Genomic DNA, 72,089 nt, shown 5'->3' with positions numbered 1-72,089 from the left:
GCTGACCAAGCCGGATTCGAAGCAAAGGCTCATCCGTTGGATCCTCTTGTTACAAGAATTCGATGTCGAAATTAAAGACAAGAAGGGGTCGGAAAACTTGGTAGCGGATCATTTATCCCGCTTGGTGAATGTCGAGGTTACCGCATCTGAAAAGGAAATCCGGGAAGAATTTCCTGATGAAAAATTGTTTAAGGTTCAAGTTAGGCCGTGGTTTGCAGACTTTGCAAACCACAAGGCTAGTGGTTGTGTGCCGGCCGACCTAACTTCGAACCAAAAGAGGAAGTTCCTTTCGGATGCGAAGTATTATGTTTGGGATGACCCATACTTGTTTAAGTTGGGTAGCGATAACCTGTTAAGGAGATGCGTAACTGGTGATGAAGCCCAAAGCATCCTTTGGCATTGTCACAACTCGCCTTATGGCGGACATTATAATGGGGTTAGAACGGCCACAAAAATTCTTCAATCGGGATTTTATTGGCCAACTATTTTCAAAGACGCACATACCCATGCGCAAAGTTGTGACAGTTGCCAAAGAAGTGGTGGGATAGGTAAGAGAGATGAGATGCCTCTCCAAAATATCCAAGAAGTGGAAGTGTTCGATTGTTGGGGCATAGATTTTGTTGGACCTTTCCCACCATCTTACGGGAATGAGTACATGCTTGTAGCTGTTGATTATGTCTCTAAGTGGGTTGAGGCGATTGCCTCACCTCGGGCGGATGCCAAAACGGTGATAAAATTTTTAAAGAAAAACATCTTTTCCCGTTTTGGAACCCCCCGAGTGTTGATAAGTGACGGAGGGTCACACTTTTGCAATGCACCTTTGGAAACAATTCTAAAACATTATGGTGTGTCGCATAGGGTGACAACTCCGTACCACCCTCAGGCTAACGGGCAAGCGGAGGTCTCTAATCGAGAGATTAAGAGAATCCTAGAAAAAACCGTGTCTAATTCTAAAAAAGAGTGGTCCCAAAAATTGGACGAAGCATTATGGGCCTACCGTACGGCCTTTAAAGCTCCAATTGGCCTAACTCCGTTTCAATTGGTATTTGGTAAAACTTGCCATTTGCCGGTTGAATTGGAGCACAAGGCCTTGTGGGCCCTAAAATTTCTAAATTTTGAACATGAGTTGGCCGGTAACAAAAGGAAAGTACAACTACTTGAGTTGGAGGAGATGCGCAATGCCGCATACCACTCAAGTTGGTTGTACAAGGAAAAAGCAAAGAAGTATCATGACAAGAAGATCCGTACCAAAGAATTTGTGCCCGGACAATTGGTCCTATTGTTCAACTCCCGGTTGAAGTTGTTTCCCGGGAAGTTGAAATCGAAATGGTCCGGGCCATTTCGGGTGAAAGAAGTAAAAGAGTACGGGGCCATTATCATTGAAGACATGGACGAGAAAGACAGTTGGACCGTGAACGGCCAACGATTGAAAGTGTATCTCGGCGGTCATGTGGATCGCGAGAGTTGTGCTCAGCCGCTCGATGCTCCCCTGTGAGCATCGCACCGTCGAGCTTAGCCGACGTTAAACAAGCGCTAGTTGGGAGGCACCCCAACATTGTAAGTATTTATTGTTTTATGTATCATGTTGAATTCTGTTACAGTGTGCGAAACAAGGCTGGATGACTTGCAAGTGCTGCATTTGCAAATGCATTTGCTGTCATGCTCGCTTGCAGCTCGCTAGGCGAGGCAGAAGCGAGCATGCTCGCAAGCTGCTCGCTAGGCGAGGCAGCAGCGAGCGCTGCAGTACTGTTTTCTATTTAAACACTTCAGCAGAGCCATTTTGCCCTACCTTCAAAAATTTGTCTGAACGGCTCTGCTGAGGATTTCGTGCGTGGCTTCTCAAACTCCCTCTGTTGCATCTTTATCACCGACACGTGCTTCTTTCGCCAATTGCAAACTCTCCCCACTTCTCTTTTCCAAATCCGTTTACCAAAGGTTTGCCCCACTTCTTTTTCTTTTTGTTTACTCTTAAATTCCAAATATGCATAGCAAATAGGATAAATTTGGTATGGGAAACATGGAGGTTGCATGAGATATTGTGGAGTTTGCAATGTTAGGTCGTTTAGGTTTTCAAATTGGGGATTTCATCTATTTTAGGTTTTGCATGCAATTAGCCAATCCCCAATAGCATAGAACGACTCATTGTCATTAGAAATCATTAGGTTCTGTGTAGGAACCATAGAGTACGGGTATTGGGAGAAACATCCTTGAAAATGCAGAAAATCCCAAAACCCGTAAGGTTCGCTAGCAGCTTGCTAGGCGACCTGGGGCGAATGTTCGCTGCCTCTGCGCAAAGCGAGGCAGCAGCGAACATGACAGTATTTTGAATTTTGTTTTAATGGCTAATCTGTTTGTTGGTGTGTATTGTTTCTTTGTATATTTTGCAGAATGGAGTCTAGATCTGGAGCTGGTAAGAAGAGAAAAGGAGATGCAACTACTTCCAGGACCGTGCCGATTCAATTCGACCACGACAAGTTTGTAGGCCCGAAACAAGCGGCACGTTACATCGCTTTGGAGAAGCGAAAAATCCTTCCTGAGAGGCGTTTTCTGATCAACCCGCAGGGCACTTACCGAACTTTCGCCGGGTTGATAGACGCCAAGAAGTAGGATAGGTTGATAAGTCCCTTGGAGCATTATGACATTGGTACAGTGCGGGAGTTTTATGCTAACGCACTGCCCGACGACGACGAGCCCTTCACTTGGGTTTCTAGAGTTGCCGGGCGTACTATTCCTTTTGACCGGGATGCGATCAACAGAATCCTAGGGGAACCGCTCCAGCTGGGAGCTGATCAGAGAGACCAGTACCACACCGACCTCAGACTTCATCGAGACGTCGCTGCCATTACCACCGACCTGCTTTTGGCTGGGAGATCGGTTGAGCCGAACCCATCTGGGGTTCCTGTGAGATATCACCGGGAGGACATGACTCCCATGGCTCAGCTGATTCTACTTCTGGTTTTAACCAACATCCAACCCAAATCACACACCTCTACTGTGCCGATCCCAGTGGCACATTTAGTCCATTTCATCCTCACTAATGTTGAGATTGATGTGGCGAGGATAATCGCCAATGAGCTGAAGACTGTGGTTGAGAGTGGGCTGAAATCGGGGGCTCGTGTGAATTGCCCACTGGCCTTCCCGTGTTTGATTATGAGCTTATGTATTCAGGCTAGGGTCCGGCTTCCGTCTCGTGGACAGGTTAGAATCCCGACACCTATAGATGATAGGTATGTGGCTAAGTACTGTAGAGCTAAGACTTCTGGTGGCAGTGCAGCCTCAGGAAGTACTCGGGCTGCTGATGGTCCTAGTGCTTCTTCTCCCGGACTTGATCCGTACCTGAGGGCTGTTTGTGACTACAGTTTTGAGTGGATGGCAGCATCCCAACGAGCTATGATTGATATGCATAACAGTATGCAGAGGTTGGAGCTGCAAGGTAATGACCCCTCCGGTGCTCGAGCATTGTTAGCGCGTGAGCAGTTTATGCTTAACGCTAATTGGCCTGTGGACAGGCCAGTCTATGGTGAGGGGGTGGGAGCTGAAGCTGATGCTGATGATGATGATATTGATGATGAGGCTACCGGTTCTGAGGCCGGTAGCGAAGAGGAGTCCTGAGCCCTTTGTGGGTTAAGCTTTTGTTTTTGTATTTCAGTTTTTATGTCATTTTTATTTGCACCTTTGAATTTTGTATTTTGACCATGGGTTGTACTATTGGGGTGTTTTGTCCCCCACGAACAAATTTTTATTTTTCAATTAATGTTATTTAATTATGTTTTTAATTTTGTGTGTTTAATAAATTTTTGGTTGAATGAGTGGCAAACCCTTCTAGATTGGTTGCTCCTCAAGAAGTACCCAATGAAGGTGCATCCGAGCTTGGATGGCAATGATAAGAATAACAAGTGAATGAAGCCAAGGTACATGGTTACCGTCGGCTAGAATTTTAGAATGCATTAGGAACTTTACTCTTTTTGGTAAATTGAATATTGTCTTTGTGCAACATAATTGAATGAATGTTTCATCTAGAACTTAAAACCACAAAGTGTGAGGAAACCTCCATTGTTCACTTAAATGCTGGATTCTAATAAGTTTTGTTGATTCATGTAATTCATGCTTTGTCTTTTATTATTGTGAAATTGTGGAAGCAATTAGAAATGATCAAGGCACTTGTTTTCTTTCGAGCACAACTACATCCAAAAACAACTTACCTGTGAGCAGAGAGAGTATTTGTTAACCCCTTTGAGCCTGAACAGTTGAATCTCGGCTTGAAATAAAGCGAGATCTCAAAAATCTTTTTTACACAACCCGGAAAATCTTGTTTATTGTTCTTTTGCCGTAAAAAGTTAAGAGCATTCACTTAGGGTGTGGAAGAAATAAGTTGGGGAGAACGAAAAAGAATTGATAAGTACCACAACTCTTGAAAAAGAAAAGAAAAACCGAGCAAGCATAGAAAAATATATGTATAGAAAATGTAGAAAATAAACATCTGTTTTGTATATTTGATTTAAAATAATCATTTTTTTCAAAAATAATACCAAAATAACACGTTTTTTAAATTAATTATTAATATAACTATTTTTCAAACAAAAATTATAATTATTTTTCAAAAAAAAAATTATCTCTCTAAAGTATGCACCATTTGATATGATGCATGCATTTGGTATTTGAACTAAGGCGTCATGTTTAGTGGCTCCTGCATGCATGTCAAACCAATGCAATTGACACATGCATTATGTCATTAAGAGCATGCGTCATTGCAAGTGACGCATCCTTTATTTATTTATTTGTTTAATTTTTTACCTAATAATTAAAAATAATTGAAATAAAAAAGAAATGGAAAATAATTAAGAATATTATGTTATAAAGGTAAAGTATACAATAATTGACAAGAAAATCAATGATTCGCTCGATCGAAGTGTCCTCCAGTTCGACATCCCGATGCATTAGTATGCCTTCGAGATTTTCCACGATTTCCTTGAGATGTTAAGGGTCTTTGAGTGTTGACATGATGCAATGGTGGTTAGTGTGAAAGTTATGCGGAAGGTCCAGCGGTATTTGACAAATTTACCATCATTACTCCCCAATAGCTAGGGGTTACCGTCAGCGGCACTACCGTAATTGAGTTTGGTGTCCATGTTGTCGTAGTTGAGTCGTTGTGGTTGGGTTGTTTGTGGACAATATGGTTGCCCGAATTGGGACATTGAATCGTTTTAGAAACAAAACAATGATTTATGTGGTGTAAGAAAGTCAAACAATGGTTAGGTGATGTGGCAGTGAGATGTTCGGGTGTTCATTGGTGGGGGGCTGTTGTTAGATGCCCAAAAGTGCTTATTTAAGCTATCATATGTGGGCATCTTTCACTCTTTTGCCTTGCTAAAATTGTCAAAATCACATTTATTTTACATGGAATGCGTTACATTGATAAACAAGCTTGGTGCCTTTGATGTGTTTGTTATTGTGCAGGAAAGGCATGAATTAATTGATAATAAAGACACAAGAGAATTGGCAAAGGAACCAAAGCAAAGGAGCATTTCATCTGCCTGCTCGCTAGGCGAGGCTGTGGCGAAGAATGGGTTCGCTAGGCGAGCTCCTGGCGAACAGCTCCAGTAAATTAGCAAATTAATTCGCTAGGCGAGCTCATGGCGAAGTCTGCAGCGAATTCATTCTGTTTTGGTGAAAAAGTGCAGCCAGCACTCACTCGCTAGGCGAGGCTCTAGCGAGTCCCCAGCGAGCATTCCAGTAGCAAAACCTCTCAACCTCGCTGGGGGCGAGCTTGAAGCGTTTCCTTCGCTAGGCGAAGGTATGTTCGCTAGGCGAACATGACAGTTTAGTACGCCCTGTTTTCTCTGGGCGCAGGGGCCTTTTTGTGCCCATTTTAGGACCTCGCTAGGCGAGCTATTATGCTCGCCTAGCGAACATGACAGTTCTGCACTTGTCTATAAGTAGCAGGTGCCACTTTTGGGCACCAGACCTCATTTTTACCAACTTTTCCATTTTTTGTACTTTCTCCTAGATATTTTACAGCATTGCTTTGTGGGAGATTTTATGCCCTAATTTCATTTCTCTTCATCTAGCAACCATCTTCCACAAAAAGAAGGTGGATTCCCATCCAACTTCGATTATTCGACTTGGATGTTGATCAACCCTCTTTCCTTACTTGCCGACCAAGCTACCATGAAAATGAGTAGCTAAGTCTTCCATTTGTCAAGGTTAGATGTAGGTGATTTCCGAGCTTTTTGTGTAAATGTAAGGATCCTCATATGTAAACTCTTTAACGGTAAATATATGATGAAAACTTTGTTTCTATTTAAAACTCTTTGTGTTGGTATTTGATCGAGAGATGTTTACCGATTCTTGACCTAGGTTTTCATCCAAACTTGTTTGTTAGCTAGAGATAGTAACGAATGATTTTGTTCACCATAAGGTTGAACCAAAAAGTTGTCATTTTGATAGATTGTGTTCGAGAGAAACAATGGATCAAAATGGCAAAACTCACAATGGGTGTTCGAGAGAAACGCATTGAGAGGACCTTGTGAAATAATTTATCATCTAAAGGAGTTTATAAGATGATTGACCGAGCAAATACATGCAAAGCAAATGTAATCATTGAAACCTAACTTTGACAATATTTCTCATATTAATCAAAACGTAACTTTTACCGCAATTAATTACTTTGTATGCAAGATAACTTGATTAAAACCAAAACCCTAGTGTTACATTAAGTTAAGATTAATTCAACCATTGAACGGCAGTGATATCTTACAATCTCTGTGGATACGATAACAAAACCCGACACTTAAAAACTGTTTCAACAGCTGTCATACCCCAAAATTTGCCCATTAATATTTCAAGACATTTTTCAAGGCACTCCGACTTGTTCTGCAAGACACTGACCTCAAAGGAACAAAAGCCCAGCTCACAACAGGCCCAATCCAGAAAATGGCCCAAACTGGCCTGCTCGCTAGGCGAGCAATTCCTTCGCCTAGCGAACACTTCGTTATGACACTCGCCCCAGCGAAGCATCAGATCCAGTAAAAGCCCAAACTAGCTGGCTCGCTAGGCGAGCAACTCCTTTGCCTAGCGAAGCTTGCGAATAGCAGAATTTCTGGGCTTCATTCTGAGCCCATTAGGTCATCACAATCACTATAAATAGCCAAGTTTCAGTCATGAAAAGGGGAGAGGAAGACGGAGACAAGGACGGACGGAAACCCTGGCACAGAAACCCTGGAGGCTACGTTAGAGAGTTCCGAGTGAAGAAACCCTGAAGGCCGCCCCTCCGCTCCGAAGCTACCGCCGCCCAACTCCATCCGATACCAAAAGCGATCAGTCTCTTCAACATAGCAGCTTAGTTGCAAGCAGGTTTGCGCATCGCTATTGTTTTATGCTTTTAATCGGTAATCTCTATATACATAAAGCATCATGAGTGAAGTTTCGAATATGTAATTTGATTTCACATGCGAAGTTAAATATGCTTGAATATCATGAATGTTTGTCCATGCTATTCCTATAATCAAGTGCCATACAAGTTCAGGTTTTCGGAGGTCATGCTGCTGTCAAACTCCAAACCCGTGGTCGCTCGCTAGCACATCGCTAAGCGAGCCTGTAGCGAGCATTCGCTGAGCCTTCGCTAGGCGAAGCAGAGGCGAACGGGACAATGGCTGCTTTGTTTCTTTTCTATTCTGCCTTATGTCTATCTAACCAAGATTTATTATAATTCTGCATCATTTGGCCTGAGATTATGACTGTTGTGTTGTAGTGCAATTTTCAATTGTACTTTACTTTGATGCTCTAACCCGTGTGTTGAATTGTGCAAAGGTTTACATATTCCCGAGGAAACGGCCGGCTAGGAATCCGACTTTATGTGTGGGAGATCCTTATGGAGATTCACCCTGAATTACTCAATTGATTTTCATGTATTCATTTCATGGCGAAGATCCACCCTAATGGCTTAATTGATCTTAATGTATTGATTTTAATATGGACCTAATTACCTACTTGATTACGGTTACCTAATTAATTGTAAAACTTTGCCTTTGAATAAGTGATCTCGGACCTCTCTTTTGTTACCCTACGATTACGGTATTATGGTCATGTCCCGCGAATATGGGGATCCACTTAGCAAAGACCCTTCGGTTAAATCATCATAGTCCCTCGAATGTTGCCTTTGTCCCTCGATGACCCTTCGGTGTAGCCTACGGTTAAATGATGATCGTCCCTTCGAATGCTAAGGTATCCTCACAACTGTTGCCTTCAATGACCAATCGATGACCCTACGATGACCCTTTCACATCCAAAGGATAAAAATACTTACTTCTCAATAGTAAGGACAGTTTTACCCTCATAAGGATAGGAAATGCCCGGAAAGACCTCGGATAGGTATAACTCTTAATTGCTTATTCACAATTTAAAACTACTTTTCACACCTTACACCTTTCAAAACCTCCATTAGAAAATCACCACTTGGCATACATTCGCACTAGAATCATTGCCAAGTTATATTTTTTCTAAACTATTTTCAAAACTAAACGAGATAACCACTTTGTATACATTCATACAAGGATCATTACAAAGTTAAATTCTCCTTTTCAAAACACTTCCTACACATCTCTCAAACACTTTTTCAAACTAGAAAAACATAAATGATTGAGCAATTAAGAGCCCATGGATAACCATGGATACAAAGGGTGCTAATACCTTCCCTTTGTATAATGTACCTCCCGAACCTAAGAATCTAAATTAAGGTCTTTCCTGTTCTTTTCCACCTTTCCTTATTGGATAAAAGAAAAGTCGGTGGCGACTCTTGCTAACCGCGACATTGCGATTAAAAAACACAAAAAGTCAGTTCACCGTATGACAGGGGCTATGGTGAGATGAAGTGGAATCATATAAATTATCGGGGCTATAGACATATGTGGTGGCTGCGTTTGGTTGTTGGTAGTATGAGTTTGGTTCTTGGTTTTGTGTTTGGGTGTGTGACATGTATTGATTGCGAGGTTGAGTGTTTGGTGGTTGGGTGTATATAGTCTGGTGACGGTGTGAGGTTGGTCGTTGGGTTTGGGTGGATTGACATTGTTCTTGGGTTTGGTTATGGTGTGGGGTTGATTGTTGGACGAGATTTGTTGTTGGGCGTATGATGACGAAACTCGTTGGCGTGGATCAATCAAATACCTTGGCTCAGACACAAATTATGGCGTTGTAGCCGATCTAAACCAAGCCATATAATGTTTATTTGGTCTAGCACCATGTATGATTGGTTCTTTTAAGATGTGTTGACGTTGATTCCTCCAATGATGACACATCTCTTTAGCGAAGTCTTTCCAATCGGAATAATTCCATTGGCCATCGGCTCTTTGTTGATGTCAATCTCCCAAATACGTCGGAGGTTCTGGAATTTGTTGTTGCATGCCAAACTGCAGTTTCACACGGTCACTCTGGTGCATCTCCACAGTGGTGAACCAGATGATTGATGTTTTTGCTATCCAAATTGCAGTAGCATCGTGGTTAACCTGATGGTCAAGACCTAGATACGGCCTCCAGATAAACTGTATAAAAAATTTACATGATTAGAGGATATGTAATTTGATATATTTTTTAAATCAAAAGTAGAATTGTTTAGTATTAATATATTGTCTGGTCCAATATGGTCTAAAAGAGTGCGATAGACTACTACAGCTTGTTTGGGACACCTGTTGTAGTTCATCCCCAGAACTGACCACCTAGAACGAAAAGATTGAAAATATATTAGTTACAGTCAGTTGTAGTATAAAGTCAAACAAATTTGAAGATTTAAGATAAACTTATTTTGTTGCGTAGGGGAATGTGAATGGCTTCTCGTTGATCGGAGCGAGTGACGGCATTCTCGACCAACCTCATGCTTGTACCAAATAGGCGCAAGAATAAAACATACACCTACTCTTTTTTTTACATTTTTACATAATGAACCATATAGATGGGCCAAAACAGTTGAACCCCAACTATATGTGCCTACTTTATTTATGTTTCGTAATAACGACAAGTACATAATATTTACCGTATTCCAGTACTTTTAGGAAATAAAAAATTACAAAATAGAATCATAATATAACAACAAGCTTTAATTATCTTTTCATACTCAGTTGATTCTTCGTTTAATGTTATACTTGAATAATGTTGTTTAAAATATTTTAAATTAATACATTAGCCTCTAGATTGACCCGAAGTTTGTCTCATAGTTGTGTCTACACACAAAGGGGCACCCAACAATTCTTCGCATATAGAGTTATCTTGGTTAACTCTACCATTTACGGTCTTACCATCAATAGGTAGACCCAACAACATATAAACGTCCTCAAGTGTGACGGTACATTCACCGAATGAAAGGTGAAATGTGTGGGTATCGGGTCTCCATCTTTCTACCAAAGCAAGAATAAATGTGTAATCAACTGAACATGAGACTATGTTGAGTAGATTACCAAAACCCCATGCTCGTAAATACGGTTCTATCAAAGGGTCGTGTGGTACATATTCATGTACATGATATAGAAATCTCTTTGGGTCCTAACAAAAGATAAATAAAAAATAAGTAAGAATAAGTAATAAACTATAGTATTCAGGAAGTTAAATAAGCTACAGTATTAATAAATAATAACTTACAAATATTGTAATATTGTCGATAGTTCCTCGATGTTTATCACCCATGATTAATAGAGACATTTTGTTGAATGCTTTTGTGTATCTGTTGCTGACAAAGTGGGTAGGTTGAATGTATGTTGCAGACAAGATAGATAGGTTGAGTGTGTTTGATGGAAATGCTGAGAAATACATTAGTATTTATAGATGGGGAAGGCACATTCACGTTACGTTTTTTTGCATGTGATTTTTAAAGCATGCGACATTGAGGAGGGCACATATGTTGTCTTTTTAGGGCATGTGTCATTGGGGAGGACACATATGTTGTCTTTTTAGGGCATAAAAGCATGCAGGGAATCCTATAAGGGAATATGTTGTCTTTTTAGAGCATGCACCATTGGGGAGAGCACATATGTTGTCTTTTTAGGGCAAAGAATCATGCAGGGAATCTTGTAAGGGAATCATGGAGGGAATCGTGGCAGAGATTCGTTGTAGGTTGCGTAATAGGGTCATGCATGCAAGATTCCTTGTAGTCTGAACCATAGACTCATGCATGCAAAGGTAGAAGCCATTGCAAATGGAGCCTAAGTTAAAACAATAGAGCATGTGCCATACCCTATGACGCATACCTTGCTTTTTGGAAATCCATCCTCATCCCTATTTAACTGCATGTTGATACAACTAAGACGCAGTAAACTCACAACCAGTACACTAAACTTACATTGCATCTTACAAAAACGACTTCATCACCACAATACATGATCAATGCCCATACCGATGGTGAAATATTAGAATGTGAGTTATCCGGTTTTAGTTTTTGTAACATATAAGTTACTCGGTTTACAATAAATAGACGATCAAAATTTTCAAATTTGAAACAAAGAATAGAAAATAAATTGCAGTGTAGTTATGTGGAATAAATCATCTACAAAAATACGGTGTTTTTTTACAGAAAACCAAGTTAAGTTTTATCAGCTGAAGATTTAAGATGATGACAATGTTCATAATATGTTTCTCACTCATGAACGTTTTGGGTTCAATGATATTGAGTTATATATTTTACAACAACAAAATCAGTTGTCTCAATTTGTTGATCCATCACAAGTGTTTTGTGAAACTGACGGCGACGAACAAGCTGAAGTCGATGTTGTTGACGAGGAAGAAGAAGAAGACAAGATATTGGTTGATGAAATGGTGAATGATGAAATGGTCGACCACCAGTAAGATCCATTACCATCTAGTCATGTATATTGTCCACGTCAACACATGGTAAGCTTGAATTTGGGTGCAGATGAACCTTCGTCAGATATATTTCACAATCCTTATGTGAAAACTCAAGGATCATTAAAAGAAGGAGACAAATTTTGCACAAAAGAAGACTATGTCAGAGCCATTAAAAAGTATCATATGGAATTATCAGCTAATTATAGGGTTGATCGAACTAATGTAACAAGGTATAATATCTATTGTCGTAATGAGCTCTGCCTGTTTCGTTTGTCAGTATCTTACCAGAAGAGGAGTGATTCTTGGAAGATAGGTTCTATGGGTCCAGTTCACACTTGCATAATCACCAACCCGATGCAGGACCGTCGTAAAACCAACTATGAGTTAATATGCCATAAAAATTTGTCTGTCATTAGCGATAACCCGTCGTTAAAGGTGAGTACAATAATATTGCATATTGTTACACTAGACAATTATACTCCACCATACAAGAATGCATAGATAGCTAGGACTAAAGATTTTGAAATAATGTTCGGCAATTGGGAGAAGTCGTATAAAGAACTTCCAAAATACTTGGTGACATTTAAGTAATATGCTTCAGGGACTATTGTCAATTTGGAAACATTGTCGACATATACCCCATACGGGACTTGTGTTGGTAGGAATGGCATGTTCAATCGACTCTTCTGAGCGTATGAAGTATGCATCAAAGGTTTTAATTTCTATAAACCTATTATACAAATTGATGGAACATGGTTGTACGGGAAATATAAAGGAAAGCTACTCGTGGCAGTGATACAAGATGGCAACAACACTATTTTTCCAATAGCCTTTGCACTGGTTGAAGAGAAGACTGCTCGTGGATGGAGTTTTTGCCTAAAAAATCTCCGATAATACGTTGCTCCTCAACCTAACTTATGTTTGATCTAAGAAAAACATCCATCAATTATGAGGGCCTATAAAAACATTGGTAACAGCTGAAAGGATCCTTCTTCGACGCATGTCTACTGCATTAGACATATCGAACAAAACTTTATGCAGGAGATCAAAGACAAGACGTTGCGGAAGAAGGTTGTTAACACATGGTTTGCATTAACAGAACCTTCCTTCAAACACTATCACGAAGACATCAGATTGTCAAATGCAGATACGTAAGATGGATTGACAATATTCCATTGGAGAAATGGACTAGGGCATACGACAACGGTAAACGATGGCCCCACATGACAACAAATCTCGCAGAATCAATGAACTTTGTCTTCAAAGGCATCTGAAACCTACCAATAACCGCTTTAGTGCGAGCAACCTATTTTAGGCTAGGGTCAGTGTTTGAGATCAAACGTTCCAAATGAAGTTTAGTGTTATAATCTGGGAAGTTGTTCAGTGATGCTCCAACAAAACTCATTAAGGAGGAAGCTGCCAAATCTAACACACATGTGGTCACAGTATTTGAATGTACTAAAGGTTGGTTCAGTATTGCTGAGTCAATGGATCACAATGAAGGCAGGCCGAGGGGACACTATTAAGTGGAACTAGATAGAGGTTTGTGCGACTGCGGAAAGTTCCAAGTTGTAGAGGTAAATTCATGACCATTAAGCTATGGATAAACTTGACGTCAATAAAACCAGGGTTGCCACCACGCTTTTATTGTTTCCAAAGGAAAAATAAAAAAGTACGAACAAAACCCAAAGATAAGAAGTTTCAAATCAAAACTAATAAAACGCCAGAGATTACAGGTAAGGGGGTTGGTCACACAGAGGGAAGGTGTTAGCACCTAAAATGTCCTAGGTACTCCTAGGGAGCCCTTTTTATGTGTGCATATATTTTGGTATAAAAGATGTTTGAGAAAGAATGGAGTGTAGGGATGAGGAAAGAAATCATTTATTATATTTTTGTGTTTGACAAGACCTTCGGTGTTGTGCCTACGTACCAACATAAAAATGAGGGATCAAAACCTCGTAGTTCATGGTAAAAATTTCAAATGAGTTAGTGAATTGCTTTTAACAAAAGTTTAACAAGAAAAGGCACAAAAGGCCAAAGATTTGAATGAGGTTGTTAGTTATTTTTGTCTTTTGAAATTTAAGTCAATATGGTTAAGTTTATTTACAAGTTTTTATTAAGAAAAAGATTTTAAAATTCATTGGCATAAGGCCAAAGTTTCTAATTATTAAAGCATGTCTAAGTTTAAAATCACAAGCAAAGAAGGTTTTTTTGAAGAGGAGGGAGAGATTTTGAAATTTAAGAAGTGAGAGGAGATGAAGAGACTACCCTAAGCAAAAATTAAAAGTTAAGAGTTGAAAAGATCTAGCCCAATGGGATGCAATCCAACAGACAATAATGTCATATAGAAACCCATTTTTCCTTGGACTTTGATTAAGCAATAAGCATAAGCAATGAACGATATCCAGACATCATAAAGGTCAAGGCATCAAATAAAGATAGCCACATCTAAGCAAGCCTTCTAATAGCTAGAAATATTCATTGTCTTCCCATGTATCAGATGAAAAATATTCCTTGATCAACTCAGAACAAAACATCAGACAAAGATCATAACCAAGTAACAAATAGGCACATAGACAAAATAGAAGATGAATCCAAGGAAATTCAAAGTCTTGTATCAGATGAAAATCACTTGTCAAGAATAACTCAGTCTCAGATGTTGGCATTTGCCAAGTCCTTTAGCACAAGCAAAGTTGCCTAATTCTAAGTCCAAAGCTCAGATCAAATCCCAACAGTCCACCAAATGTTTTTTAGGATTTTTGTTGTTATTAGATGTTTTAAGGTCCTAAGACCACAAACAAAGTCAAAATGCATAAACAAAATATATACAATCACAAGATATGGCTCAAGTGAGCAAAGTGAAAAGGACTGAATCATAAACAAGTTGCATGAAATGTAAAATAGAATATGAATGGTAAATTACTGAAATTTAAATAGCATAAAGTAAATGACTTGAAAGTAAAAGCATAATGAATAAAGGTTAGTCAATGGCTAGTCAAAAGTTAGTTTTGAGTTTTAATTGGTTAAGTCATTCTTTGGAGAACACTCAATCATTCATTTACAAGTATGTATCCTTGAACCAAGACATCTTCCATGAGAATGGATCCAACTTGGATAATTCAACAAGTATGCCACTAGCTCTCATGAAAGGAAAAAAGGTCAAGTCTCCATACAATGCCATGAAGAATGGGAGACTTACAATCTCACTTACTAGAATGTTATGCCTTGGGGGTTAAATTTAGCTCTATGTTAAGCAATCGTAATTGGACTTATGTAGAAGTCACAACTATCTGAGGTCGGGCAATAAAAATATAGGTGTTAATCCATGTTAGAGATTTGGTACAAAGAACCAAACTCCTAAAACACACCACACACTAAAATAAAATGGGAGGGACCTATCTCGATCATACTTGTATTGATTCATCTGACACAAGGTTATTGATGAATCAATTAGCCTTTAGACATTAGAGATTTCATTGGTCAAATGAGGGAATGGGAAAGAATAAGGATGAAGATGAAGAGGGAAGGGAAGATAGAAACACAAATTGATCATGGGAGAAGTTTCATCAAATCAAAACCATCCATTCATTTTGAGAGATGAAATGTACATTTCATCAATCCCCTAAATCCAATGGTTTTGAGCCAACAAAAGTCAAATCAACCTTGACCAAGGCCCTAACAGAAATTCAAACATCACAAGACCATAAAAATGGCTCAGCAACATTTTTATACATTTAATCAATTAAAAATCAATTTAAAAATGGATTAAAATGCATTTAAATTTGGTCAAAATCTAAAATCCCTTCAAAACACCAAATAAATGGCCAAGAGATTTATCCTATGCCAAACAAGGTCAAAGGACCTTAGACAAAAAATTTCACTATTTTTAAAAAGTCAGAAGTATTTTTAAAAAACTAAAAATATGCACAAAAACATTTAATTCATGAAAAATACTAAAATTAATCCAAAAAATGATTTTAATTCAAAATATGGAAGGAGAAAATATTTAAATATTTTTGGTGAAAGTCCCATATTTTTTGGATTAAAAATGGATTTATTATGAATTAGTTAAAATAAGGCAATTAAATGAAAATGCAAAAAATGCAACAAAAAAAACAAGGGTCATCAGACCTCCCTCATTAATTGAGGTGGCAGATGTGATGGCCAAACGCCCGCGTTCCACAAACACTTCAGTCAACTGCGCCACACGCATGGTGATCAAAAGCAAGGGCGAGATTAAAATATTTCAAAGGGATCTGATGGTTTGGAAGGTGCCAACGCACCATCGGAGCTAGGGCTCCGGTCATCTTCTCCGGTGGACCTAACCAGACTGGTCCACCATAAACCACCACAAAAATGAAAAGTAAGGATATGGTTTTATTGAAAAAATGCTCAGGAGCTCGAATATGGCCTCAATTTTGTCCAATTCCAAGTATATTGAAAGATACATGGATTTGAATTTTGAGGATCATGAACTGAGTTGCTTCGATTTGACCTAAAAGCAACTCAATCTTGTTGCCTACATTTGTAGGAATTCAGCCAACCAAAAGTTAACTGAAATGATGGAGAATTTAGAGAGAATCGAAGAGAGAAAGTTTGACAAATTTCACCTTCTGTTTGCAGTGATGGAGCTCGATCTGGATCTCAATTGGCTTGGGCTTGCTTCCACTTGCTTGCAAGAGGTGAATTGAGAGCTCAAATGGTTTGGACTCTTGGAGTTTCAACTTCAAAACAGAAGTGAAATTGAAACTCGATTTTCAATTGAAACCCTTCAAGATTATCCTTTAATGGAGATGGGAAGGTTGCAGGAGCAAAGCTTGGGCAAGGTCTCCTCAATTCTGAGCAGGAGGCAATGTATTTATAGGCTTGGCAATTGATTTCCACACACTTCCATAATTTGTCCAAAAATAGCAATTCTCATGTGCATGCTTGCATGGGCGTGTGATAGGCCCATGATATGATGTCAAAAGGTCCAAAAATGATCATGAGTGATGCTGCAAGTGTAACATGAAGCCATGCATTTAAATTTGAGAAGTGATCATGAGATTCATCCAAATGGAACCATGAAGAGTAACCATGTGCAAGTCATTCAAACCTTATCCAAATGAAGTGATTTTAGACTTTTTGAAAAGCTAAGATCAAGGGGAACAACTTTCATGTTAAACACTTTTCCATTTGAAGCTTGGATAATTATGAATTTTGAGGTGTAAGTTTGGGAAATCAAACATAACTGAAAATTTTCTAAGTACCAAGTCAAATATCCACTACTTCCACCTTGAATAACTTGTGCTATGGAACAAGTTCCTTTATAAAAGTTGTAGCTCTTTCAATACTCTTCAATTTGGTCACAAATTTGACCTCATTTCTATTTTTCATGAAGGAGTTATGCATTTTAGAAGTTGAGGAAAATTGTTTGTTCAATGGTAATGACCCAAAATGACCTATAATGTTTCCTCTTGGCACATGCCCTTGCAAGTTGGATTTGAAGTTTATAAAAGAATCAAAGTTGGATAGGACATCTTGAAATTGATCATGAAACTTGAATGGCCTTCATCTCATAAAAATTGAGCAAGTTATGGTCCTTGGAAGTTGACCTCCTAACTAGGGTATAGACAAAATGACCTATAATCTTTCACCATAAAAAATGACTTTCCAAGAAAAACTAGCTCTTTAACTCAAGATTATCCTTTAATGGAGATGGGAAGGTTGCAGGAGCAAAGCTTGGGCAAGGTCTCCTCAATTCTGAGCAGGAGGCAATGTATTTATAGGCTTGGCAATTGATTTCCACACACTTCCATAATTTGTCCAAAAATAGCAATTCTCATGTGCATGCTTGCATGGGCGTGTGATAGGCCCATGAGATAATGTCAAAAGGTCCAAAAATGATCATGAGTGATGCTGCAGGTGTAACATGAAGCCATGCATTTAAATTTGAGAAGTAATCATGGGATTCATCCAAATGGAACCATGAAGAGTAACCATGCGCAAGTCATTCAAACCTTGTCCAAATGAAGTGATTTTGGACTTTTTGAAAAGCTGAGATCAAGGGGAACAAATTTCATGTCGAACATGTTTCCATTTGAAGCTTGTATCATGATGAATTTTGAGGTGGAAGTTTTGGAAATAAAAAATAATTAAAAATTTTCTAAGTACCAAGTCAAATATCCATTACTTCCACCTTGAATAACTTTTGCTATGAGTTTCAAATGGAAAAAGTTCCTTCATCAAAGTTGTAGATATTTCAATAATCTTCAATTTAGTCACAAATTTGACCTCATTTGGATTTGGCATGAAGGATTTATGCATTTTAGAAGTTGAGGAAAATTGCTTGTTCAATGGTAATGGCTCAAAATGACCTATAATGTTTCCTCTTGGCACATGCCTTGCAAGTTGAATTTGAAGTTTCTCAAAGAATAAAGGTTAGAGAGGATATCTTGAAATTAATCATTAAACTTGAATGGCCTTCATCTCATAAAAATTGAGCAAGTTATGGTCCTTGGAAGTTGACCTCCTAATTAGGGTATAGACAAAATGACCTATAATCTTTCACCATAAAGATTGACTTTCCATGTAAAACTAGATCTTTACCTCAACATGAAAGTTGTTTGAAATGTCATAAGGAGTAACTTTTCTCTTGGAATAATTTCGATATGACAAAAAGTGTAAGAGATAGGGTCTAGGGAACCCCAATTTTGACCAGTTGACTTTCTCTAGTCAACTTCTTTGAACCAACTTGCAAACTTAAAGTTCTCTTGATCTTTGGGACTAATGGAGGATCATATATGCTTAAGATGATGTGAAATGTAGTATCTCTTGATATATTGGACCAATTATTAAAGAAACTTGTTGAGGAAGTTACAAATGAATTAGGGTTTCCAAGGCCAACAAGCTTCAAACTCTTGATGATTTCTTGATCCAAATGATAAATGAAGAACATGGAGATCCATATATGATGTATATGTTGGTGTAAGCCCTAGAGGCCAATACTTTTGGTACTTGTATCGAATTATTTATTAATAATAAAAGGCTTTTTCTTTATTACGTTTGTTTAATAAAGTCCCTATAATAGCTAGTCTGTTTAATGTATCAAGTATGACTTAATCATGAGATCACATTAAATATAAGGACACTATTATTAAAGTATCCGTAGTCGAGCTTTATTGTGAAGTGGGATGACATTAAAGCATTAAGACTATTATGTATATAGACTGATGATCACATCTCATGGATCATGGATAAGGAGTTATCAAGTCTTAAACATAGGTATGAATATTAAGAGTAATATTTATACCGGATTGACCCGCTATGAGAATACTATATAGAAAGTTATGCAAAGTGTCATAAGTTATTCTCATGGTGATAATGGTGTATACCACTCTTCGACCTGAAACCACTATGGACCTAAGATGTAGAGTCGAGTGCTTTATTGCTGATCAAACGTTGTCCGTAACTGGATAACCATAAAGACAGTTGATGGGTACTCCACGAAGCATGCTGAGGAACATGAGTGACCTAGATGGAATTTGCCCATCCTGCATAACAGGATAAATGTCTATGGGCCCAATATTGAACTGGACAAGGATGACACGGTCTATGCCTTGTGTTCAATATAGACATAAGGGCAAAAAAGGGTAATTATACACATAAGTATTATCACAGAAGGAATTGTCATATCACATGACATTTTCGTGTCTTGGGTAGCAGTGATATGTTGCTAGATACCGCTCACTGTTTATTATGTTAAATACATGATTTAATATAATTGCCAATGCCGCAAAAACCTACAGGGTCACACACAAAGGACGAATGATGAGAGATAGAGTAACTAAGGAACACCGTAAGGTACGGTGCCCTTAAGTGAATTGTAGAACATCGTAAAGGTACGGTGTACTTAAGTAGAATACGAAATATGGTAAGGTACCATGAACTTAAGTGATTTTGGGCATATTATAATATATGGGCCAAAATACACTTAAGTGGGCCTTTTAGCTTGAAGTCCACACAAATGGTTCTATAAATAGAACCCTTGTGCAGAAGCATTGGTTGCGGTTGCATTATTTTTGTTTTCTCTCTCTCTCTCTCACTCAAAGCCTTCATTCGTACCATCTATCACTGAGATTGAAGGAATCCGTTCGTGTGGACTGAGTAGAGACGTTGTCATCGTTCAACGTTCGTGATCGCTCCGTGGATCTGCATCAAAGGTTTCAATCATCACAAGAGGTAAATATTCTATCACTGATCATGATCATTCGTAAGGATCTCTAAAGGATAAAATTTTAATTTCCGCTGCGTTTTGGATCGCAATTCTCCTTCAGTATAGAGCCATTGTGAACCATCTCTTGATTGATCTCCTTGCATTGAGGGTCTCAAACCCTAGTTGTGAACTTGATGAGGCATTGGTGGATGCACAAAATACCTACAAAAGAAACAAAGTTATACATAGATATATTTTTGGTATTTTGGTTAGTAAACAAAAAAAATAAAGTATGATACACTCAAATGTGCTTGATGATCTCTCCTAATGCAAACCCAATGAAGGAGGGGGTAAGGGGGATACCAATGTGTGATCCCAAGGCCAATACATATGATGAGATAACATGAGGGATCTTAGGGTCAAAATTGGGGTCTTACACAAGCCTTTCGTATGCCCTGCTCCCATGTCATAGCGACATGTTTAAAGGTTCAACAAGATCCTTCCAACTTACTATCTTCCATTTACAAATTCATAAATCTATGCAATCTTTACAACCGGCGGGAAAACAAGAACAACAGAGCCGCCACCGTGCGTTATTTATCCCAAAAGAGGGAAAGGAAACGCTCAGAGTAAACCTGGAAAGAACATGGTCTCGCGACCAAAGAGAATGGGTTCGGGAGTCGGTTATGCGAAGGGAAGGTATTAGCACCCCTACGCATCCGTCGTACTCGACGGGATCCACGCACAATAGGAAGGATAATGGTTGCTAAAACACTGCTCACACACACACACACTGGCTGAAAGAGACACAAGAAACTGACTGAAACTGACTCGGCAGGATGTCGCATCCTGGGCCTACTTAGTCTATCAGGCATAGACATCAGAGTCGAAGTAGTTCGGACTGGGGAAACGACACATGCTCGCTAGGATATCGCATCCTATGCATACGTATCTCCTCGGACGAGAGAAGAATCAGAGCATTCGTAGCTCGGCTGACACGCGCACAAATAAACAAACACAGGCAAACGTGGAGCCCGACTGCCAATCACTGGACTTATATCGGCATCCGAACCAAAACACACACACACTGGAACCCAAATGCCACTCGATGGACTTACATCAGCTTCCGAACCCAAAACACACGCACACTGGAACCCAAATGCCACTCGATGGACTTACATCAGCTTCCAAGCACACAACAAGACAAAACAAAGACACAGGCGCCCGGAGAGATCAGCTCAATCTCCTGCCTACATACTTCATCTGGTATGAAGATCAGGGCGATGTAGTTCCCCTACAGAGGGAAAAAGGACTAGCCTAACCAGATAACAGAGAGAGACACAACACTAGGGAGACTACGACTCGAGCCTAGATGTTATCATGCAAATTCATCCCTAAGTTAAGGTTTCTAGCTAGCTTGCACAGGAAGCAAGCCTATCCTAAACATGACTTGCACAGGAAGCAAGCCACACCCACACTTAACTTGCACAGGAAGCAAGCCAAGCAAAACCTAACTTGCACAGGAAGCAAGCCTAAACTAACCCTAACTTGCACAGGAAGCAAGTCAAACAAACATACAAGCACAGATAGCACACACTATACACAAGCAAGTGGCTCAAACAAGGGTTAGGTTTTAGTCGAGGGGTCATATCAACCTCAACAAACAAACCTCTGGAACTGGGTGAATGTGCTCTTAACCTTGCCATTGAGGGGCTAAGGTGAAGCAGATGAAAGGTGAGTGAAGATAAGACTTCACAGCTCTTATCCCTGGCCTGGGAGAGCTTTTGACAAGAATGTGTGGGTTCAGAAAGTGGGAACCCTTCTACACATTTAAAACTGACTCAACTGTACAATTGTACAAGATCTTGGGTTTGTATCTGCAATGCATCAACACAGTGGTGTGAGCAAAGCAGATGACACACAGAATAGCAGGGGATAGGTTGCATATCCCTTGGGTTCTGCCAATTGCCTTTTCACTTAGGAGGACTTTGACTCTATGCAAGGACAAATTAAACATCCACAAACATTGCCTCTTAAGGAGGGCTTCAGACAGTTGCCTGGCCAAGTAACAGGCCAGGTCTTCCAGACTACATGAAGATTAGAAGTATACCTCAATGCAAATTGCTTTTAAGCAAAGCAAAGCAAGTTCAAAGAACTAAGCAACTAATGGTACCTGAAATAGTCAAACAGATTAGTACACAGTTCACAAGTTAAAACAAAGGAAATAGGAATCAACAGTCAAATCAGACAATCAAATGTGCAAAGTACAAGACTCAAATCATATGAGTCAAGCCACCTACAAAACCAAGAGGTTAGCTCAATGATATTCAAGCAAGCTCAATCAAAAAGTAATGATCTCATTGGAGCATTTGTTGGTCAACCTGAAAACACAAGCTCAGAAGTGAGTAACAGGACCACTAGGGCAAGCCTAGGGTCAAAAATGAATGAGAAAGTCAAAACAGCAAGTGGTAAGCATCCAAAATCATGTTCAAACAATCAAGAAACAAAACCAATTGGGTTCACATTCATATCAATCATCATCATCATTTCATGAACAAATTAGGTCAAGTTATAGCAAACAGAAGCTCATAGAAGTCAACAGCAAGACTTAACTCAAAAGCAATCTTAAACATTTCTAAAAATCACCAAATAAATCATGACCAATCACAACCCACAGAATGGTAAGCATGTCAAATTTCATCTCATTTGGACAAGTGGAAGGCAGTCAATGAAAATCAGAAAGTCAAAACAATTTTGAACATGCTCAAAGAAGTCAACCAAACATGCATCAACTTGAAAAATTCATAAATCAGAGATGGCATATGATAAATGAATGGGACTAAAACCATGGCAAAGATGAGGATGTCTAGTTATCTCATGTAAAATTTCATGTCCATATAATAAAGTATGAGAATTTCACAAATGAAATGGGAACATGTGTCACAAAAAGTCAACATATGACTAAACAGGGGAGAAAATCTCAAACAATTAGGAAATGCCACAAATAATTCCAAGAAAATTCACATGTAAACTAGACATACAAGAGTAGGTTCATGCAAAAAATCAGATCAATTGGAGGTCAAGAAGCATGGTATCAAAAATCATCAAGTTGGACATCAATGGTGTGACACAAGTTGTCACACCCTAATTCAAAAAATCATAACTCACAAACCAGCAATGATAAATTCACAAACTCTACACCAAAATCACCATGAATGTGTCTAGTTTAAGCACAAAAAATTTGGGAGCCATTGGATAAAGTATCACCATTTCACAAATGTTTTGGCAAAAGGTACAAAATATGAGCACATGTCACAAACCCTAATACCAATTAAAATCCATTGATCACAAAATTCTGGAAAAATCATGATAAAAAAGTAGAGATTGTGATGAACATGATGCAAAAAATCCCATGAAATTTGGATTAAAATTGGATGCGCCATGATTTTTGTAAGATGATGTATCAAATTGAAATAAATATTGAAAACACACATGGACTAATGGGACCAAGGGGCACGGGAGTGGCGTTTTTGTAATTATGAGTGCCACTAATCCAAACGGTGGCGTTTAAGGCACGGGAATGAAATGTTTTCATTGGCTGGCATGGGGAAACAGTAACATGCGTACGTGATGTTCCAATTTTCTGGGCGTGGCTTGAAGATTTCTAGGGTTTCTGGGCACAGTATGCATGTTCATCATTCCAAATTCGAGCTCATCATAATTTTTCCAGAATTCTCAATTGAACACACACAAATGATCATCAAGGCATGGCAAACACGAATCCATCATCACTTTTCATTAAAACATCACACACATCATGAATCGAGTACAAACAAGTTTTATCAACAAACTTCAAGACAACATAACTTCAGAAATAAACAACCATTTTCAAAAACAAAAGCATCATGAAGCTCAGCATGGATAGACCTTTCTAAAGCATGTATCTATTTTAAGAAACAAGGAAGTCGAATTTTTACCAAAGTGAAAAGGCAGATGAGATTCAGTTGTTATTTGGTGTTTTTGGCCTGAAACAGGTGTGCCAATAACTTCCAAATGATGAATGATGCAAAGGGTTTGGCTCAAAGAAGCTTGGAATAGATGCAAACAGCTTCTGCCATGGAAGGGGCTTGAAGAAAACAGTTGTGTAAAGGGCCTTCCAGCTGGAGAATGATGGTTGAAACAGGTTCACAATGTTGTATGGATGTTGTTTTAGGCAAGGCAATGCTCAGTTCTTTGAGAGTTTTTGACAGATTTTGGAAAAATGCCAAAATGAAGTTTGAGAGAATGAGTGAAGTTTTTGTGTTTTGAGGCTGCAACTAGGGTTCACAATGACAGAAAATGATGTCCAAATATTCTGTTTAAGAGTACAAATCACAATCCATGGAAATGTGGGATAGAGTTGTTGAGAAATGTACTTTTTTTCCAATTTTCAAGCAACTAGGCATGGGTGTATGTACTTGCACGAATTTGACTTTGAACATGTCCAAAATACAATTTCAGATCAATTCCCAATGGCCAAAATGATGGAAAAGGTTTATTTTAAAAAGTCAAAATTTCACTTCACTTGAAATTAATTCAAGTAAGTCAAAAAATGCCATTTTGATCCATAAGGTTTTGGTACATGAAAGTTACATTTTTGGAAAGAGGGGATCAAATGTGACTTGTAGGAAAAAACCCCACCCAAATTGGCCAAATGGTTTGAGAGATATGGCCTTTTGAAGTTCAAGAATTTTTGAAAACGATTTGATCATAACTTGCCAACCATACATGGGAATTGAGTGTTCTTGGACTTTTTGGAAATGGGAGAACAAGATCTTCAACTTTCATGTTGGGCAAAAATTCATTTGAAGCTTGTATCATGATGTAAGTTTGAGGATCAAGACTTTCCATTTTTGGTAAGTTTCAGTTACAGGTCCATTTTCCATTTTTGGAAATTTCTGATCTGGCTTCAAATTCTTCCATGATGGTGTTTGACATGATATATGAGGCCTATTGGGACATGAATAAGCTCTCTCAAACCAAATCCAACCATCAAATCACTGATTAAATGGACAGTTGACCAACAGTTGACTTTTAGGGTTTCTGACTGACTGTGCATTGACTGATGACTTCTGAACATCCAATCCTTGACCAAAACACTTCAAATGGATCCCCAAGTCATGTGAACATGTTGGACCAACCCTGAGGCCTTGGCTCCTTGAGAAACATACTTGCTTGCTTGGTTGACTGATCTCCTGACCAGTTTGACCTAATTTCTTGATTGGTTTGCACTTGAGGCAAAAGGGACAATGCAATGCTATGCAGTGGACCATGTTATGCTATGACCTAATATGAGAATGTATGTACAATGATGGGTGCAAATTTGAGGTGTTACAGATACCGCTCACTGTTTATTATGTTAAATACATGATTTAATATAATTGCCAATGCCGCAAAAACCTACAGGGTCACACACAAAGGACGAATGATGAGAGATAGAGTAACTAAGGAACACCGTAAGGTACGGTGCCCTTAAGTGAATTGTAGAACATCGTAAAGGTACGGTGTACTTAAGTAGAATACGAAATATGGTAAGGTACCATGAACTTAAGTGATTTTGGGCATATTATAATATATGGGCCAAAATACACTTAAGTGGGCCTTTTAGCTTGAAGTCCACACAAATGGTTCTATAAATAAAACCCTTGTGCAGAAGCATTGGTTGCGGTTGCATTATTTTTGTTTTCTCTCTCTCTCTCTCTCTCTCTCTCTCACTCAAAGCCTTCATTCGTACCATTTATCACTGAGATTGAAGGAATCCGTTCGTGTGGACTGAGTAGAGACGTTGTCATCGTTCAACGTTCGTGATCGCTCTGTGGATCTGCATCAAAGGTTTCAATCGTCACAAGAGGTAAATATTCTATCACTGATCATGATCATTCGTAAGGATCTCTAAAGGATAAAATTTTAATTTCCGCTGCGTTTTGGATCGCAATTCTCCTTCAGTATAGAGCCATTGTGAACCATCTCTTGATTGATCTCCTTGCATTGAGGGTCTCAAACCCTAGTTGTGAACTTGATGAGGCATTGGTGGATGCACAAAATACCTACAAAAGAAACAAAGTTATACATAGATATATTTTTGGTATTTTGGTTAGTAAACAAAAAAAATAAAGTATGATACACTCAAATGTGCTTGATGATCTCTCCTAATGCAAACCCAATGAAGGAGGGGGTAAGGGGGATACCAATGTGTGATCCCAAGGCCAATACATATGATGAGATAACATGAGGGATCTTAGGGTCAAAATTGGGGTCTTACACAAGCCTTTCGTATGCCCTGCTCCCATGTCATAGCGACATGTTTAAAGGTTCAACAAGATCCTTCCAACTTACTATCTTCCATTTACAAATTCATAAATCTATGCAATCTTTACAACATTAGCTTTTCGATGGTAGAAAAATGGGTTATTGGCCTACATATCACGGGCACATACTCTGGCATAATGAAATAATACGAAGAAAGAAAAATGGTCGCCCAAACAACACTTGTATTCGAATCGAAATGGATACGACGAACAAAATGGTGAGATTATGTAGTTCATGTCGCCAACCCGAACATAATCGTACAAACTGCCCCAATGTTGGACCAAGCATAACAACATAATTTTAAATGTAACCATTTTGCGTTATATTAAAATTTGATTTTCGTCTAATCGAAACATTTCTCACTGAGCGACGAATCACAAAAAACCTCGAACACTCACTAAGCAAACATTGTAGCTCTCCAAACGAAGTTCATCCTTGCTGAAGCGAGATTGCTCATATCAGAAAACCAGGAACAAGGCATTTTACTAGGCGAGCTCTCCTCATGCTTAGCGAAATTTCTCTAAAGCAGGGCTTCGGCCGTGCTGAGCGCGAGATCCCAAAACAACAACGTTAAAAGTGTGATTTCCACCATTGGATCCCAATTAAAGTTCCTATTTCGATCCCAATCGATCCCAATCACACAAAATTCAATCATACATGTTAATACAATATTAAAAACAACCAAATAGGCACAAATTAACATATATTACATTGATTTGATTCAAACTCATCATCAATGGTGAAATTAGAAAAATCCCAAAGAAGGAGAGTAAGAAACCCTCTTTATGCTCTTTGCCTAAGCATCCACTCATGAATAATTTCTCCCATTACATCGAATTTATAGAATATTTAAGTTTTTGGTTATGGTGTCTCTAGCTCTAGCCCTCCTATGGCTTCTCTCTCTAAAACCCTTGGTTGTTTTTTCTCTCAAAAATGTCATTTCTCCAAAATACTATAATTTCACGTACCGTAAAACCCAACTTTCTCTAAACCTCACTATTTAACTTAACCTAATTTTACACTCTTAATTATTCCACTTTGCCCCAAACCTTTCTTAATTCTCACCATTTTATCTCATATTCTCAATATTTATAGTTTCCACCTAAACTCTTGAAAATCCTATTTTCTTTATTATTTTAATCATTAAAATAACTAAAATTCTAATTAATCATCGGTATTCTCCCATAATCCCCCAAAACCATCAACACACCAATAATCGATCAAATAATCATTTTTAATTCAATTAAAAAATAAATATAAAATATCGGGTGTTACACTTAACACTAAGGCAATAACCTGTAAATAAAAACTTACAAAATAATGATAATAAGAAAGATAAAACTGCGGATAAATTTAGAAAACTGGTTGTGTTGTGATGGGAGGAAAAACCTCTTTTATAGAGAAAAATAATTGGCACAAAAAGGCAATAATCCATGAACTTTCGTGTTTCCTAATCGATTAAAATACCTACCTAATCAATTAGGTTAGCCCAAAAAAGGAATATGTGACATCACCTAATTAATATGTAAGTCTATCTAATCGATTAAGAGAAGTTACTCTTATTTTAATCTATTAAATTTAATGTCTAATCGATTAGGCAATTGAGTTTTGCTTTCTTAATTGATTAGAGCGAGAGATGAAACAAACTTTCACAAACTCACAACTTCAATTCCTTCTTATTTTTGTAATCTATTTAAAAACATGTAAAATGAGATACTTAAAAAAAAAAGCCCTTATAGTCCTATTATATCACCTCTAGCATAATAGATTTATGTCCAACTCATCTAAGCTTTAGGAAAAAATTGTTTTTTATTCTCTCCCTTGAAATTTTCCTCCAGCAATCAAAATCCAAATATGTTGCAACATTGATACTACATGTCTAGTTAGCTGAACAAATAGTTCTATTAGAAATGCAATAACATCAAACTAAGCAAATGAAAACCATAACTCAATATGCAATTCATAGGTGTTGCAGAATTACAGTACATTCTTACATACTGAAATTAGATATTAGTAATTTTGTTGATTTTAAAATGCAATTTATAGAGAAGATCTTTTATATACTACATGTTTAATTAATATGTTGTATGTTATTATAAGTCTTTTATATACTGCAATTTGATATTCTAGAATATTATTATTCTCAGTCCTTATAAGTTGTATGTATTAGACCTAAGTGAACCAATGAATGAATTATTCTTTGCTTTAAGAAACAACATTGCTACAATAGTTCATCAAAAAGTTCTATATATCTAAAAGAAAGTATAGTTGTACTAACCAATGACTTGTTTGTTTCTCTTCTTGAACAAACTATTCTTGTTTGTCTGTTGAAAACTTGTTGTGGCAGAAGCATATCAATAGGAGAATCAAAGCTTTGTTGCTTAAAATTCATGTTATATTTCATTTGAATTATTACTACATCAATCAATATGTCTAGGTGTTCACGCATTGAATATGAATATTTCGACTTCTGCATGACTGTGGTAATAGTGACAGGGACAAGGACTTTTTGTTTTAAGGAATTTGGAATTTTTATTTTGGATTATATCATGTTCTAAAATATATGGAATAATGAAAAAACCATGACAAAATCTTAATTGAATTATTCTAAAGATGTATATTCCTCTAGTAGAATTTAATGATTATTTTAAAGAATTAAAGTTGTTCGAAGATTAAATCGAAATTGCTACAGAAATACAGAGGCAGGGACAACATTATTGCAGGGAAAACGACATACTAAGCTAAGGTTGTTCCAACCGATTCACACCGAAAACGGTTTGCTGAGCAGGGTCAGTTTCACACACCTCGTAGCACTCGATGTCGACCAGTATTATCAGTTGAGCAACTCAGAGATGAGGTGGTCCAACCAGATAATCTGTTGGAGATAAGGTGGTTATTGATGAGGTGGTTGCCGAGGAGGTGGTGGATGGGGTGGTCCAACCATATGTTGTTGTTGCTGATCCGGTCCCATATGTTATTGCTGACACAAAAGTTACGACTCCTTCGATCGAGCCCTCTGTGCACACTAATGGAGGATTCTCTAGAGGAACCATTGATCGGTCAGTGCTTACTGGGTATGCTAACCGTGTGACGTATCGACTATGACAGGTAGGGGTATATATCTTTTATGTTTAACTTTAATTTTGTTTATTATTGTTCCATGAAAGCTATTTGCTAATTTTTTTATTTAAAATTTGTTTGTTACATGACTGTATCCCACTGAAGGTGACATCGCACAGGTGAAGCTGGAGGACTTCCCGAAGATTCTGATGCCTAAGGAGGTGAGACAGATTATACGTGACTTCGAGCTCTTTGATTGTACCCACTGCTCCCTCACCATGCTCGACGCTCCACTACTTACTGCTTTTATTGAGATATGGCACAAGGAGACATCTTCATTTCATATTTCGTTTGAGGGGATGACTATCACTCTGGACGATGTCTCCTCATTGTTCCATCTTCTCATCGGCAGGTAGATTTTGGACGACTCATGTTCTTAGCCCGTCGCTTGCATGTATGACTGTTGCACGAGATTTGGGAGTTTTTGAGGAGGTCGTGCATAAGGAGTCTTCCTTCAACCGGGGCACTCACATTCGTATGTCTTGGCTTCAGGAAAGGTACGACAAGCTTGTTACAACTCGAAGTTACGTGACTGCCGCTAGAGTGTATATGCTACATCTAGTAACATGTACTCTATTTGTGGACAAGTCAAATGTTTATATCAACACCCAATATGTGTGCCTGTTCAGTAATCTCGACGTTACCAGTTGGGATTGAGGGTGTGATGCGTTGACCATTCTCTATACATCACTTGGAGTGGCGATAATATTTGTGACTAGATATCTTGCTGGTTATTTGAGTGTGTTACAACTATACTTGAAATTATTAATTATTGTTGATTTATTATTTAAATGTTACGAATAACATTTTTTTATTATTATCTGTTGTGTCTGTATTTTGATACCAGTGCTGGATATACAAGCATTTCCCCATCATTTGTGACAAAAGGGTGCATTATTCCCTAGTGGCCCCCCCACAAGTGATGAGATGGAGGGTCAGGTAGTCACATCCCGATGGTGTTGCTGAGTACATGAGGAGGTTCAATGTGTTGGCTGTAGATGATGTCATCTGGACATCCACCATACACTAATCAAAGAGTCCACTGTGAGTTCGATGAGTCTTCATTATATTCATGTTATATACGGTGGGAGACCATGGTTGCTAGACACTTGCTTGAGAGGTGTCTGCGACAATATAATTATGTTTAGAGCATCCCATGACCAGTTCCAAATATACCATCTACAGGCATTGATTGATGGTTTTGAAGTAACTTCATTAGCTTTGGTCGTGCCATTAGAGATCAAGCAGTTAGGATTCAACACCCCTCGCAGTGTGAGGATGGTTACTTAGAGTGGTACCTCACCATATCACAACCTCGCATCATCCCACCTATTGAGCATACAAATGATGTTGGACCTTCTGATGTAGGGGCACTTGTCGATGATATGCCCCTGCCGCCGCCTCCTAGAGCTGATGCAGATGATCAACAACGTCTCTAGATGATTGTAATTATTAGGGATAATCTCATGGGTTTGATAAACCCATATGGCAAGGTTTATACTAGATTATCCCGGGATTCACACATAGCCCACGGGGGCCTATTTAAAAATATTTTGTATATTATGTATTATTTTGTATTATTTGTGTATTACTCAAACATCTTCATCAGAACTTTTTATTAGATAATATTTTAGATCTTCCATTGATGCAACATGAACATAAACTAATATTTGAAAATGGATTACATAACTTAAAGATAACTTAAAAAACGATAATAAATAAGAAAACCGAGACAGTACCAAATGATTTTGGACGTTTCATCATCTTAATTGTGTCGTTGGCAAACCTTGAAATCTTAGCATCTAACTCGATCGATAATTTGTTAACCTACGTCAAAATGATCTCCACATATCCTTCACATCTTCATTGGTCTTCAACTCAATAAGATTGTATTTCATCCTCCCATCAGTATCAATCCAATCTTTATGAAACTCGATCTTTGTCACCTTTCTGTTTTCGGTATCAGACAATAATTCATTCAACTTAAACGTCAAGGCGGCGAAAAATGCGGTGCCATTCGGAAGTCAAAACTCTACGAAAGGTGAAGATCCGTTGAAGTAGACTTCCGCCTTAATCAAAAATTGAGGAATATGTTTTTTTTATATATTTTTATCAATTTGCATTTACTCTGGACCACACAAAAACTGTCGGTGCAAGCGTTTAAAATTTTAAACAACTACGATTACCAAAAATTTCACTTAGGTTGAAATTTTCGGTATAAAAAGATAAATTTGAAATTTCATGAATCATTTTTAATTTTTCAAAAATTTCAAAAATTTAAATACATTGAAAATTTACAATACACACTACAGAAAATTTAGCTTGGATCATAAATTTTGATTTTGCCTATCAAAAATTTCAAACAATTTTTTTTCTTCAAATTTCAATTAGGGACAATTTTGACAATTTAAAATTATTGGGCGCCGTATATAGGGCCAGTTTGTTTTAGTTTTAAAAAAATAGATTTTTTCTTTGTATTTTTGAAAATGGATTTTACAAAAATGTTTTTCAAAATATTACAAGTTTTTCTAAATTTATTTTTTATAAATTAAAAGATTGAATTGTTCATTGTATAACATAAATATACATTATTGAAGATCAAAACATAGTCAAAATCACAATTTTTTTTAAAAAATTGTATCTCAAAAATAATTTTTAGAAAAAACTATTTGAAATAGCTTCAAAATTAATTGATTTTTTAAAATTTTGATATCCAAAAAAAATTTCGGCCTAAAATAATATTTTAAGAATAACTATTCAAACAAAATTTTTATTTGAAACTTTTATGAAAAGTTTCTTTATAAATTTTTTTTACATTAAAATATATAACAATATAAAAATCATTTAAAAAAAAAAACCAAAAGAATCGGGCCCAAAGGAAATTCTGAAAGACTTTGCAAGACTTCTACTTAACTGAACGAACCGTTCCGTTAGAACCGTACGCAGTGACATCAAAATAAGGGTAACAAAACAGTGTTTCAAAGAGTTTCCATCTCAAAACGAAAACCTATTTATTCACAATCCAAACGCCAAAATCAAAAAATTATGAACTTACTTTACTTATAACTTAAAAGCAATATTAGAAAAAAGCGATTTTTCAATCAATGGGTAACAAAATCGCGCGTACGACGCAAGTTTCCGCGTCGGAGTATTACCTTCACGAGTTACCGTCAACGTACAATTTGGTACTCAAGGAAGTTCTAGGACGAGGTCGTTTCTTCAAATCGATTCAGTGTAAACACGACGAAGGTTTGGTTCTCGTTAAGGTTTATTTCAAACGCGGCGATTCCATTGATCTTTCCGATTATGAGCGCCGTCTCTCTCAGATTAAGGATATTTTCAGTAGTATTGATCATCCTCATGTTTGGCCTTTTCAGGTTCAGTTTTCGCTTCTTTCTATTTTGGATTTTGATTTTGGGTTTTTTTTATGTGAAAATTGTGGTTGCGGTGTGTGTTAATATGGTTAGTGTTGAGTTAATTTGATGGAATATTGGAATTTGAATGAGAAGTTGTTTTGTAGTTTGAGCTAATTACGAATTTGAGGAGTTATTATGTAATTTGAGCTAATTGGGATTTTGAGAAGTTATTTTGTAGTTTGAGCTAATTACGAATTTGAGAAGTTATTTTGTAGTTTGAGCTAATTACGAATTTTAGGAGTTATGTAATTTGAGCTAATTAGGACTTTTCAGTTTTTGGTTACTGAATGGATTTGTTGAATTTGTTGTTTCTATTTTGATTTTTGAGTTGAATTTTGTTGTTTGTTGTGCTGTGTTAACTCGATGAATGCTGAGTCAGTTTGATTTTAATTGCTTGGAATTTGAATTAGATTTTGTTTTGTTGTTTGAGGTTATTTAATCACTATGTTTAGTTACTGAAAATACTTGTTCATATTTTGCAATTTCTTTGTTGTTTTGATTTTCGTGATGATATTTTAGTTTCGCTGTGTTTCCTAACTGATTGTTGAGTTAATTTTTATTTTGAAGGATTAAAATTTGAATGATATGCTTTATAATTTGAGCTAAATATGGTTACTGCTTTTGGTTACTGAAAGGACTTGTTATATTCTTCTCGTTTTTAGTTGTTCTGATTTTTGAGTTGAAGATGCGCTTTCGCTGAGGATAGTTGTTGTTTTTTTAGTTTGAGGGAATCACTGAATGATCTTGTTGATATTCTGCTAGTTTTTACCTGTTTTAATTTTTAAGTTGACATCGTGTTCGTGGCGCGGTGTTTCTTAATTGAGTTTTAACCCGATTTGATTTTAATCAGCTTAAAATTAGAATGTCATGTTGTTTTATCTAATTTGAGGGGATTTCCGATTAATATATTTGGCAACTGAAAAAGCTTGATGATATTGTGCTCTTTATTTCTATTGGTGTTTTTATGCATCTACTTTAAGTTGCTCATGTGGCAGTATCTGTGATTTTGCAGTTTTGGCAAGAAACAGATAAAGCAGCTTATCTTTTGAGGCAGTATTTCTTCCATAATTTGCATGATCGATTAAGCACTCGACCTTTTCTTAGTTTGGTTGAGAAGAAATGGTTGGCTTTTCAGGTCTTCCTCACTTGTACACTTTCATTTTTTTTTCTTTCCATATAAAAGTTTGCATTCTTGTTGACTTTCTTTTTTGTTTTTTTTGTTTGGGGTAAATATATACAGTTGCTTTTAGCTGTAAAACAGAGCCACGAGAAGGGAGTGTGTCATGGTAAGTCTTGATTTAATTGAAATATACACAATTATAAAAGCGAGAATGGAGTGGAGATGGATCTATTAGTTGTTGATTGGCATTGCATTGATGTTATTTGTGCAAATTCACATTCTTTTTTGTAGGTGATATCAAGTGTGAAAATGTGCTAATTACATCCTCAAATTGGCTTTACCTTGCTGATTTTGCATCTTTCAAACCCACTTACATTCCGTATGATGACCCATCTGATTTCTCTTTTTTCTTTGACACGGGTGGAAGAAGACTCTGTTATCTGGCGCCTGAGGTTGGATCCTTTTTCTTTCATATAACTATTTGATTATTTGTACGATCTGTCTTATTTCAGTTTGTTGGCTCAGCCAAGATGCTTTTGTGCTATCACTGAGTTTGAAGTTTCCTACAAGTTATCTTGTGAAACTATTGCATATAATATTTCTGGGTTACTATTTACCTTTATTAGTTGATGTGAATTTCAGTATAAAAATGCAAGTGAAATGTGTACCACATAATCTTCTGCTGTTAGGCTTATAAGTTAAGCAAGTAGCCCTGATGACTTGATTAAGCTAGGACTCCAGTGGTTATTAATTTTTTGTTTTACATGTTTATAAATAATACTGATCTGGGCTTTGGGTTAGGCATTGAGGTTAACGAAAAAAAATGTCTTGTTCTTAGACAGCGACTTTATAGTTTTTTTTGGGGTATATTTAATAATTTTGAACTTTATCGAAACATTAGCGAACATGTTTTTTTCTTTAGTTTGTTTAAAATTTATAAAATGCAATTTGTGACCTGACATTAATCCTTGCTGCGTGTCACTGCTTACATGTTTTCTTGCTGGTCAGTGTCAGTGTCATTACCATTCTTACAGAGCATGATTATATTTCTAACTATTTCTTTCATTTTTTGGGGGGATTTTTCCTGTCAGAGATTTTATGAAAATGGAGGGGAGATGCAGATGGCACACGATACCCCCTTAAAGCCATCAATGGATTTATTTGCTGTCGGGTGAGAAATCATTGCTGCAAGAATCTCAATCTTTGCCGGAAATGTTTTTGTTTTTCAACCATGTTTCAGGTTTAAAACAAGAATACTTATGTGCATGAAATTTAAGTAACGGATTTTACATTGGAGAAATGAATTGCGTGCATTTTTTTATCGCAGTAATGTAATCTGCAAGGCATTATACTTGTGTAATAATGATGATGTTTGATTTGCTGTTAAGTTGATTATTATATAGTTTTCTGTCGAATCTGAAGTCTCTAGATTTATTTTTTTGAAAAGTAACAAATGTGGTTTTGCTGGCATACCTTTTTTTTAGTATTGTTTATATTTATTTTTTGGCTTCCCACGTTTCTAAGGTGCAGATATTATTTTACTTCCACAGGTGTGTAATTGCTGAACTTTTCCTTGAGGGCCAACCACTATTTGAACTGTCTCAACTTCTTGCATATCGCAGAGGGCAATACGATCCAAGTCAACATCTTGAAAAAGTACTCTATTTGTGTGTTTGTCTTATTTCATCTTCTCATGGTTCCATCAGTAGGGGATTCCTCCTAGCCATACTCATGACCCAGTTTTTAATATTTTAAGCTCTGTATTCTCTATGGGTGCAGATACCAGATATTGGAATCCGTAAGATGATTCAGCACATGATTCAGTTAGAGCCAGAGTCTCGATTTTCTGCTGAAATATATCTAAAGGAATATGCTGGAATTGTATTCCCTACCTATTTTTCACCATTTCTACATGATTTTTACCGTTGCTGGAGTCCTCTCCATTCTGATATGAGGGTATACGGGTTTACTGAAATATATTTTTGTCCATTGATTATTTGATGTTTTCTGTAACTTGCTTATTTTACCTTGATTATGTGGGAACAATCTATGTAGGTTTTACTATGCCAGAGTGCTTTCCAGGAGATACTTAAACAAATGATGAACAAGCAGTCATCTGATGATGCAGGTGTAACTTCTGAAGAGCTTTTGGAAGAGATGGTTGCCAAAGAAAGCGTGAGTTTCATGAAGGACACACAAAGGAAAAGAGAAGACATAGGCAAAGGCTTAGTTCATGATCAGTATGAACTTCTTGGTGATATTAATGGCCTACTGAGGGATGCTAAAAATAATAATAAGAATCCATCCGGTCCTCAGCAAGTAATAGGAAATGCACCAAATTCTACCTTTCCTGAAAATCTAAAAAGTTTGCAGTCTCCCGGTGAGCTGCTTCAAACTATCTCCAATACATTTCGAGGAAATGATCATCCCTTTTTGAAAAGTATTACTATGAAAGACTTAAATTCATTGATGTCTGAGTATGACAGTCAGTCAGATACATTTGGAACGCCTTTTCTACCATTACCAAATGATACTATGAGATGTGAAGGCATGGTTTTGATAACTTCTTTGCTGTGCTCCTGCATACGCAATGTCAAGTTGCCTCACCTGAGGAGGGCAGCTGTACTCTTGTTGAAGGCATCTGCCCTATATATTGACGATGAAGATCGTTTGCAGCGTGTTATCCCATATGTGATTGTAATGCTTTCTGATTCAGCAGCAATTGTGCGCTGCGCTGCTTTGGAGACTTTGTGTGACATTCTTCCCATAGTGCGGGATTTTCCTCCCAGTGATGCAAAGATATTTCCTGAGTATATTCTTCCTATGCTTTCTATGCTTCCTGATGACCCTGAGGAAAGTGTGAGGATATGCTATGCCAGCAATATAGCTAAGCTGGCACTCACTGCTTATGGATTCTTGATGCACTCAATGAGCTTGAGTGAGGCTGGTGTCCTTGATGAACTGAGTTTGCCACAGAAGCCATTGGCATCACCCACTCAGACATCTGGGAGAATGAAGATGATAAATAGTGATGTCCAGCTTCTGCAGCTGAGGAAATCAATTGCAGAGGTTGTTCAAGAACTTGTTATGGGTCCAAAGCAAACACCGAATATTAGGAGAGCACTTCTCCAGGACATCGGTAAACTTTGCTACTTCTTTGGTGTGAGACAAAGTAATGACACACTCTTACCTATCCTTCCTGCCTTCTTAAATGACCGAGATGAGCAATTAAGAACAGTATTCTATGAAAAGATTGTTTATGTCTGCTTTTTTGTGGGACAAAGAAGTGTAGAGGAATATCTATTACCTTACATTGAGCAAGCTTTAAGTGACATGACAGAAGCTGTCATTGTTAGAGCCTTAGAATGTTTAACTATTCTATGCAAAAATGGGTTCTTCCGGAAGAGGATATTGCTTCAAATGATCGAGCGTGCCTTTGCTTTATTGTGCTATCCTAGTGAATGGGTACGAAGATCGGTTGTCTCTTTCATTTCTGCTAGCAGTGAGAGCCTGGGTGCAGTGGATTCTTATGTTTTCCTGGCTCCTGTTATACGTCCTTTCCTTCGTAGACAACCCGTGTCTCTTGCTTCAGAGAAAGCTCTTTTGTCATGTTTAAAACCTCCTGTCTCAAGACAGGTTTTCTATGAAGTCTTGGAGAGCTCCAGGAGTTCGGACATGTTAGAAAGACAGAGAAAGATATGGTATAGTTCATCACAGTCTAAAATATGGGAAATGGATTTACTAAAAAAAGGAATGGATGAGTTGGACTCGTTAAAGAGCTGGGCTGAGAAGCAACAAGGTTCTGGGGTTCAACAAACTATTGGAACTGCCCTCCAACAGCCAGGGCTAACTGATTGTGACAAAGCTGAGTCTAAATTAAGAGATATGGGGGCGTTTATGCATACTGATAGCAATATGGGGGGACATCGTGATCCCCAATGCTTGGAGAAATTACAGTTTTCAGGATTTATGTCACCAACCTTTAGTGGTGTAAGCAGTTTGACATATGACAAGCCATCAGAAGGCATACCTTTATACTCCTTCAGTATGGACAGGAGAGGAATGGGAATACCTCCTGCAGCATCTGATTCTCCATTACAAATGAATTCTCTGGGTGTTAGTTCATCTGCAATGCCTTGGGTTAATCCACTTAGTAAGTCCTTTAATTTGGCCAATTCAGTTCCAGCACCAAAGCTTTTTTCAGGTTCTTTTAGCATCAGCAATGGTTCTAAACAGTTCCACCGAGTGGTACATGAACCAGATCCCAAGGAAAGTGAAACAGCCTTTGTCAATAGCACATTTCAAGATTTGGGACTATCTTCTAATAATAAAGGTACACCAATTTCAGCTGAAGAAGCTACTGCCCAAGCTGATTTATCAGGATTTCAATCTTTTGCTCGGACATCCATCCCTGATTCTGGCTGGAGGCCGCGTGGGGTGTTGGTTGCGCACCTCCAGGAGCACCATTCAGCAGTCAGTGACATAGCAGTTTCTTATGATCACAGCTTTTTTGTGAGTGCATCAGATGACTCTACAGTCAAGATTTGGGATTCCAAAAGGTTAGAAAAAGACATTTCATTCAGGTCAAAGCTAACTTATCACCTAGAGGGAAGCCGTGCGTTATGTGTAGCAATGCTTCCAGGATCAGCGCAAGTGATAGCTGGAGCATCTGATGGATTTATTCATATGTTTTCTGTTGATCATATATCTAGAGGTCTAGGAAATGTTGTTGAGAAGTACTCTGGTATTGCTGATATCACAAAGAAGGATACGAAAGAAGGTGCCATACTTGGCCTTTTAAATTGTCCCACAGATAATAATAGCATTATGTATAGCACCCAGAACTGTGGCATTCATCTATGGGATACAAGATCAAATTCCAATTCTTGGACGCTAAAGGCTACTCCCGAGGAGGGCTATGCCTTGGCCCTAGCATCAGGATCTTGTTCCAACTGGTTTGTATCAGGGTCGTCCAGGGGTGTAGTTACACTTTGGGATCTGAGATTTCTTGTACCTGTAAACTCTTGGAAGTATTCTCCTGCTTGTCCTATAGAAAAGATTTGCTTATTCCTTCCTCCATCAAATGCTTCTCTATCTTCAACCACTAGGCCCCTTGTTTATGTGGCTGCCGGATGTAATGAAGTTTCTCTTTGGAATGCAGAAAATGCTAGCTGCCACCAGGTATAGAGTAATTATAATTGTTTATAGTAAGATAAAGCAGTATGTGTCAGAACAAGACCTAATTCTATGAAATATACTGTCTAAGTTCAATTTTTTATTTATCCCGAGGATATGTTTTTTTAACTGAAGTTTACCACCTTTCGTTTTTATGCAAGTACTTTAAGTGTTGTATAAATGATAATTTATCACGGGCTGGTTTGATGATGCTTATAATATGAACCTCTTGCCAGATTGTCATAACTATGTTGAATCCCATGAAATACGTTGATGTTTCATTACTGAGATTATTTTCTTGTACAAACAGGTATTGAGGATGGCCAATTATGACAGTGATGCAGAAATGTCCGATATGCCTTGGGCCTTGGCCAAACCATCTAATAAGCCAACTTCTCAGTCAGATCCAAGACGAAATGTTAATCGCAAATATAGAGTTGATGAGCTAAATGAACCTCCTCCCCGTCTTCCTGGTATTCGCACACTACTTCCCTTACCAGGGGGTGATTTATTGACTGGTGGCACTGATTTAAAGATACGTCGATGGGATCATTACAGGTTTTGTGTTGAACATTAATCCCGATTACTTGTTTTTCTTGTGAAAATAGTCTAATTGAATTTATTTTATGAACTGTTTCTTTTTTTCAGTCCTGACAGAAGCTACTGCATTTGTGGACCAAGCCTAAAAGGAGTTGGAAATGATGACTTTTACGAAACAAAATCTAGTTTTGGAGTGCAAGTTGTACAGGTAATTTATGTTTCAGCTTATTGTTGTATTCAGCCTTTTTTGGGGCAAGGGGGAGGTTCTCATTCAACATAGTGGCATAGGCCATTACTCACATGAAATTGTGGTTGGTATCGCTGGTTTTGAACACGTCAAATTACACACTTCTGGTTGGATCAGCTAAACGGTTCCTTTTTTATTTTCACCAGTTACTTCTGTTCCAACTGCATGAAATCAGCTAGCGTTTCCTTTGCTGAACAAATCAAGAAATTGAACATACCTAGCTATCATGAATATTTGCTTAAATAGTTTTTACGCAAGTTTTTTTTCTTGTTCAAATTTTAGCCAGTCTCCATTGAAGTTTTTTATTATTACAGAAATAAAGAAAATATTGATGTGTGAATGTTACATTCTAAATCAGCTTTAAATAGGTTATTTCTACATTATGCATCCCTTTGTAAAAGTTACTTCATTTATCTTAAATCTAAAATGATAACGGGAATAAGGGGGAGTGGCCTGCGGGAGCAAATCAATGTTTGACAGGAATCTGTACTTTCTTCAGTCCAATATTTTCCAATGGCCAAAGTCTTATGTTACCCCAGTGATTGTTTTACTTTCACTGGTTAAATTTATTGTACCATCTAAATGCTGTTGGATATTGCTTGTTTCTTCTTTAAGGCTTAAACTTTCCAACTTCTTTAGAATATAAGCAACAAAATTTTAGCTTTCTACTCTTGTTTGAACAGGAGACAAAGAGACGTCCTCTTGCAGCCAAGCTGACACCAAAGGCAATTCTTGCAGCTGCTGCTACTGATTCTGCCGGTTGTCATCGTGATTCTATAGTTTCTGTGGCTTCAGTTAAGTTAAACCAGAGACTTCTACTTTCAAGTGGTAGAGATGGGGCCATCAAGGTTTGGAAGTAAATTACTAAAGTTCATCTTTGCATTGTTGCACATAATTAGCAATTCCTGGTAGCTAGAACTGAGTGTACATAAAGTAAGTTATAGGAACTAACCAATCAAACCTTCACTATAGCCCCCCTTCCCTTGATTTTCCCAAATTTTTGATGTACCCTTGATCTGTACAGCAGGTATTGTTAATAGAGAATTAGATAAATTTGTTAAGATTGGAGTGTTGATGATGCCAGTAGTTGGCAAGAAGCAAGATTATCTTGTGTATTTTTATTTAAATGCACTTTTAGATAGAGCACACAAGTTTCTTTGAAGTTATCTTCTTGGCTGGCCTGATGATTTCTCTTGAAGGTAAATTACCCGTTTTCTTAAAATGTTCAATTAGTTGATTACCATTGTTCACTTCACGTAACCATTAATGTGAACAAGGATAGTTTCTCTCATCCATAAATACAGATCGTTGCGTATCTATTTTTAATTCATGTCTCCTTTTTTCTATTTCATTTCTCATCCATCCATGGCTTACCTTTGTTTTCTGTGTTGGATGTTTAGTAAGATTTCTATATGACAGCATGCTCAAAAATTGAGTATAGGTTGGCTCAGATGAATGTAAGAACATGTTTCAATAATTGAGTATGGATTGGCTGAAATGAATGTGTGGTTTTTCAACGGATTTCCAAACACATTATCAAAACCATTTGTCCGATAAATCTGTGAATGATATATTCTGATTGGTTGATATAGGGGTGTGCATGGATCATAAATCAAACCAAATTGAACCATATATATGGTTTGGTTTGGATCTTAAAACTATTTTCATAAAATCAATTAATTTTTAAAAACCGGTTTATAAATGGATCGGTTCAGTTTCAAACCGGTTTCTTAAAAAACACAATTTAAACTGATTTGTTTCAAAATCAATTTTTTATTTTCTTTAAAAAAATCAATTTCAAACGCAATTATATATATAAAAAACAGTTTTAAAACTATATTTTTAAAAAATCAATTTTATATCAAAAAATAATTTTATTTTCTTTTAACCAACTTTTTATTTTAATTAGTTATAAAACTATTTTATAAAAAAAATAATTTTAAAAAGTTACTTTAAATTTGACTTTTATAATCCCCATAAATAATATCTCGATTAAAAACAATCACAAAGGAAGATGTGTTATATAAAAAGGATCATAATTTTGTTCAAATTTTTAAATAATTTGTCAAAAAAATTGTTTAAACTTTCAAAATCTTTGATGTAAGTAGATGTGTTAAAACCGTATTCTCGAAAGACGCCTTTAAGAAATTCTATAAAAAATAAAAATTAAATGAGCTTATATAAAATTTTAATTTCTTCACTTTAAAAAACATTAGTTTTTTCATAGAACTTGATAGATGAAGCTTTATATTATACCAACCTATGGATTTTACTAAACAATGTTGTAGTCATATATTTTTTCATAAATAGAAAAAAAAATTCTGCAATTTTTTTTATTTTGAAAAATATCTGAATTTTTTTATAAAGTTTAAAAGAATTAATAAAATATAAAATTAATTTATAATATATATATATATATATATATATATATATATATATATATATATATATATATATATATATATATATAATAAAAAATAAAAAGAAACAAATATATAAATTAACACGTAATAGAATTTGGGTACCCAATAACTAAATGACAGAATTTGGGTACCCAATAACTAAATGACATTATTATCATGGTTATCAGTTTATATTTGGATAATAAAATGAATTATATTTTAACATTTAGATTGGATTTTTAAAAATTGTACAATTTGAAAAATTTGGTTATGAATAATGGATTTTTTCCCACACCCCTAACTTGATACAAGGAACCAAATATGAAAATTGATTTCTTGCAGGTTGTCTGGATTTGTAAGTCTCACAAGTATTATAAATATGTTGAAGATTAAAAAACCCCAAATCAGACAAGAGATTTACATGTCGGCTTTTCATTACACAAGGGTGACAGTATTCTTGTAGCATGCATGAGAAATAAGTATTAAATTGCAACCAATCTTTGAAATTGCAAGTTACAAAATATTTATTCATCATCCATCATTTTTATTGTTAAAGCATACAGGTGAATTGATATTCATGTTAATTGACCCGAAAGAACCAACGAAGCATGTCTGATGACTCTTGCAACTCTCCAAACCTCGTGTTGTACTTGACGCCATGATTCTACAGTACGTAGTTTTTTGGCCATTTGTACAGCATCACCAATTCCAGGGAATGATTGAGAGCCATAGCCATTATGTTTAGATGGTCCATAAATCTGAAAAACAGATGAAAATGTAATTAAGTTGAAGTTTTCATAACCTTTCAACAAAATGTTTGCTTGTAAGGATAAGAAAAGTCCCCAGAAAACGAGTTACCAAATGTTTATGCCATTGCATTCCAGAGAGACCATCTCTGTCAGTGAATGCACGCTCGGTCATCATTAGTCTGTCATTTAGTTCTCTCACTTTCAAATGCTCCATCTTCCACGTTCTCCAATTTTCACTTGCTTCAAGTTCCTGAAAAAACACATTTCAACAATATATTTCCACATTGAGTTGTATAAAAATTATGTTAAGGTTTTAAGTTACTCAAAAAACATACCTTTATTTGGGTATTTATCTTACTTGCTGCTTTTTCAAGCTCCATGATGGACTTATACATAGGAGACAAATTTATATCATTATTTGAAATCTCATTCTCCAGTTCCTCCATGTTAAGCTAACATTCAAAATTTTGATGTTGTAAGTATATCTTTGATTCTCTCAAATTTAATAAAAATGGTCTTTGTGTTACTACAAATGTTTGATCAAATCACCTTAAGCTCCTTAGCATATGATAAATAATCAAAAGGTAAGAATTCCTCATCTGCTAGCCAAAGTGCTACTAGACCCCAAACACTTGCAGCTGTTTTCCATAACATTTACTAGGGTAAGTAAAACACTAAAACCTAAATTTTAGATATTCTCAAGTACCAACCTGCAACATGTCTTTGAAACATTGGATCACCAAATTTTTTCATCCAGATGAAATCATCATATAGTGAGTGATAAACTGGGTATCCTGCAGCATCTTTGAAATAATTTTTTTTCTACATATTTTAGTGACAAATCAAAAAAAGTTGTGTATAGAAGAAATGAAATTGATACGATTAAAAGAATACATTTTGTGTTTTACCTTCTCTAAAGGACATATCAGTTGCTGGAATTCCCACATGCTGCAGAAAAGCTTTATAATCTGATCCTCCACCTCCTAACCTTCCAAACTTTTAAATAAGCGTATTAGAACTTCGTAATCAAGCACATAAGGATGGAGAATCAAATTGGTTATACACTTCATAGATATTCGTTTACGATCACAATGAATTGAGCTTACAAACACGTTATAACGAAGGTAGTTAGTTAGTTACTTGCACAACAAGTAATTTACCTGAGGATAGCTACCAGAGGTAGTCAAAGAATCATAGATGCTCTGGGATGAGTTATTTGGGTCTTTAACCTAAAAATGGAAAAATAAACTCATCATTGACACAACACAAAGTGTTGGTTAAAGAAAAAAAGAGATAACTTAAGTTGTTTTTTATTGAACTTTTTTTGCCATACTTTTTGAATAGCTTTTTTGATCAATTCATCAAGCTGTGGTGTAGCACTGACATGGAAGCTTGGTCCAGCTACTGCAGAGTCAACATTCAAGTAAGCAACTGCTCTTGAAGTAAGAATTTCTCTGTTCTCTTCTACCCATTCTGTTGATCCAATCTGTAAGAAATGAATGTGTCAAATTTTGACCTTTTTGTATGTAAGAAATATAGAAAAGAATGAGAAAGAAGATTATTACTAGACCATATTCCTCAGCATCCCAATTGCATAATATGATTGTTCTTCTAGGCTTCCACCCTCTTTTCTGAAGCTTCCCTAATCTTTGTGCTACCTGAATTTTCATTTTACATGTCACTTTTTTCTTTCTCTTTGATCAATCCTTTGCAGTCAATCAATCATGGTCGTCAAATTTATCTCCATCTATAACTAGGACCGTTGAAAAAAATCTCACTGAAAAAAGAGACTTGTAATTCACGAGCTAAACTGAACTAATTCGGTTCAGTTCGTGAAACTATCCGTCATAAATCAATTATTTTCGATGTGAATTGGTTTGATTTTTGGTTTATTCTATTTGATTTTGTGTAAAGATAGTTATGGTTTGGTTCAAACCATTGAACTTTTATACTAATTTAGTTTGGGGCGAACCATATACAGGGTAACGGTTCGGTTTTCCTGCCTTAAAAATCAAGGAGAAGATGATTTTTCATTGGTTTAATGTGTAAAAAGTGCATTAAGATTATAGTCATTGACAAAACCATGTGTAGAAAGCAACTGTTACCTCAAGTAGTGTTGCAGTGCCACTATTAGGATCAACTGCTCCAAAAGTCCATGCATCTCTATGGTTACCTAAGATCACAAATCTACAAAAAGATGCAAAAGTTACTAAGTAGAAGTTTTCAATGAAAACAAGAATGAATTTTCTATAGTTCTTAATCTTAAGCTGCATCATCACATATCATTGCCATTGAATGATTCAAATCATAAAGAAGAAACTTTTCATACCTGTCAGGCTCTTCTGTTCCTTCAATGACACCAATCACATTTTGAATTCTTGCTATAACATCCTGCCCCTAAAAACCAATATCCGAAGTTCCTTCAAATTGCTTTTAGAGCTTATTTATTAGAGTTAAAATTATAGCACAAACATTATTCAATAAGAATTTATTCGAGCGGATACATAAACACTTCTACGATACCGTGTAACTGAGATTGAGAATCCCTGGTCCCGGTCCAACCCTATAAGTAGGTGCATCTTTACTTCCCTGCCAATCATCTTCAGCAACAGGACCACCAATTGACATAATTATCTTTTCGCCGTCTTCACCAGACACCGGCAATGAAGGTATCAAAGGAACATCACCACTTTTCTCAACTTCATCCTTTGATATTCTCTCGCACTCGCCACTACTAGCCCAACCAGGTGTTGTAGGATCTCCAGTCCCACCATAAACACTCCCAACCTGAACACCGCTCGGTGGCAACCATTTTTCATCAGGAAACCACTTTGTTCCACCACCACCGCCGCCATAATCCTTTTTATCAGAATATATCACAACACCTATAGCACCTTCATCATATGCATTCTTCACAATGTCTCCTCTATAGATCTTTCCATACTTCGCCAAAACAACCGTGTTTGAAACATTGATTCCTATTTCTTTGAGTTTCAAATAGTCCTCCACCCTTCCATAGTTCGCGTAAACGACAGAACCAACGGCCGTACCTGGTCAGTTCAGTGGTAAGAGTTTGACTTTGTAATCTCAACAGAACTCGAATTTTCAAAAATATTAGTACCTGACTTGGCATATCCGTGGAATGTCGGGACAACTTCATCGGCCACATCAACATAAGGATCACCTTCATAAACTTGTTGACTAAGGCTAAAGCTTACCGAAGAAGATTCAGACGACGATTTTTTCAAGACCAAAGAACGAGAAAGAGGATATGTAAGAGCAACATCATAGGATGTTACATGGGAAAGTATGTTACATGAGGTGAGTACTGAGACAACATAAGCTGCAGCTTCATTGTTGGCTTCAGAACCTGCTATATGAGGCCTATGTGTGAGAATTTCAAGGTTGTTGGATATGGAAACATTATCAGATAAAGAATTTGATAGAAAGAGAGAATGATAATAGGTAGAATTCTTGGTTGGAGTAGTTAGAAGTAACAAGTAGGAAGTGCTTATGGCTAATAAGGTGATAGTTGTTTTGATCATTGTATAGGCTTTGGAAAAAAAATAGATTCTACTACTGCATAATTTGGTGGTTATATATAGTGTTTTTTGTTCTTAGCTTATTTGATTTTTTTTAAGTGCTTAATGTAGGATAAGTTTCTTGGTTTTTATGAATTGCTTGTTTGGGAGAGATAGAGTTGGAGATAAAGAAAGAGTTTTATGTTATTTGAAACTGATTGATCAAGAAACATAGTTTATTGTTATTGTCTCAACCAATATCTGTTGCTTTCTATTAGTTTTGGCTTCATTATTATGTGGCTTTCTCCTAAAGAAGCATAATATCAACCTTTAATTTGTTATCAATAATCTCTATATATGAAGAAGGTACCAAAATGAAATTTCAAAGAAAGGAAAATGGCTTAAAAATTGGGAGAGTTTCATGATTAAACAAACAGTTAAATTGAGATTATTTTTTCCACTTAAAATTAAATTATCTTACTTAAATGTCATATATGAATTACTAGAAATTAAGTGTCTTATATGAATTACTTGAAATTTGATGTTGATGATGAAATCAAGTGGAGAATTATTCATCAAAATATGTTTACTTTATGTTCATGGACCCTAATTATGTGGTATGATGTCTTTTTCACTCTTATGTCTTTATGTTCATGTAGTTAAATTAACTATTATAAAAGAAAATGAAATATGCACTTCTACTGAGTCATACTTTCATTTTTAATATATTATCATACAGAGTTTTGTGTCTAAGCTGACGCATATACCACATAATTTTACTATCGGAAAGTTATTGTTGTGAACATTGAATACGTATATGGTGTTGTTTGTCTGCATTATCAAGGATCGGGAGAGTAGAGAGTTGTAAGCAATAGAATGAGGAACGTGTCAAAACAGTAATGGAGAAAGATGGTTGCATAAAAGTTGGTTGAAGTTTGCATGCTTTGTAATGGAGTCTAGGAACTTTCCTTTTTGATTAGTTTTTACTAGTTTCTATAACAGTATTTGTTAGTGGTTATGTGCTTTATGCATGTTGGTTCTTATGTTAATTTTGTTTTAATTTTCCTTTCCGCAGCCAAACAACACCAAGCTGGAAAAAATAATGCAAAAGTTGAAGATGAAAATCATTCTCTCGTCGATCATTGGCTATTCTTTCAGGAAATATTGGCTTTGTTTCATCATTAGCCTTATGTGATGAATTCATATTGACTGCTTCATAGTTGTGCATATCTTTGATACCAAGATGATACCAATACGAGTTTCAAAAGCATTTTCTGGCAGTGGATCGTATTCAGATTTTGCCTCTAAAACTTATAGATATTGACAATCAGGAGCATGTGAAGACTTAAAAACAAGGGGGATCCAGAATATTATGATGTACATTTGTGGAATGAAGAATTGTTACAAAGTCCAAAATAATATTCTTTTAAAATTTAATTTTTTTATCCAAATACTCCTAATTTTCAAAAAAAATCTTAAAATAACTCTGATTTCAAAAATATTCCTAAAGCACCCCACTTTTAGGAGAAGATGTCAATCCAATTGGCATCTCCTCTTAAAATTAGAGAGGAGATGTCGATTGGATTGGTTAGGGCAATGGTGCAGCCAATTCAATTGGCGCCCGTGTGTTACTGGAGGCGCCAATTGGTCTGCCGTCTTAGTGCAAAGTGCAATTTTTTTTGTTATAAATAGAGATGTTGTGTGAATCATTTTTCCACATCTCATTTCATCATTTTGCAAACATGTTAGGTGTTCGTTGCTGCTATGGAAATGTGATTTATTCGAGAGACAAATCTCAGATGTTGATGCTCTTCTGGAACATCACTACTTTCGATCAACTGAAGAGGGAGATGGTTCGTTGGTTAGATGGAAAATACCAGAAGGAAAAAAAATTAGAAGTATTGAGAGACTCGACAGTATCTTTGGTTGGATGCGAATGAAAACTGATAAGGATGCTAGGGAAATGATGTTTGGACGAGATGACATCATTTTGATTGTTGTAATCAGTTAGAAATATTATGTTTTTAGTTTGCTTATGTTGTAGTGATGTTTGTTGTGAACCTTGTTGTAACAAAAATTTAATGATATATAAAAATTGAAGGTTACAAAAATCCAATGTTACAAAAAGATTATGACTCAGATGATGCTCCTCGATTGGGATAGTTGTTCTTATTGTGTTCTGGTTGACGACATATACTACATAGTCTTATCATTTTATCTGTCGTATCCATTTCTATTCTGATACGTGTGCTGTTTGGCCATCCTTTTTTCTTTCTACGCATCTCGTCGTTGTGCAAAACTATGTCACCTTCATATGGAGGCCATCATTCCTCCATTGGTAGCACCGAGAAGCTTTTATTATAGACATTCATGACGGTAATGACCTTGTAAACATCATATAGATGGATGTAAGCATCCTGACGAGTATGTGCGCATGCTACAATGACATGGGAGCAAGGAATGCAGAAGGCCTGGAATTTTCCACAGTCGCACCAACTTCTGTTTAGTTTGACAGCATAGGCTAAATTTGGTCTCCCCTCATTATGGTCCATTCTTTCCTGCATGCTGAAATTTTGCCTATGACGGTCAAAAACTGTTACCGCGTGTGTGCTAGTTTTGATGCTCTCCTCTTTCATCACATTCATGCAACACTAACTGAATATTTACCCAGACATTAACACCGCACTCCATCTTTCACCTCTGGTTGCGAAGGTAGAAGCCAACCTATAATAGGTTGATCTGACCAAGGCGGTTATTGGCAGATTTCTAATGCCTTTGAATACGCCGTTCATGCATTCCACAAAGTTTGTTGTCATGTGGTCCCATCGACAACCTCCGTCAAATTCCCCTGTCCACTACTCTACTGGTATGTTATTCAGCCATCTTCCCGCATCTTCATTAGACAGACTAATTTCATCATGGTAATATTGAAATGACGGTTGAGTTAGAGCATATCCAACATTCACCACTTTCTTGCGAAGGTTCTTATCTTTTATTGCACGCATGAAGTTTTGTGCGATATGTCTAATGCAATAGACATGGGTAGAAGGAGGATCATGCCATCCGTTGTCATGGTTATTGTAAGCACTCTCAATGGTAACATGTCTATCAAAAATCAAACAGAGATTGGCTTGTGGAGCCACATGTGTTCTGAGATGTCGAAGAAAGAAACCCCAACCACCAGCAGTTTCACCTTCAACCAGAGCAAAGACAATGGGAAAGATATTGTTATTACCGTCTTGTGCAATCGCCATAAGCAAAGTACCCTTATATTTTCCGTATAACCATGCTCCATCAATTTGAATAATAGGTTTGCAGAATGCGAAATCTTTGATGCATGTGTCAAACGCCTAAAAGAGACGGTGAAAATTTTTATTTCCAGCAACACAGGTTCCGTCTGGCGTCATTGCTGACAATGTCTCCATAATTGCAACAGTTCATGGAACATATGTTTTTAGTGCCCATAAAAACCATGGCAATTCTTTGTATGAATCCTCCCAATTGCCGAATACCTGTTCAACAACCATTATCCTCGCAATCCACACTTTCTTGTAAGATGAAGTATAATTATATCTTGTTTTGATATGAGATATAATTATACTCACCTTCACTAATGGGTCTTTGTTAACAAGTGGCAAAATGTCTTGACATATCAATGCAACGCTTAATTTACGGTGATCTTGTTCAACATTAGTTGCAATGCAACTGTGAGGTGGGTCTATTGAAGCTATCTCCAAAGAGTCGCTTTTCTTTTTGTGAGACGTAGCCAACCGAAACTTACAAAGGATGTTACGACATTCGATGACATACCTTCTCGAATCAGCGCATTTCATTGTGAAATCAACCGAGTTATTCATGGAAAAAATTTTGATAGCTCGCACACATTCTTCTTTTGTGCGGAACATGTCTCCCACCTTTAACTCGCATTCTGATCGTGGATACGAGTTATAAAAACATTGTTTGATGTTTCATCGTCATGCAGATCCATGTTTGTCATATGTTGAGGCGGATTGTAGACATGATTTGGAGGTAATGGCACTAGTTAACCATCATCTTCAATGTTGTTGTTCAACATATGATCGACCTGTGTCTCGGTCTCTTCTTCTTCATCAACGACGTTGACTTCTGCTTCTGCTTCTGGGTCGACGTCATCTGAGTATTGCGAACCAAATTCATCATATTCATCCTGATTAGTTATTTGAGATTGCTGAGATGGTATACTTGGTTGAAGAGTAATATACAACTCAATATAATTGCAGCCAGAATGTTCGTAACTAACAAACATGTATTCAACATCTTCATCATCTCGTACCTTTAGCGGGAAAAACTTGCATTGATTGTTCTAAAAAAATTTGGATTTTGATACGTGATCTTTGACACTTAGACCCAATGATTCAACCGTATGTCAAACTCGCCGGTTTTGGACATATAAGCAAAATTATGTCTTGGTCGGTGGATAATAAATTCATTCTTGCATTATGTGAAAGATGGCGTCCCGATACACACACATTCTGGTTTCCAAACGGTGAGTGTACAGTGACTTTAGAAGACGTCTACATGCTATTGGGACTGCCTATTAAAGGTAAAGCTGTAAATGGTAAAACCAACTATGCGAATTCAATTTGCATGGACCTCTTAGATACTGATTTGTTAGATGATAACTCAAGAGGTCAAGGTATACTCCTTTCATGCCTTAAGTCATACTATAACAGTTTACATTTAGATGAGCATTCTACCGAAGAGGCTAGAATAATAAAAACTAGGTGTTACATTATGATTTTAATTGGTTCTTTTTTATTTCCCGAAGGTAGTGGTTCTAGTATGCATGTTATGTATTTACCTTTACTAAGACATGTAGATATAATAGGAAGTTACAATAGGGGATCCGCTTGTCTGGCCTATCTTTATAGCTCTTTGTGTAAAAATTCACACAAAGACACATCTATCTTTTCTGGATGTGCTGTTTTGCTCCAAGCATGAGGTTGGTCAAGACTACCGTCCCTAGCGCCCGTCAACAACAACCCTTTCACATTCCTGTGTGCACAAAAGTAAGTTGTTTAAAATGCTATATATTTACTTACTTTACCGATTATTATCTCTAACTAATATTTTTACCTTTATGGTGCAGATGGTCGGCACGTGGTATGAGTTATAACAGATGTCCTAGACATTGTATTATCCAGTATCGCAATCTCTTGGATCACCTTCGACCGACAGATGTAGGGATAATAACCTAATTATTTCGTAATAATTTGTTAATTTCTTCTACCAAGTTTATAATCTAACATACGTTCACATTTCAGTTTATTTGACGTTCATACCTAAATTTGGATCATGACCATGAAATCAACGAAGACGACTCAGCTGTATGGACTGCATGCACACCGATCATAAGATTCACAACTGTGGAGATGCACAACAGTGATCGTGTGAAATTGCAGTTCGGTATGCTTCAACACATCCCAGATCCCCGAGCAAACCTAGGAGAATGACATCTACGCTAAGTTAACGACCAATGGAACTTCAACCCATGGCCACGTCTTAACTGACGCAGTGATGCCAAATGAAGAAAAACCAAGTCGTACTTATATGACTTGGTACAAATCGGTTGGTTTTGAGTTCATCGCCGGAGATATGTACCTATATGACCCACGCCAACAAACTTACACACCAGACGCCTCAACATCTAACCCCCAACAACATTGTCAGACCGACTACACACAATCCCCTATCCGTCAAACTTTCCATTCCACAAACACACAAACATACAACCCTAACATGTCATACACCTAATCACAATACCAAGAGCATATCTCGTACCACCACCAACAAATAGATCATCAACCAGAGACCCAACATCGCTTCGCACCCAACACATCACCCTACCAAAGCCGTCATAGCCAGAACACTCAACGATCATTTAACACCAACCGTCCCTCCTCCTACCATAGTCAAGAAGCCCAAACATCACAAAACCGAAACCTTAAACAACCCTATCTCTACCAAACACCACAACAATCTTTCCAACCTTTTCTCGACGCATCATTCACACCAATGTCTCCCTTCAACCGTCCCGGTCGCCCACCAACAATTCAAACACAACTCAACTACTCTGGCATGAGTCATGAACTCAACTATGGCGGTACATCTTCGATGCATACTCAAGACTACGTTGATTTGTCTGACTATCTCAACAGGCCATCTCCTGCAGTTGGTAGTTATGTTCCTGGGCCCTCAGATGGTCAAACACCAATGGTGAATCATCAACGTGGGTTAGGGCCACAAATTCAGGTAGCTAGGGGATGTGGGACCAGAGGTCGGTTAGGTGATCCCGGTCATCAACATTAATTTTTTTTGTGTAAACGGGAATTTATATTAATATGGATCGGTCCGATTTCAAAATTATGTAACACGTAGACTATTTTTGAAAAAAAATTACAAAATACACTGAGGTGCCAATCCAATTGCCGCCTCCCTTTAACCCATACACATGGGCGCCAATTGAATTGGCTGCACCATGTGACATAGCCAATCCAATTGACGTCTCCTCTCTAAATTTAAGAGGAGACGCCAATTGGATTGACGCCTCCTCCTAAAAGTGGGGTAGTTTGGGATTTTTTTTGAAAAACTGAATTATTTTAGTAAAAAATTCTTTAAAATTTGTATTAATAATTTTCAAATAAATTTTTTAAAAAATTTATTAAAATTATTAATTAAAAATATTAAATAATAAATTATCCTAGTCGTCACTCAATTCATTAAAAATAATTTTTCTGTGTTAATCATAATTGTCACGTCTATAAAATTGGAGGAGAGTAGCAAAATCATAAGAGTGAGGGGAGGAAAAAAAACTAATTTTTAAAATAGAGGACTAAAATTTAAAAGTCATCCGATTAGAAAGTCCAATACAAATTTGAAAAATATCTTTACTTATTCGAAACATGTGGTTTTTACAAATCAATTACCCGTTTTGTTTCTATCTTGTAGTATTCAAATGTCAATTAGATCACTCATTTTGATACATATAATGTTCGAATCGTCAACTAGATCACTCATTTTGATACATATAATGTACGAATCGTCAACTAGATCACTCATTTTGATCCATACAAACTAAGCAAGCAAAATCTGAGTTAGAACACCTTTAATGAACATATACATCTTGAATAATTTTGAAGAAAATTAGCAGATTTCATTCAATCACGTTGGAGTTGAACCCCGAATCCACAGAATGAAAAACTTGAACAATAGAAGTTTGATATATGTAGATCAAAATTGAATGGCAACAAGTGAGAGTTGATCTCACAAGCAACACAACTTTTTTGGCATTGCAATATCACTTGATCTTTCTAAGAGTGTTCATATAAGTATAACTGGACAAGATTACAAAAAGCTTGCGAAACCTGCAAAAACAAAATCAATTGTTAGATGAGAAAAAACATGTATTTTATCATGCAATGCTGACAGATTCACAATAAAAACTATGTAAAGCATGCATACCAAACCCATTGGCTTTTGTGTTGCGCCATAGCAATAAAACTTCTTCGGGAATGTTCATTTACCAAGCATTGCACTGTTCCATTTGAGGGCAGCATGGCCCAAAACATAGATAACCATATATCATTCGGACCGCTATATTTGCGCAATATGTTGGTGCTGACCTGAGAGCAACGAAAACACCCAAAGAGAGCAAGTCAATTTGAGATTATTCTAAAAAAGCACAATTGGATCATATAAGAATAGAATAAAATTAAGAAATCAAAAACATACAAGCTCCCAAACTTCGATATCTCCTCTTGAAGTATCATATAGTAACTTGCTGCTTACATTACAACATGGAGTTTTTTTCAGGTTAGTGGTATGGTAGCAGCATAAGAATGAGAAAAAAATTATGAGATATGTCAACTGGATTTAATCTAAATAGCTAAATGATGTGATTACCATACTCCATAATGCACGTCACGATGATTACAATGTCCGGAGACACCATATTTGTCAAAAGTAATAATCTGGGGTAAAAGTAATAATGAGAATCTGCTAAAACATGATTTATGACAGCACAATCGGAAGCTTCGTGACCCAAACTACTTTTGCAGAGGCAGGATCTTACCATATCAATGCAGTGACTGGTTATTTCTTCCTCAATAATCTTTGCCAGTAAGCTATGGTTCCAAACTTTACCAAAACCATCCTAAGTATAACAACAGAATAAACAATGACAATATAAGGAACAAACAATTTTTTTTGTAGTAACATTAAGTTTTACAACTCCAATAGACCTATTAGATCAAAACCTGCAGATCTGGATGGTTGATAATCTTCACTTGTTGCATTGGAACCTGTGTACCAATGTTATACAAACAATATCCTTATCAAATTGCTAGATAAAACTACCTTAAAACTACGCAAATAACATTATCAAAGGCTTCCTATGTTTTCCAAGAATGATTAGTTCTAAGGATAGCTATACAATTAAATGATCTAAGGATAAAAAAGTTATAGTGAGACGGGCAGTGTTTAATATGTAACAGGAAGCTCTTGTCAATGTTTCAATGCACATCTATTTCAAGCCACTTTGCAAATCACCTTGAGGGATACACAAGCCTGATAAAGTTCTTGTTTTCTGATATTCCCTTTGCCATCGGCATCACCTGCAGAATATAATAACAAATATGCTATATAAAGGATTGAAGCATAAACATTTAATAATTCCCAGCCTATGGCAGAAAAGAAAATAAAAAGAACAAGAAATTCTAATTGCATGCAAAATATCTTCCATTTTAAGCTGTATAAAACGCCATGGCACCACCATCCTTCACAAATTAGCCATAGCGGTTAGCGAAAAAATCTGCTACCACAATCTGCCACAACACACGTTACTTGATAATACTGACATCTATAATCATCTCATCTGCTCATCATCAATATTGGACTTCTTTTTGCATACTACTCCCTCCGTCTCATAAAAAATGTCCTATTTGAATAATTCACGGTTCTTAAGGAAATGATTGGATGTGTTGATTTTGATGATAAAACTAATACCATTTACTAGAATACCCCTATTAATTGTAGTTAAAAGAATGGTTGAATAAAGTGAAAGTTAATAAATAGGGGTATGATAGTGGAAAAATAATAATAAATGCTACATTGATATTATAAAAGGACAATTATTTTGAGACAGAGAAAAAATGCAAATGAGACACTTTTTATGAGACGGAGGGAGTATCTATTTAGGATAAATATCATTGCCAATATGTAGATATATATGAAGGGGCAACATATAGTTCATCAATAATATAGAACTCTATACACTGAAAACAGTTCAAACTTAATTCTATTTTAAACATAAACTTGCTTAATTCAGAAAAATTCCACCTGAATAAAATCAAACTGCAATACAGGGAGAAAGAAAAACCGATAGTTTTAAAATTGGTTAAAAATGAGCATAATTAAAATCGCCAAAAGCACAAAAGAATCAACATAAAAACACATATACCATAACTAACTGCTATAAATTATAACAAACAAATTATCAAAAGCTAATCACCATTAGATAAGCAGAGTATTTGAACATTATGCCCTCTTGAAGTCAGAAAATTTATAGTTGGAGCAAAGAACCTGCAGAAATGGAATAAAATTTCAAGACAATGTGAAACCACAATGCAAACATTTGAAAATATAAACTTCAAAACAGTTAGATTCACCTACAGGGAATAAAGAAACCCTAACTAGAACTAATTTGATAAAATAGCACTGAAACTGGATCATATCATAGCAGGTGTTTATCATAACTATCGTAGCATAAATAAGTTTATCATAAACCTAAAACTCAAGGCTATTATAAGAGATTGACATGACAATCAACATCATCAACATATTAAAAAATAACAAGATTAGCAGAGTTAAACATACATGGACTCATCATCAGGGTGAGCAATAACCAGTAAGACATTTCTCTTCCGAAAAGCTTTACCTGAGCACAAGCGAGGAAACAAAATAATATAAGCAAACAACAAAATTTTTAGAGTAAAATAAAATAAGAGATAAAATGGAACCTAAAATAAAAAGAGAAAAAGAAAGCGTACCATTCAGCGTAAAATGTTTGGTGGAACGGATGCGAGCGAGAAGGAAAATTTTGAATAGAGAAGTTATCCAAACAAAAATGATACAAGCGATTACGAGAATCAATGCCATGGAGGTTGAAATTGAAACATTGGGGGATCTGATAAAAAAGTATATAACAAATGGTTTAAACAGTGCATGTCTATCACAAAATCTGCATAGTAAACACTATCATTAAGGGAAAAACCTCAGCATCCGCAATCATTTTTTCTAATTGCAAGGGGATAATTACTACATACATGATCTTACCAATGTTTCATATTTTTTCTTAGAATGCAAAACTTAGAGATTCTTACTGTTATACATTGAAAAAGCAAGTTTTGCTTCAAATATTATCAATCATATTTTGCTCAAACACATAAAAAACCAAATTTATCATTCCATACATTCAATTACAGGAATTATATAAAACCTAGAAGCTAAAACACTTAATCATTGAGCAATTGTTGAAACAGCGAAGCATCAAGCATGTCACAATAACATTAGGAAAAGTTGATTTCACAAATCCTCAAATCAAAATCGAAATCCCAAAACAATTCATATAACAAATCAGAAAAAGTTCATATCTTAAATGACCAAATCAAATTGAAATGAGTATCCTAAAAAGATGAAATGGAATCCTATTTATATATGAGAAATCCTAACTAAGAGTATGAAATAGAGAAAAGAGAGAATTGATTAAGAATGGATGAACCTGGAAATACAAATGGTGGGTTGAATCACTGGCTGGACGTGGTTTGGAGATTGGGAGAGGTAGTACAACCAAGGAGAAAGAGGGGTATAGTAGTAATTAACGTATCTTATGTTAGTATAATATATAAACCAATGTTTTAAAAGCTAAACCAACCACTAATTAAATTGTGGAACAATTTATTAAATAAATTAACGATATAAAATTAAATTTCATATACATATTATACATTTATAATTTAATAAAATATATATTTTAAAATTTTATTATAAATTTAATACAACAATATCGATAATATATAATAATAATAATAATAATAATAATAATAATAATAATAATAAATAATTTTAACTTAATTTGAGCTTTCATTTTATAGAAAAATTTGAACAAATTAAATAATTCCAACAAAATAAATTACACCAATTAAAATTAAAATTAAAATAATAAAATATAATATCTAAAATAAATTTTAAAGAATTAATAATACATAAATTAAATAGTAGGTTAAAATTATCAAAAATAAACAATATAATATACTTAATTGAATAAAAGTAAGTAAATGCGAGTTGAATGAGAATCGATAGACAAGTGATAACTGGACAACGACGAGCAATATTGAGTTGAACGACAACTAATATTGAGTTGAACACTGTGACTATGTTTGAAAGAGACGGCGTGCTGATGATGCATGATTGAAAGAAAAACTATAACGAAGTGATACAATTTAGAAGTTTGTATGATCGTAGAAAAAATTAAGATTCTTTTTTTTGTAAATGGTCAAATGTTTTAAGGTATGGGGCATTGACGCATTAAAATTTTCAAATAAATAAATAAATTAAAAAACGGCAAATTTGATGCATTTTTTGAACTAGGCGATTTTACAAAATCGGTTTCAGTTCTTTGGTTCGAACGACTTTGGACGGTTCAACCCAATTTTTCCGATTTTACTCTAGTTTTGATCCACTGACAGTTTTAAAAGGTTTATCGAACTGGATTTAACTCTGGTTTATGATCCAACCGATTGAATCGGCCAGTTCAATCTGATTTTTGAAACATTGATATAAACAAATTATGTATAAATTTTATTTAATAACTACATTAAAAATTTAAAAATATATTTATTAATTAGTTGTGAAATTATAAAGTTTGATTATGTGAATTTTTTTAATTCTATGGATGTCACAGTTTTTTAAGAACTTTGTAGAGATCGAAGTATCAAATTTGATTCTAGTATGTACATATACAATTAAAAAAACTAGAATATAATTTGGAACTATTCGATTAATTCGATTTCAATTATATAGTTGAGTCATTCATTAAGTAGTTTCTGTTGTTTCCCATTGAGGTCGTACTAAATTTCAATGTTTTCGGCGGATGTTGGTTCCATAATGCCTTTTATTAGATTTTATGGGTTTCATGTTGGTTTCTATGAGTTTTGCCTAATTTGGTGTTGGAGTTATTTTTTTTTGTTTTAAATCGGAACTATTATTGGTGTTTATGTTGGCTCCTTCGTCTCTCTAGCGGGTCTCTTAAGTGATGTTGGTTCTGTCATTGTCGCAAGTTTATGTATGTGGTGTAATCTTGGGGTTATGATCTTTTGATTCTCTCATTGTCTCTAGATCTGTCGAGATCTATATGTTTCACGATTTAAGATTTGTCTCATTTGAGTCTAACATTCGTATCACTCCTCGTGATTGATGTTAGAATGATTTGATATCCTTATCATTCTTTTGTTTGATGTTGGATTGTTTGACAGTTGGTTCATTCGTCGTCTTCAAAAGGGAAGCCCCACACAACATATTTTTTACTATTTTGTTTCACACTTGTATGCGGGTTTGATGGGTAGTGTATGTTTAGTTTTTTTTTTAAATCACTTTTGTTGTATTTAAATTTTCGGTATACCCGTTTGGACTAGTTATTTGATTTGATTATGTTAGGTTTATGTCTTCCATCATTTTATATTCTCTTTTATTTTCATTGAGTTTTTATAAAAAAATATCGTGTTTTGAACGTTAATGAGTTGATGGAGTGTGAGAGGAATAAGTCAGTGATCGATGCACTTTGGTTACATAACCTTTAGGTATTCCTTATTTATTCTCCCTATAACTCTCAATGTTTTTATGTGGAGAGGATGTCTCTTTTGTTGGTGTCCAGGAAGAAAACATTGTTGGAGAAGGTGATGGCAAAGAAAGGTGAGGTAGGGGTCGACATTTAAAAAAGTGACATGTCTGGTTTGTTGACTTGTATTTTGAAAAAGAGGAAGCCTCTAGACGATAGAAAGATCATTCTGAATACACCTATCTTTGTTATGTAACCTCGTGTCCTGATATCAAATATTCACGTAGGGCCAAAAAACCTAAGATTTCTTAGGAAAGATTCATATCGACTTGGAGATGAGAGCCTTCATAAACTTGGAGAAGGGAGTTATTGAACATGTGATTCCAAACACAAGAGGATGAATTATGGACGTTTGCAAAATGAAGTCTAATTAAAAATTCTTTGATAAATGAAAGTGTTTAAAATAATTTTATAAAACAAACAAAGAGTAGACAGCATAATAAATAAAAACAAAAATAAAAGTAAATAGCGGAAATATAAAGAGATAAAGGTTGATAGAATCACATCATAACTTATACAGGTTCAGCCTAACCACTTGACCTACTCTTGTCCCTAAAAAATTCTTCTTGAGAGTGTCCACTATATTATATGTGAACTTTTCACATGTTATATATGTCCACGAATCTTCTTGCAACCAAACAAGAGTTTTACATTAGCTATCCTCCACAACAAACACGAGATTTTACACTAGAACAATCTCGAAATCAAACAAGAGCTTTTACACCAGACTGAGATCATAGACCAAACAAAGCTTTTAATGGCCAGTCTCACGAACCAAATAAGATCTTTTAAAAAGGTTGAGCTCACGAACCAAACCGAGATTTTATTGGCTAATCTCACAAACCAAACAAGAGCTTTAGTTTTGTCACATTAACCTCATTTTCCTCGACAAAGTCAATGTTTGTGTCAGATAAGTTTTCTATTTCGTCTATTTAGATGTAGGCTACTTTTTCATTTTTATAATACTTACTCGACTTGGCCTTTTCAACTTGTGCATATCTCTTAAATACTGGGTGTCTAACTTTTTTTGGATGGAATAATCAAGATCCCCTGCAGCAAACTCGAGTAGTTCATGTTCATGCACCTAAGTGAATCACCTTGATTTCATTATCCTAAACATATTTAGGTAATCATCTATGATTTCAACTACCTTTCGCCTCATATTGGCTAATTCCTTGAGGCTAATTTTAGATTGAACCATCTAGAACTGTTCATGAAATGCCCTTTCCAATTGATTCCAATTAAATATGGAATGCTGAGGCAGTGTGGCGAACCACATAAAAGAGTTCTTTGTCAAAGAATTAGGAAAATATTTAATTTTCAAATTCTCATTATTGTCTATATTGCTGACCTCAGTCTGATACCTAGCAATATGCTCGACTGTGGACTCACTGGTGTCACCAGTAAACTTGGTGAATTTTTAGGGACTTTCCATCCCTTGGGAAGTTTGGTCTGTTGGGAATATTCCAACAAAGGAGACACATAATCGGGCCTATGAAGGCTAACATTAAGGCCATTCTGGGCCAAAATCTGTTCGACCACATGTTGAGACAGTTTTTAAGTGTCGGGTTTTGTTATCGTATCCACAGAGATTGTAAGATATCACTGCCGTTCAATGGTTGAATTAATCTTAACTTAATGTAACACTAGGGTTTTGGTTTTAATCAAGTTATCTTGCATACAAAGTAATTAATTGCGGTAAAAGTTACGTTTTGATTAATATGAGAAATATTGTCAAAGTTAGGTTTCAATGATTACATTTGCTTTGCATGTATTTGCTCGGTCAATCATCTTATAAACTCCTTTAGATGATAAATTATTTCATAAGGTCCTCTCAATGCGTTTCTCTCGAACACCCATTGTGAGTTTTGCCATTTTGATCCATTGTTTCTCTCGAACACAATCTATCAAAATGACAACTTTTTGGTTCAACCTTATGGTGAACAAAATCATTCGTTACTATCTCTAGCTAACAAACAAGTTTGGATGAAAACCTAGGTCAAGAATCGGTAAACATCTCTCGATCAAATACCAACACAAAGAGTTTTAAATAGAAACAAAGTTTTCATCATATATTTACCGTTAAAGAGTTTACATATGAGGATCCTTACATTTACACACAAAGCTCGGAAATCACCTACATCTAACCTTGACAAATGGAAGACTTAGCTACTCATTTTCATGGTAGCTTGGTCGGCAAGTAAGGAAAGAGGGTTGATCAACATCCAAGTCGAATAATCGAAGTTGGATGGGAATCCACCTTCTTTTTGTGGAAGATGGTTGCTAGATGAAGAGAAATGAAATTAGGGCATAAAATCTCCCACAAAGCAATGCTGTAAAATATCTAGGAGAAAGTACAAAAAATGGAAAAGTTGGTAAAAATGAGGTATGGTGCCCAAAAGTGGCACCTGCTACTTATAGACAAGTGCAGAACTGTCATGTTCGCTAGGCGAGCATAATAGCTCGCCTAGCGAGGTCCTAAAATGGGCACAAAAAGCCCCTGCGCCCAGAGCAAACAGGGCCTGCTAAACTGTCATGTTCGCCTAGCGAACATACCTTCGCCTAGCGAAGGAAACGCTTCAAGCTCGCCCCCAGCGAGGTTGAGAGGTTTTGCTACTGGAATGCTCGCTGGGGACTCGCTAGAGCCTCGCCTAGCGAGTGAGTGCTGGCTGCACTTTTTCACCAAAACAGAATGAATTCGCTGCAGACTTCGCCATGAGCTCGCCTAGCGAATTAATTTGCTAATTTACTGGAGCTGTTCGCCAGGAGCTCGCCTAGCGAACCCATTCTTCGCCACAGCCTCGCCTAGCGAGCAGGCAGATGAAATGCTCCTTTGCTTTGGTTCCTTTGCCAATTCTCTTGTGTCTTTATTATCAATTAATTCATGCCTTTCCTGCACAATAACAAACACATCAAAGGCACCAAGCTTGTTTATCAATGTAACGCATTCCATGTAAAATAAATGTGATTTTGACAATTTTAGCAAGGCAAAAGAGTGAAAGATGCCCACATATGATAGCTCAAATAAGCACTTTTGGGCATCTAACACCACATTAGTTATATTATTTCCCCCCAAAGTTAATTTTTTGGACATTCCTAAGTACTTGGTTGACGTCCTGGTCTCTTTGCACCATAACTATTTCATGGCCATTTTGGGCTTGATTTCCTTCGACTACCCTCAGTGGAGGTTGTTCGACTGAAATTTGGTTATTAGATGCCAACACATATGCTGGTAAATTTGGGGTGTGTTATGTATTAGAGGGTGAAATGCCACATCTATTTGTTGTGTTAACATGTTCACCATCCCGTGGTTACTTTCATCCATCTGTTTCCTCATGAACGCAAGATGATTTATAGTTAAGACTGATATTCATATAGGAACAAATCGAACTCCTCATTATGGTTGTGTCATCCAACTAGGGTTGCTTATGGTTGATTCTGATGCCAAATGTGGATTGAGGGATGACACTATCGTTGGAGCATTATCTGCAAATGTTGAAACATGACTTTGTAACTTTGCCATCATGGTAGTTGGCAAGCCATATGGGTAATCCCTAATAACTAAAGGTAGGGTAAAAATTGGGACATAAGGGGGGTTAGGGTCCCATACAACCATCGAAGTAGGTGTGAGTTTAATTGGAATATTTGTTACTAGAGGTAAATAAACTATTACTTCTGGTATTGACGTCGAAGCTGCTACTTGAGTTAAGTTTGTGCCTGTGACTTCGACAGAGCTTGATGTCCCTGTTGTAACAACCATCGAAGCGATTGTTGGTTTAGGGTTTGGAACATCATTTCGGGCACGAGAAGCATCTTTTGGGTTAACCATTTTCGCTAAAGTCCTACCACTTTTCAGACACATATGACTTAAGACATTGAAAACATTTCATGTAGAACAAAGATGTCTAAATAATACAATAATTTCTTATAAAAAAATATTTTTTTTTGCACAAAAGCATCCAATTTATTCACACATATTTTTAACGAACAATCACGAGTTTAAAATTCTGTGAGATTAACTTGAAAAATCTCGGGAACAATTTTGTACAAACACGTTTATAAGAAAATATGTGTGAAGTGACTGTGAATATCTTGTGTACAGACAGAATAAAGACAAACTTTAACCATAAAAAAAACTTGAATTAAAACAAAAGAACACAACAATAAATGACATTAAATAAATATAGTAAATGAAATAAATAGTAAAATATTTCAATTAAGAAAAAATAAAGACAATAAAACAAAAGGAACGCTGACTCACATGCTACTCAAAAACTGTTTCACACTTTAACTTAGATACTCCAGTTCTATAAAAAAAATATGAATTTTACGACCCTATTACAACATATGAATCTGCATATATATATATATATATATATATATATATATATATATATATATATATATATATATATATATATATATATATATATATAACTAAAGATAACCGTCTTCGACAGCTAATTCGTAGAAAATAGACACGTCTTCAAAAACATGCAGCTCGATCTCCTAATCCATTGTCATGTTGTCTGTACTTGAAAACTACTGAAAATCATTATCCTACGTTCATAACTGCCCTTAGCGACTAATAACTGTCTGCTCGTCGAAGGTGATTATTGATAGCGTTAAAACCCCTCTCAAGTCTTTGGTTTCTCAAAAATCTTCTGAGTCTTTAAAATCCGTCGAACACTTCGACTTCGACATGGTGTTGAGTGATAAGTTGGATTTGTTCCCGAGACTCCTCCAAACCATGTCTCAAGATCTGCTCTTGAGATTCTTCCAAACCCTAATTCAAATTGTTAGTTAAAACGCTTCAATCGACGTACTCATTTCTATTGACTTGTGTCAATCAATCCTAACAGCCAACATTTTCCAAATACAACACCCAATTGATTTGTTTCCAAATAAAAATTTCAGGTTAACAGTTCCCCATATCATTCCTATCATCATATCATTAAGCATTAAGTCTAATCAAAATATTTGTGTATGATAGTTTGGGTAATATGGTGGAGCCACTATGAGTAAGAGGAAGGCCTAGAGTAAACAGTGATCAGAATGTGGAAGCTAGACCAGATGGAAATAGGGATCTAGATAGACTGTGATCTTAAAATATATTATCAATTTTTCATGTTGAAATAATATTTCGGAACTAAATATTTCTATAACCAATTTTGTTTCTACACATAAAATGTCCAAACTGTCTTATTCTGTGGTCTAGACTGTCTCTTCTTTATGTATGTCACTCCAACAACCCGTGACATCTCAAACTTCTGTCATTGCTCCAACTTTGTTTATATATATACACACACCAAAGCACCAACTAATTTCTAATAGCACTTCAACTTCCAAAAAACTACATTCTCCATCATTATTAATTTTCACATTCTTCTCTCCAAGAATGTCAAAAAAGCATTCCATTTTCAGCACATTAACATTTCTTCTTGTTTTTGTGCAAAATCTAAGCACAATAGAATGTCATACAAAGGGAATTCGACCAATACATTCAACAGGAAACGGTTTAACAACCAACAATACAACAAGAACAGAGTTATCAGAACAACAGTTCATGAAATGGGTGAGTTATGTTGGTGATCTCAAACACACAGTTTTCAAGACTGCAAAAAACAAGCTCTTTGCTTCATACACTTTGCACGTTTCTAAGAATCCTTCTATTGGAGATTTCACTACAATTCAAGATGCCATTGATTCTCTTCCTCCTATCAATCTTGTTCGAGTTGTCATCAAAGTTCATGCAGGAGTTTACATGTGAGTACTACTACTTTATCATCAAAGTTTGTGCCGATTATGTTATTTACCATTTTTATGATGAAATAAACATTAATTTACACTGCGACGAACACAATCAGTGTCGGAATATATGTACAGACAGAAATCACGAAAGCCTTTACAACTCAGGTCCAATGTTTCTTAATCTTGTGTGTGTGGTTTGTTTTATGTCTAGGGAGAAAGTTAACATTCCTCCATTGAAATCTTTCATAAGCATAGAAGGAGATGGAGCAGATACAACAATTGTTCAATGGGGTGACACTGCTCAAACACCAGGTCCAAGAGGGACTCCAATGGGAACATATGGTTCAGCAACTTTTGCAGTTAATTCACCTTATTTCATTGCTAAGAACATCACATTCCAAGTATGTAAATAAAACAACTTTCTATTTTTGTATAGAGACGAAAAAAATACACAATCCATTTCTAATTTTGTCACTAAGTATCAGAGGGATTCAACCATAAGAGTTCTACACAGTCAGCACATCAGTGACAGTTGAATCAAAATCTATAATTAAGTCTAGATTGTATGATTTCATTCAACTACCACCGATGTGCTGACTAGGGAATTCAAGTTTGTGTTAGAGTCATCAAATTTAATGACCATATTTCATTTTCTTAGTATCAAGTTTATGTCAATTATTACAACTTTTTCTTGAATGTGTGTCTGAGGTTTAATAAAAAAAATTGTGTGTGAATGTAGAACACATTTCCTGTTCCTGCACCTGGAGCAATTGGAAAACAAGCAGTAGCATTTAGAATTTCAGCAGACACAGCATCATTCTTAGGATGCAAATTTTTAGGAGCACAAGATACACTTTATGATCATCTTGGTAGACATTACTATAAAGATTGTTACATTGAAGGCTCTGTTGATTTCATCTTCGGCAATGCTCTCTCCCTCTTCGAGGTTAGTTACATTTCTCTACTCGTCCGAGTTTAACAGTACTGTCAGTTAATCGTAACCGTGTGATGATCAGGGATGTCACGTGCACGCGATAGCGAGAAATACAGGAGCACTAACGGCACAAGGAAGGAGTAGTATATTACAAGACACAGGATTCTCATTTGTGAACTGTAAGGTCACGGGTTCAGGGGCACTGTACCTTGGAAGAGCTTGGGGTCCTTTTTCACGAGTTGTGTTTGCTTATACAAATATGGACAATATCATCATTCCTAAAGGATGGTATAATTGGGGTGATCCTAACCGTGAAATGTATGTATCTTTATTTTCTACCTCTCTTTATCTTTTTCTTCATCAATCAATGTCACACAACATGGCATTATGCATGCATTTGAATTGATTGTCATGTTTTCTCTGTTCTTAATAGTATCATAGGGAGTTTATTGTCAAAAAAACGACATAATCCTATTTCTAGAGGAAGGATCATTGGTAATTTAGAGTTAAGGAAGAAAATAGAGGAACATTTGAATTGAAAAGTGTTGGAAAATTAGTATTTTAGTAACAAAATTTTAATGCTTCGTTTTTAATATGTGTTTGTGGAAAATGTTATCCAAAAGATAGCACTTGTATGGTGCAAGTCTACCTGTTATGTTATATACCCTCCAATATTTATTTATTTATTTTTAAATTAAATTAACAAATTATAAGATCTCAATGCTAGTACCACTTTTGAGGAAAAAAATAATAAAAAAATTATAGAGAATATTCTAGCCATGAAGTAAATACTAAATGCAGAGATTGTTTTGGCCACTAAACATGATGGCAGTTTTTGCTAGTGTAGATAAGATAAGACATAGCACTATGTGCATATAGTGTTTAAATACAGAGAATATTCTAGCCATGAAGCAAATACTAAATACATAGAATGTTATGGCCACTAAACTTGGTGGCAGCAGTATTTGCTAGTATAGATAAGATAAGACATAGCACTATGAAGATAGTATCTGAAAATGTAGTATAGGCATGTTAATGTTAATGGATACGTTTATAATATATTAGTTGTCATGATTTATTTATTTCTTTAATTATGTCTCTACTAAAACCACTATTATAGGACTGTGTTCTATGGACAATACAAATGCACAGGACCAGGAGCAAGTTTTGCAGGAAGAGTATCATGGTCAAGAGAACTCACTGATGAAGAAGCTAAACCTTTTCTTTCACTTGCCTTTATTGATGGGACTGAATGGATCAATTTTTAGTTTAATCTTACACATTAATTGTTTACTAATTTTTAAAGATATATGTAAATTTATAATATACAAATTTCATCTGATAGTTCCTTTATGAAAATTACAACTGGGCCTTAGAGCTAGCTATATTCTTTATCCTTTTCTCTTATGATAAAAAAATTATAAAAAAAATCATATGCTATATAATTTAGTGACAGGCATATATTTTAATATCATTTTGTGACATGTAGGTTTTTAAAAAAAAAACTTCTTCTTATTAAGAGCAAAGCCCATTAGAGGAGTCATACAAGAAAACATTGGGCAAGCCCGTAAGAGAAGTCATTCAAAAAGAAATTGCAAATCTCATTTTAAGTGGTGAAAAAACATCATATAAAAATTTAAATTTGTCTATCTGGTTCTGAAAATACATCTCCAGACACATTCTATGTCTCACTACAATACGCTCAAATTGAGTCTCGCCCCATATTTTTCTAAAATTTATTCCGAAGATGCATCTCCGGAATAACTCCATGTACATCTCATGCATTCCTAAGTGAGACGTCATTTTTTGACATAAATTATTTCGAAGATGCATATCTGTATTCATACAAGACAAAATCTGGATATGCATTTTTAGAACTACACCAAACAATAATTTTTTACTTTGATTAAGAGATGTTGCGATAAATTTGATGATATATTATAACTATATTATCATTTTCAATTTTGTAAAAATTAAATCACACACTTTCATAATAACATGAAATTCCGTATATAAATTAATAAATCCAAAGTACACAATGAAGTCAAAGAAAAAAATAAAACCGAAAATAATGCCCATAATACAAATACTAAATACTAATACGTATGACGGACTCAACACCCGTGTTCCTACACTACCTCATGTACTGCAGTATCTCCTGTGCCTCTGTTAGATAACTAATTGATAATCCTGGATAATCTTCGAAGAATCGTGTTCGTTCACTTTCCGAACAAAGTATTTCGACCCTATTTATGCCTGGGTTCACGAAATCTTTGTGGGGATAATTCTTGAAGAAAGAATGTTTCTGGCAAAAGAAAGATTCTGGAACGTAGAATGGTTTTTTGTGTGTAACCCTAAACCGAGGCCAGATTTCCCCCTTTTATAGGAGAACGAAAACTGAAAACGAAAAGTCATACCTTTTCAAGAAAACGGTAATAACGGCTGGGAAGGTTCAAACGTTCAAAAGAAAATTTTCTTCGGGGCGCTGCCCCGCACCCCGCCCGCTGACCTGGCAGCGGGACCCCAGCCAGGGGCTCTGTCCCTTGGACCCCGGCAGGGCGCTGCCCCGCACCCCGCCAGGGGCTTCGCCCCTTGGAACCCCAGCGGGGCGCTGCCCCGCACCCCGCCAGGGGCTACGCCCCTTGGAACCCCGTTTTCAATTACTTGCAGTCAATTACACGTTGGCTCTACGAGCGTGCACTCCGCACTACTCCTAACTCGTTTCCAAGCTTTAACGCATAATTGCATCGGCCTGTAGTAAATCTCATTACTACTAAAATCATGGGTGATACTAAAATCACCAATAAATCCCCCCCATTTTAGTGTAATCCTTGATTTACTTAATATATACAATAAAATATATAAGGGTATATTACAATCAAACAGATGCATAAACGAAAATGTCTTGCGATTGAATTTTCATTTTAGTACAAATACACATTTCAAACACTCGAAAATCTGGGTGTCATAGCGATTGAACCCGTCAATCCATTTGAATGTCAGAAGATATAGTACACATATGTTTCTTACAATACTCTACTATTCATACTTGACACTTTACAAGCCATGTGTCCTTATCCATTAATAAGCATATAGGAAGCCAAGTCCAAACTTCTTGAAGCGACAAAACTTCATGCTTACATAGGTGATTCTTTTAATCTTGTACCTGCATTTACAATTTTTCAAAAGAACCATTAAGAAGATATACTTCAACCTAACCATCACTTGCAGGTCTGAGCACATACCCTGGGAAGATAAATATAATTGCTCCAATCTTTAACTATGATCTTTCCACATTGAATTCTGCTTCTAACGTCATATTAGAAGGGAATTGGGTACATCAAAGCTAATAGATTTAAATGGACTTTAATCCCATCCCAATTACCGACTTCTTTACTAAGTCTCTAGCTAACCCCTTCGTCAAGTGGTCAGCTAAGTTTTGTTGCGACCGAACAAACTCTATAGATATCACCCCATTCATGATTAATTCTCTAATCATACTATGTCTGACACCCAAATGTCTAGACTTTCCATTGTATATTTGACTATAAGCTTTAGCCAATGTGGCAGTACTATCACAACTGATAGAAATTGGTGATATCGGTTTAGGCCATATCGGAATCTCGTATACCAAGTTCCTTAGCCATTCTGCTTCTTTACCAGCAGCAGCTAATGCTACAAACTCAGATTCCATTGTGGAACTAGTTATACATGTTTGCTTCTTGGAAGCCCATGAGATAGCACCTCCCCCAAGCAAGAACACCCATCCACTTGTAGAGGATGAATCTTCAGCATTATTTATCCAACTAGCATCCGAATAACCCTCTAACACCGAAGGAAATCCCATATATGACAATCCATAATTCATTGTACCCTTCAAGTACTTGAATACCCTAGTTATCGCATGCCAATGATGCCGGCTAGGATTACTCGTAAATCTGCTCAACTTTCCAACCGCATAAGCAATATCCGGTCGAGTGCTAATCATAGCATACATCAAAGAGCCTATAGCTCTTGAATATTCGAGTTGATCTACAGGTTTACCTGTATTTGGCATAAGTTTTTCTCCCGGATCCATTGGAGTACTTACTGGAGAACAACTTTCACAATTGAACTTCTTGAGCATTTTCTCAATGTAATGAGATTGCGTAATTACAATCCCTTTATTTTCCCGTTTAATCTTAATTCCTAGAATAACGTCCGCTTCTCCCATATCTTTCATGGAGAACTTTGATGACAAGAAATTCTTTGTTATATCAATTTGATTTTGGTCGGTGCCAAAGATCAACATGTCATCAACATATAAGCAAGTGAAAACTCCTTTACCAGATGTATCAAATTTGCTATATACACATTTGTCAGCTTGGTTTAGAATGAAACCATTGGACAAAACAACCTCATCAAACTTTTGATGCCACTGCTTCGGAGCTTGTTTTAGCCCATATAATGACTTAATTAGTTTACACACTTTATGTTCATTACCAGGCATTACAAAACCTTCAGGTTGCTTCATATACACTTCTTCTTCCAAATGACCATTCAGAAAGGCTGTTTTGACATCCATTTGGTGAATCACTAGATTATGAATAGCCGCCAAGGCAATCAACAATCTAATAGTAGTGATACGGGCAACAGAAGCATAGGTATCGAAATAATCAATCCCTTCCTTTTGTCTGAAGCCTTGGATAACTAGTCTAGCTTTAAACTTGTCAATTGTACCATCGACTTTCATCTTCTTTTTGAAGATCCATTTGCAACCTGGTGGTAAATCAGATAGTATCCAAGTATTATTTTCCATGATAGAGCCAATCTCTTCATCAATTGCTTCTTTCCAAAAAGCAGAATCTCGAGACTTGATAGCTTCATCATACGTTCTTGGATCCTCTTCAATACTATAGCAATAATACTATTGAGTGTCAATCTGATCCTTTGATCCCTCAACTAAATATAGTTGGAAATCAGATCCATAAGATTTAGTTTTTCTAGCTCTTTTGCTCCTACGGGGTTCAAGTGCTTGACTTGGCACATCATTTGAATGATAATCTCTTAGAGATTCATCTGAAATAGGTATAGAGTCCTTTGGTCTAGGTACAGAGGAGAAACAGTTCTCATCAAATATGGCATCTCTCGATTCTATAATTGTGTTAATAGAGATCGAGTCATTAGGCTCTATAACATAGAACCTATAGGCCTTGGAGTGCTCGGCATATCCAACAAAGATGCAAGCTACACCCTTTTCACCCAAAGTTTTCCTTTTTGGGTCCGGGAGTCTAACCACGGCCCTACAACCCCAAACACGTAGAAATGTCAGGTTGGGTCGTTTCTTATACCAAAGTTCATATGGGGTAGTTTTGTTCCTTTTATTGGGAACTCTATTTAACAAATAGCATGCCGTTAACATGGCTTCTCCCCAAAATCCTTCACTCAGACCAGAGTAAGATAACATGGCATTCACCATTTCTTTTAGCACTCTATTTTTCCTTTCAGCCACACCATTTTGTTGAGGTGTGTAGGGAGCCTTAGTCTCATGAATGATTCCTACGGATTGGAAAAACACAGGATCATAATATTCACCACCTCTATCTGTGCGTAATGTTTTAATCAACACATTCTGTTGCACTTCAACTTCAGTTTTATAAATTTTGAATTTATCTAAGGCTTCGTCCTTAGCGTGCAACAAATAGACATAGCAGAATCTAGATGTGTCATCTATGAAAGTGACAAAATATTTTTTATGCCCTAATGATGGAGTAGCATGTAAATCACATAAATCACTATGTATCAACTCAAGAATGACAGATTTCCTTGTTATACT

At 36.2% G+C, this 72,089-nt stretch overlaps 4 protein-coding genes and 1 long non-coding RNA gene across 8 annotated transcripts; 3 read left to right on the top strand and 2 right to left on the bottom strand.

Moving 5' to 3' along the window:
• The first annotated feature begins 32,470 nt into the window (after positions 1 to 32,470).
• LOC127117927 (serine/threonine-protein kinase VPS15) lies at positions 32,471 to 41,047 on the top strand. The gene is made up of 11 exons (XM_051048057.1): positions 32,471 to 32,865; positions 33,917 to 34,039; positions 34,145 to 34,190; positions 34,316 to 34,476; positions 35,116 to 35,195; positions 35,575 to 35,680; positions 35,804 to 35,980; positions 36,080 to 39,205; positions 39,510 to 39,757; positions 39,848 to 39,947; positions 40,670 to 41,047. Exons 1-11 carry the CDS (start codon positions 32,593 to 32,595, stop codon positions 40,844 to 40,846), a joined length of 4,617 nt encoding a protein of 1,538 aa, XP_050904014.1. The 5' UTR covers positions 32,471 to 32,592; the 3' UTR covers positions 40,847 to 41,047.
• A 1,710-nt stretch (positions 41,048 to 42,757) lies between these two features.
• LOC127117917 (probable glutamate carboxypeptidase LAMP1) lies at positions 42,758 to 46,857 on the bottom strand. The gene is made up of 13 exons (XM_051048047.1): positions 46,259 to 46,857; positions 45,661 to 46,187; positions 45,467 to 45,534; positions 45,243 to 45,324; positions 44,703 to 44,795; positions 44,471 to 44,623; positions 44,298 to 44,366; positions 44,046 to 44,133; positions 43,848 to 43,940; positions 43,687 to 43,775; positions 43,473 to 43,589; positions 43,247 to 43,387; positions 42,758 to 43,146 (listed from the first exon to the last, which is right to left on the bottom strand). Exons 1-13 carry the CDS (start codon positions 46,680 to 46,682, stop codon positions 42,964 to 42,966), a joined length of 2,127 nt encoding a protein of 708 aa, XP_050904004.1. The 5' UTR covers positions 46,683 to 46,857; the 3' UTR covers positions 42,758 to 42,963.
• Positions 46,858 to 47,309: 452 nt separating this feature from the next.
• LOC127117904 (uncharacterized) lies at positions 47,310 to 48,714 on the top strand. 3 transcript variants are annotated; one of them, XR_007802055.1, is made up of 3 exons: positions 47,353 to 47,604; positions 47,734 to 48,035; positions 48,408 to 48,714. It is a non-coding gene; the product is annotated as an uncharacterized LOC127117904 (long non-coding RNA). The 3 variants fall into 3 exon arrangements; XR_007802057.1 differs by having other exon boundaries at positions 47,734 to 48,066; XR_007802053.1 differs by lacking the exon at positions 48,408 to 48,714 and having other exon boundaries at positions 47,310 to 47,604; positions 47,734 to 48,098.
• Positions 48,715 to 53,825: 5,111 nt separating this feature from the next.
• LOC127117894 (probable N-acetylglucosaminyl-phosphatidylinositol de-N-acetylase) lies at positions 53,826 to 57,616 on the bottom strand. Its single transcript, XM_051048024.1, has 11 exons — positions 57,475 to 57,616; positions 56,744 to 56,880; positions 56,571 to 56,631; positions 56,206 to 56,276; positions 55,245 to 55,309; positions 54,953 to 54,997; positions 54,769 to 54,849; positions 54,600 to 54,667; positions 54,429 to 54,477; positions 54,159 to 54,319; positions 53,826 to 54,061 (listed from the first exon to the last, which is right to left on the bottom strand). Exons 2-11 carry the CDS (start codon positions 56,850 to 56,852, stop codon positions 53,995 to 53,997), a joined length of 777 nt encoding a protein of 258 aa, XP_050903981.1. The 5' UTR covers positions 56,853 to 56,880; positions 57,475 to 57,616; the 3' UTR covers positions 53,826 to 53,994.
• A 7,261-nt stretch (positions 57,617 to 64,877) lies between these two features.
• On the top strand, positions 64,878 to 67,655 carry LOC127117879 (probable pectinesterase 53). Of its 2 annotated transcripts, none has more exons than XM_051048013.1 (5): positions 64,878 to 65,355; positions 65,552 to 65,741; positions 66,080 to 66,286; positions 66,357 to 66,592; positions 67,427 to 67,655. In XM_051048013.1, exons 1-5 carry the CDS (start codon positions 64,988 to 64,990, stop codon positions 67,476 to 67,478), a joined length of 1,053 nt encoding a protein of 350 aa, XP_050903970.1. In that variant the 5' UTR covers positions 64,878 to 64,987; the 3' UTR covers positions 67,479 to 67,655. The 2 variants fall into 2 exon arrangements, with proteins under 2 accessions (XP_050903970.1, XP_050903963.1); XM_051048006.1 differs by having other exon boundaries at positions 64,883 to 65,355; positions 67,395 to 67,655.
• Positions 67,656 to 72,089: the final 4,434 nt, after the last annotated feature.

This window comes from Lathyrus oleraceus, chromosome 1, assembly GCF_024323335.1.
Source record: "Lathyrus oleraceus cultivar Zhongwan6 chromosome 1, CAAS_Psat_ZW6_1.0, whole genome shotgun sequence".
NCBI classification, from domain to species: Eukaryota; Viridiplantae; Streptophyta; class Magnoliopsida; order Fabales; family Fabaceae; genus Lathyrus; species Lathyrus oleraceus.
Note: the sequence above shows the minus strand (reverse complement) of the source record. Positions and strands in the feature narration are given on the sequence as shown.

Bases quoted from the DNA above. Each gene is read 5' to 3' on its own strand.
- LOC127117917 (XM_051048047.1), bottom strand. From the start codon at position 46,682: ATGATCAAAACAACTATCACCTTATTAGCCATAAGCACTTCCTACTTG. The intron at 45,325-45,466 runs GTATGAAAAGTT...ATCTTTTTGTAG, and splicing joins GGAACAGAAGAGCCTGACAG to ATTTGTGATCTTAGGTAACC. The intron at 43,147-43,246 runs GTAACTCGTTTT...TCTGTTTTTCAG, and splicing joins TGCAATGGCATAAACATTTG to ATTTATGGACCATCTAAACA.
- LOC127117879 (XM_051048006.1), top strand. From the start codon at position 64,988: ATGTCAAAAAAGCATTCCATTTTCAGCACATTAACATTTCTTCTTGTT. The intron at 65,742-66,079 runs GTATGTAAATAA...GTGTGAATGTAG, and splicing joins CTAAGAACATCACATTCCAA to AACACATTTCCTGTTCCTGC. The intron at 66,593-67,394 runs GTATGTATCTTT...CCACTATTATAG, and splicing joins GGTGATCCTAACCGTGAAAT to GACTGTGTTCTATGGACAAT.
- LOC127117927 (XM_051048057.1), top strand. From the start codon at position 32,593: ATGGGTAACAAAATCGCGCGTACGACGCAAGTTTCCGCGTCGGAGTAT. The intron at 39,206-39,509 runs GTATAGAGTAAT...TTGTACAAACAG, and splicing joins AAAATGCTAGCTGCCACCAG to GTATTGAGGATGGCCAATTA. The intron at 39,948-40,669 runs GTAATTTATGTT...TTGTTTGAACAG, and splicing joins TTGGAGTGCAAGTTGTACAG to GAGACAAAGAGACGTCCTCT.
- LOC127117894 (XM_051048024.1), bottom strand. From the start codon at position 56,852: ATGGCATTGATTCTCGTAATCGCTTGTATCATTTTTGTTTGGATAACT. The intron at 54,998-55,244 runs GTGATTTGCAAA...ATTGGTACACAG, and splicing joins AGGCTTGTGTATCCCTCAAG to GTTCCAATGCAACAAGTGAA. The intron at 54,850-54,952 runs GTTTTGATCTAA...TGTTATACTTAG, and splicing joins TCAACCATCCAGATCTGCAG to GATGGTTTTGGTAAAGTTTG.